General features: G+C 45.6%; 4 protein-coding genes, 1 long non-coding RNA gene and 1 pseudogene across 7 annotated transcripts; 2 read left to right on the top strand and 4 right to left on the bottom strand.

The window, feature by feature from the left end:
• Window positions 1-13,673: 13,673 nt before the first annotated feature.
• On the top strand, window positions 13,674-14,427 carry LOC123163948 (uncharacterized). Its single transcript, XM_044581357.1, has one exon. The coding sequence runs from the start codon at window positions 13,675-13,677 to the stop codon at window positions 14,425-14,427; it is 753 nt and encodes a 250-aa protein (XP_044437292.1). The 5' UTR covers window position 13,674.
• Window positions 14,428-31,498: 17,071 nt separating this feature from the next.
• Window positions 31,499-32,658, bottom strand: LOC123163937 (uncharacterized). Its single transcript, XM_044581346.1, has 2 exons — window positions 31,911-32,658; window positions 31,499-31,800 (listed from the first exon to the last, which is right to left on the bottom strand). Exons 1-2 carry the CDS (start codon window positions 32,520-32,522, stop codon window positions 31,732-31,734), a joined length of 681 nt encoding a protein of 226 aa, XP_044437281.1. The 5' UTR covers window positions 32,523-32,658; the 3' UTR covers window positions 31,499-31,731.
• An 11,143-nt stretch (window positions 32,659-43,801) lies between these two features.
• LOC123180055 (protein transport protein SEC13 homolog B) lies at window positions 43,802-47,685 on the top strand. Of its 3 annotated transcripts, none has more exons than XM_044592014.1 (3): window positions 43,802-44,082; window positions 45,997-46,108; window positions 46,404-47,685. In XM_044592014.1, the coding sequence occupies exon 3, from the start codon at window positions 46,472-46,474 to the stop codon at window positions 47,375-47,377; it is 906 nt and encodes a 301-aa protein (XP_044447949.1). In that variant the 5' UTR covers window positions 43,802-44,082; window positions 45,997-46,108; window positions 46,404-46,471; the 3' UTR covers window positions 47,378-47,685. The 3 variants fall into 3 exon arrangements, with proteins under 3 accessions (XP_044447949.1, XP_044447950.1, XP_044447948.1); XM_044592015.1 differs by having other exon boundaries at window positions 45,978-46,108; XM_044592013.1 differs by lacking the exon at window positions 45,997-46,108 and having other exon boundaries at window positions 43,803-44,082.
• A 371-nt stretch (window positions 47,686-48,056) lies between these two features.
• On the bottom strand, window positions 48,057-49,386 carry LOC123163930 (uncharacterized). The gene is made up of 3 exons (XR_006482101.1): window positions 49,337-49,386; window positions 49,174-49,235; window positions 48,057-48,811 (listed from the first exon to the last, which is right to left on the bottom strand). It is a non-coding gene; the product is annotated as an uncharacterized lncRNA (long non-coding RNA).
• A 794-nt stretch (window positions 49,387-50,180) lies between these two features.
• On the bottom strand, window positions 50,181-51,261 carry LOC123157291 (uncharacterized). The gene is made up of 2 exons (XM_044575551.1): window positions 50,851-51,261; window positions 50,181-50,564 (listed from the first exon to the last, which is right to left on the bottom strand). Exons 1-2 carry the CDS (start codon window positions 51,259-51,261, stop codon window positions 50,181-50,183), a joined length of 795 nt encoding a protein of 264 aa, XP_044431486.1.
• Window positions 51,262-69,892: 18,631 nt separating this feature from the next.
• Window positions 69,893-71,849, bottom strand: part of LOC123163924 (laccase-25-like) — a 6,246-nt pseudogene continuing 4,289 nt past the window's right edge.

Genomic DNA, 71,849 nt, shown 5'->3' with positions numbered 1-71,849 from the left:
TTAAGGAATGTAGTTTCGACATCCATTTGCCAGATTTCATAAAATGTGGCAATTTGCTAAAATGATTCGGACAGACTTAAGCATCGCTACGAGTGAGAAAATCTCATCGTAGTCAACACCTTGAACTTTGTCAAAAACCTTTTTTCGACAAGTCTAGCTTTGTAGATAGTAACACTACTATCAGCGCCCGTCTTCCTCTTGAAGATCCATTTATTTTCTATGGCTTGCCGATCACCGGGCAAGTCAACCAAAGTCCACACTTTGTTCTCATACATGGATCCCATCTCAGATTTCATGGCCTCAAGCCATTTTGCAGAATCTGGGCTCACCATCGCTTCCTCATAGTTCGTAGGTTCGTCATGGTCAAGTAACATGACCTCCAGAACTGGATTACCGTACCACTCTGGTGCGGATTTCATTCTGGTTGACCTACGAGGTTCGGTAGTAACTTGATCTGAAGTTACATGATCATCATCATTAGCTTCCTCACTAATTGGTGTAGGAGTCACAGGAACAGATTTCTGTGATGAACTACTTTCCAATAAGGGAGCAGGTACAGTTACCTCATCAAGTTCTACTTTCCTCCCACTCACTTCTTTCGAGAGAAACTCCTTCTCTAGAAAGGATCCATTCTTAGCAACGAATGTCTTGCCTTCGGATCTGTGATAGAAGGTGTACCCAACAGTCTCCTTTGGGTATCCTATGAAGACATATTTCTCTGATTTGGGTTTGAGCTTATCAGGATGAAACTTTTTCATATAAGCATCACAACCCCAAACTTTAAGAAACGACAACTTTGGTTTCTTGCCAAACCATAGTTCATATTGTGTCGTCTCAACGGACTTAGACGGTGCCATTTTTAACGTGGATGCAGATGTCTTTAATGCATAACCCCAAAACGATAGTGGTAAATCGGTAAGAGACATCATAGATTGCACCATATCTAATAAAGTACGGTTACGATGTTCGGACACACCATTACACTATGGTGTTCCAGGTGGCGTGAGCAGTGAAACTATTTCACATTGTTTTAACTGAAGACCAAACTCGTAACTCAAATACTCTTCTCCACGATCAGATCGTAGAAACTTTATTTTCTTGTTACGATGATTTTCCACTTCACTCTGAAATTATATGAACTTTTCAAATGTTTTAGACTTCTGTTTCATTAAGTAGATATACCCATATCTGCTCAAATCATCTGTGAAGGTTAGAAAATAATGATACCTGCTACGAGCCTCAATATTCATTGGACCACATACATCAGTATGTATAATTTCCAACAAATCTGTTGCTTGCTCCATTGTTCCGGAGAACGGCGTTTTAGTCATCTTGCCCAAGAGGCATGGTTCTCAAGCATCAAGTGATTCATAATCTAGTGATTCCAAAATCCCATCAGCATGGAGTTTCTTCATGCGCTTTACACCAATATGATCTAAACGGTAGTGCCACAAATAAGTTGCACTATCATTATTAACTTTGCATCTTTTGGCTTCAATATTATGAATATGTGTATCACTACGATCGAGATCCAACAAACCATTTTCATTGGGTGTATGACCATAGAAGGTTTTATTCATGTAAATAGAACAACAATTATTCTCTAACTTAAATGAATAACCGTATTGCAATAAACATGATCAAATCATATTCATGCTCAACGCAAACACCAAATAACACTTATTTAGGTTCAACACTAATCCCAAAAGTGTAGGGAGCGTGCGATGATGATCATATCAATCTTGGAACCACTTCCAACACACATCGTCACTTCACCCTTAACTAGTCTCTGTTCATTCTGCAACTCCTATTTCGAGTTACTACTCTTAGTAACTGAACCAGTATCAAATACCGAGGGGTTTCTACGAACACTTGTAAAATACACATCAATAATCTGTATATCAAATATACCTTTGTTCACTTTGCCATCCTTCTTATCCGCCAAATACTTGGGGTAGTTCCGCTTCCAGTGACCAGTCCCTTTGCAGTAGAAGCACTTAGTCTTAGGCTTTGGACCAGACTTGGGCGTCTTCACTTGAGCAGCAACTTGCTTGTCGTTCTTCTTGAAGTTCCCCTTCTTCCCTTTGCCGTTTTCTTGAAACTAGTGGTCTCGTCAACCATCAACACTTGATGTTTTTCTTGATTTCTACCTTCGTCGATTTCAGCATCACGAGAGCTTGGGAATTGTTTCCGTTATCCCTTGCATATTATAGTTCATCACGAAGTTCTACTAACTTGGTGATGGTGACTAGAGAATTCTGCCAATCACTATCTTATCTGGAAGATTAACTCCCACTTGATTCAAGCGATTGTAGTACCCAGACAATCTGAGCACATGCTCACTGCTTGAGCTATTCTCCTCCATCTTTTAGCTATAGAATTTGTTGGAGACTTCATATCTCTTAACTCGGGTATTTGCTTGAAATATTAACTTCAACTCCTAGAACATCTCATATGGTCCATGACATTTAAAACGTCTTTGAAGTCCCGATTCTAAGCCGTTAAGCATGGTGCACTAAACTATCAAGTAGTCATCATATTGAGCTAGCCAAACGTTCATAATGTCTGCATCTGCTCCTGCAATAGGTCTGTCACCTAGCGGTGCATCAAGGACATAATTCTTCTGTGAAGCAATGAGGATAATCCTCAGATCACGGATCCAATCCGCATCATTGCTACTAACATCTTTCAACATAATTTTTCTCTAGGAACATATCAAAATAAACATAGGGAAGCAACAACGCGAGCTATTGATCTACAACATAATTTGCAAAATACTATCAGGACTAAGTTCATGATAAATTTAAGTTCAATTAATCATATTACTTAAGAACTCCCACTTAGATAGACATCTCTCTAATCCTCTAAATGATCACGTGATCCATATCAACTAAACCATGTCCGATCATCACGTGAGATGGAGTAGTTTCAACGGTGAACATCACTATGTTGATCATATCTACTATATGATTCACGCTCGACCTTTCAGTCTCCGTGTTCCGAGGCCATATCTGTTATATGCTAGGCTCGTCAAGCTTAACCTGAGTATTCCACGTGTGCAACTGTTTTGCACCCATTGTATTTGAACGTAGAGCCTATCACATCCGATCATCACGTGGTGTCTCAGCACGAAGAACTTTCGCAACGGTGCATACTCAGGGAGAACACTTATACTTTGATAATTTAGTGAGGGATCATCTTATAATGCTACCGTCAATCAAAGCAAGATAAGATGCATAAAAGATAAACATCACATGCAATCAATATAAGTGATATGATATGGCCATCATCATCTTGTGCTTGTGATCTCCATCTCCGAAGCACCATCATGATCACCATCGTCACGGGCGCGACACCTTGATCTCCATCGTAGCATCGTTGTCGTCTTGCCAATCTTATGCTTCTATGACTATCGCTACCGCTTAGTGATAAAGTAAAGCATTACAGGGCGATTTCATTGCATACAATAAAGCGACAACCATATGGCTCCTGCCAGTTGCCGATAACTCGGTTACAAAACATGATCATCTCATACAATAAAATTTAGCATCATGTCTTGACCATATCACATCACAACATGCCCTGCAAAAACAAGTTAGACGTCCTCTACTTTATTCTTGCAAGTTTTACGTGGCTGCTACGGGCTTAGCAAGAACCGTTCTTACCTACGCATCAAAATCACAACGATAGTTTGTCAAGTTGGTGTTGTTTTAACCTTCGCAAGGACCGGGCGTAGCCACACTCGGTTCAAGTAAAGTTGGAGAAACTGACACCCGCCAGCCACCTGTGTGCAAAGCACGTCGGTAGAACCAGTCTCGCGTAAGCGTACGCGTAATGTCGGTCCAGGCCGCTTCATCCAACAATACCGCCGAACCAAAGTATGACATGCTGGTAAGCAGTATGACTTATATCGCCCACAACTCACTTGTGTTCTACTCGTGCATATAACATCAACACATAAAACCTGGCTCGGATGCCACTGTTGGGGAACGTAGTAATTTCAAAAAGTTTCCTACGCACACGCAAGATCATGGTGATGCATAGCAACGAGAGGGGAGAGTGTTGTCCACGTACCCTCGTAGACCGAAAGCGGAAGCGTTAGCACAACGCGGTTGATGTAGTCGTACGTCTTCACGATCTGACCGATCAAGTACCTAACGCACGGCACCTCCGAGTTCAGCACACGTTCAGCCCGATGACGTCCCTCGAACTCCGATTCAGCCGAGTGTTGAGGGAGAGTTTCGTCAGCACGACGGCGTGGTGATGATGATGATGTTCTACCGACGCAGGGCTTCGCCCAAGCACCGCTACAGTATTATCGAGGTGGACTATGGTGGAGGGGGGCACCGCACACGGCTAAAAGATCAAGCGATCAATTGTTGTGTCCTTGTGGTGCCCCCCTGCCCCCGTATATAAAGGAGCAAAGGGGGGAGGTGCGGCCGGCCAGGGAGGAGGCGCACCAGGAGGAGTCCTACTCCCACCGAGAGTAGGACTCCCTCCCTTCCTTGTTGGAATAGGAGAAGGGGGAAAGAGGTGGAGGACAGGAAGGAAAGGGGGGCGCCGCCCCCCTCTCCTTGTCCTATTCGGACTAAGGGGGAGGGGCGTGCGGCCCTTGCCCTGGCCGCCTCTCCTCATCTCCACTAAGGCCCACTATGGCCCATTAACCCCCGTGGGGTTCCGGTACTCCGGTAAAATCCCGATTTCACCCGGAACACTTCCGATATCCAAATATAGGCTTCCAATATATCAATCTTCATGTCTCGACCATTTCGAGACTCCTCGTCATGACCGTGATCACATCCGGGACTCCTAACAATCTTCGGTACATCAAAACATATAAACTCATAATATAACTGTCATCGAAACGTTAAGCGTGCGGACCCTACGGGTTCAAGAACTATGTAGACATGACCGAGACATGTCTCCAGTCAATAACCAATAGCGGAACCTAGATGCTCATATTGGCTCCCACATATTCTACGAAGATATTTATCGGTCAGACCGCATAACAACATACGTTGTTCCCTTTGTCATCGGTATGTTACTTGCCCGAGATTCGATCGTTGGTATCTCAATACCTAGTTCAATCTCGTTACCGGCAAGTCTCTTTACTTGTTCCGTAATACATCATCCCGCAACTAACTCATTAGTTGCAATGCTTGCAAGGCTTAAGTGATGTGCATTACCGAGTGGGCCCAGAGATACCTCTCCGACAATCGGAGTGACAAATCCTAATCTCGAAATACGCCAACCCAACAAGTACCTTCGGAGACACCTGTAGAGCACCTTTATAATCACCCAGTTATGTTGTGACGTTTGGTAGCACACAAAGTGTTCCTCTGGTAAACGGGAGTTGCATAATCTCATAGTCATATGAACATGTATAAGTCATGAAGAAAGCAATAGCAACATACTAAACGATCGAGTGCTAAGCTAACGGAATGGGTCAAGTCAATCACATCATTCTCCTAATGATGTGATCCCGTTACTCAAATAACAACTCTTCGTCCATGGTTAGGAAACTTAACCATCTTTGATTAACGAGCTAGTCAAGTAGAGGCATACTAGTGACACTCTGTTTGTCTATGTATTCACACATGTATCATGTTTCCGGTTAATACAATTCTAGCATGAATAGTAAACATTTATCATGATATAAGGAAATAAATAATAACTTTATTATTTCCTCTAGGGCATATTTCCGTCAATAACGGTGTACTCGTACTGGCCATAACGAGTGACAAAAGCCGTCTTAGGAATGTCCCCGTTTCTAATCTTGATTTGGTGGTAGCCTAACCTCAAATCCATCTTGGAAAAGACTGAGAATCCAGCAAGCTGATCATACAGATCGTTGATCCTGGGGAGCGGATATTTGTTCTTTATCGTGACCAAATTAACAGGACGATAATCTACAACCATCCGATCCGTACCATCCTTCTTCTTGATGAAGAGGACGGGACAAGCCCAGGGAGAAGAACTAGGACGGATGAAACCCTTTTGCAAGGACTCATCAAGTTGTTTCTTAAGCTCAGCTAGCTCTAAGGGTGCCATCTTGTAAGGTCTCCTAGAAATTGGGGCGGTTCCTGGGATAAGATCTATGACAAACTCTACATCTCTGTCAGGTGGAACACCTGGCAGTTCTTCTGGAAAGACATCCAGAAAGTCACGGACTACCGGGATATCCTCAAGGTCTGGAAGAGGGCTGGCATTAAGAGAATAGAGCTGACGCTTTGCAACTCTAGTGGAGACAGTGACTATCTTGCCAGATGGGTGTGTAAGTTGAACAGACCTGGTGTAACAATCAATCTTGGCAAGGAATACAAGTCTGTCAACAAGGATTTCATTGCCATGGCTTACACTAGAAGTTTGCCATTTGGATCCAGGAGTTTGAATGACTAGTGGAGAGGGCATATCACAAAATGATATGTTGTGCAAGCTGGCATAGCTTTCAGAAATGAAGGAGTGAGATGCTCCGGTAACGAAATGAACCGATGATGGATGACAGTTGACAAGGAGTGTACCAAGAACGACATCCGGATCATCATGAGCGTCTTTAGCTGAGACGTGATGCACACGTCCACGTTCAGTGGGAGCTGACTTGACATTGATCATCTTGTGTGATGCCTTACCACGGCCAACAGACTTCTCGGGCTGGGGTGGAGCATAACTGTCCTGAGAGCAGTCGTGCATAGTGTCCTGGCTCTCCGCATGTGAAGCAAGTCCCTGAAGTTGGACGTGGACCCGCATTGACAAGCGGTCTACCAATAGGCCTGGGTGGAGCATACTGCTGAACTGGGTGAGGTGCCACATAAGATGGCCTCGGTGAATATCCGGGTGGAAGAGCGGAGTTCGGAACCCAAATCTGGCGCTTCTGAGAACTAGAACCGGAGGAAGAACCCAAATCACGGGTGTGCTTACGAGACTGCTCATAAGTAAGCTGAGCTGTCTCTGCATTAATAGCCTTGTTCACAAGAGCCTGGAATGTATCACAATGGTGCAAGTGAAGATCACGATGCAACTTGGGATTGAGACCCTTCCGAAACCTAGCCTGCTTCTTGGCGTTAGTGGACACCTCCTCTGTAGCATAGCGGGCGAGGTTCTCAAACTCTCTATTGTAAGCATCAACAGCCATCTTACCCTGGGTGAAACTACAGAATTCTTCTCTCTTGCGGTCAATGAGAGCCTGAGGAATGTGATGCTCACGAAAAGCCTCAGTGAAATCTCTCCAAGTAGGTATCTGGCCAACTAGAAGCATAGCCTCATAGTTCTGCCACCAAAGACTAGCAGGACCTTCCAGGTGATATGCAGCATAAGTGACCTTGTCACCTTCAGCTACGTTCGCAGAACGCAGCTTATGAGTGATACTACGGAGCCAGTCATCTGCATCGAGTGGCTCTATGGAATGATGGAAGGTGGGTGGGTTCGGACCAATGAAGTCGGGGATGGAAACCAACTCATTACGCTGATGGGCGGTGTTCTGCTCAATCCATGCTAACAAGTGGTTAGACTCTCGCTTGTTCCTCTCCATCTCTAACATGAACTCTACCAACGAAGACTGGTCGGGAGGATCCTCATCCCTACCATCTCCGTGGTTCAGGCTACGAGCAACAGAACTTCGGTTAACTGACGACATCCTGAGAAATGAAACCAAGGACGGAGTCAGCATCAAGTATAGGATGGAGAATGTAGCACAAGGGAATTAGTATCTCTCGAACTCCTAGGACAATTTTGGCGGCATAACGGCAGTAAAATGCTCAAAATGAGACATCCTGCAAACAATGGGGTAGTACCATACTCAACATCATCACTCAAGGCTCTGTGATAGTACTAAACAGACTACACCGGAAGTACTCGAAAACTGGGATATGACTCTGATCAACCAATCCTATGAGACTACGGAGTAGTAACACGTGATCCTGATAGACGAAAGAGAAAGCCTAGTTCCATAACCCCGTAGGAAAGATAGGATGACTCAGATCAGAAGGGCATGAGGTATAAGGAGTAAAAAGAGCCTTACGTCCCCTTCCACAATCAATTCCCTTACATAACTAAAGATTTTCTAGACTCAACTTCGACCAGTTTGGCTTGGTAATCCTACAGGCACTCAGGCTCTGATACCAAAGCTGTCGGGACCCCGGTCCTAAGTCACACCGATCTAGCATGTAACACATCATATCACTTTGCGGCCTCACACATGGTATTCCCACGGGTGCCACCTTACCTGGCCCGGGACCATTTGCGCCTTTTGGCTCACGTATATTATAGTGTCGCTAGCATCCATATGACAAAAAACCCGGGCCGACATGACTAATCGTAAACCCAAAGTGGCACTAACTTACAGGGACAGGCATACATGACCCAGCAACGAACGTGTCGGTCATCAGCGAATGAATCCGGGCTGTAGCAGCTGGGCTAACAGGACTCCGGAGAATCCGGGTATTAGCAGGCTAACAGGACTCCGGTAGACACCGCGTGACATTTCCCCGAAGGGACAGACACAGGAACAAAGAAGGACACATGCCGGTCAGCCTAAGTGTTCCGGAGCAGTAGCAACTAGGCTAACAGGACTCCGGGAATCCGGGCTGTAGCAGACTACCATGGCTCAGTGGAAGCACTAGGAGACATTCCCCGGTAAGAGAGGCTACCAAGGAAAAACAACTAGGTTGTCGGATCCCACACATAGCAATACACATTACACGTACGCATAACACGCAAGTATGTGCTATACAACATGGCATCAAAACATAACTCGACAACTCAAATAGATAAAGGCCCAGAAGAGCCACATAGCAGTTAATACAAACAGGGGTCTCATGACCCATCATTCAGAGCATACAAGCAATGGAAGCATTACATGTCTGAGTACAGACAACTACAAAAGAAAAAGGCTGAGAAGCCTGACTATCTACAAGACCCTCCCAAGGGTACAAGATCGTAGTTGAGGTAACAAGCTAGACGACGAAGTCCATGCAAAACTACTACTGAGACAGAAGTCTCATCTGCAAAAACATGAATTAAGCAACGTGAGTACAAAGGTACTCAGCAAGACATACTTCAGATCCAATCATACATGCATTAGTATCAAGAAGGCAATGTGGGGTTCAGTTGCAGCAAGCCAGCTTTGACTCAGTGGCTAACCTATTCTACGACTACGAGTAACTTCTTTGAGGTAAGAAAGCGCACACGAGTCCACTAATCACCATCTAAATACACCACTATGGATTCATTCCCGTCTCCCTACGAGAAGGCCATCCATAGCACTCACACTTGTCTTGAGCATTTTAGAGTATCCACTTCAAGTTGTCTATGTACCACGTAAGCATCCAAGAAGTCCATAACCGCGGACCCGGCTATTCGAATAGATCATGTTAACCCTGCAGGGGTGTACTTCTTCACACACGCTCTCGCCACTTACCGCCATGTACACGTCATGTACCTCGGCAACCTTCAAGCGGAAGCCTGGCGAGGGTGTCGGCCACGACCTGACTAACCACGCAAGACTCTAGTCCAGGTTTATCGTCTATTCGGGTTCCATCCGCAAGGAGATCCGGCCGGGGTTTCGCTCACGGCCCCAAACAATGTGAGAAGGGTTCCCAAGCCCACCATCCGGGTGCCACTTGGTACACCGTGCCACTTGTGCCTAGTCTGTCCCAAGCCCACCCTGCCGGGTGCCACTTGGTAGAAAAATAACACTACCTACAAACACCAGAAACTAGTTGCGACTCCTAGACAGAGATCAAGTTGGTTAGTAAGTCGAGAGAGCTTGGAGCGCCCAGAGCCCAATGTGTGGTAGTAGCTAGTCATTGGACAACTTACACAGAACTCAGTTCTTAAGGACGGTCCCAATGAGACAACCCACCATGTACTCCTACATGGCCTCTCACCGCTACCTTTACCAAATCGTGTTCACACGCTTAACTCTCAGCATCAGAACATGGCATAACACTCCAATTCATTCCCAATGAATCAGACCTGACACAACTCTAAGCAAGAGCAGGCATGGCATGGTAGGAACACAACATGGCTCAATCAACTCCTACACATGCTAGTGGGTTTCAACTATTTACTGTGGCAATGACAGGTCATGCAGAGGAATGGGTTCAACTACCGCAGCATAAAGTAGCAGTTGAATCGTTGTTGTCCTAATGCAATAAAAGAGAGCAGGAGCGAGAGAGTGGGATTGTATCGAAATGAACAAGGGGGTTTTGCTTGCCTGGTAGATCAACAGGGGGGCACTGCTCCACAGACAGGTACTATAGAGCACTCTCCGGAGCAGGACCTATCGAGAAGGAACGGTGTCGACAATCAATACACAATCATATGCAACAATATGATGCATGAACATGGCATGTAGATGTGATGTTGTTTGAGCTAATGCAGCTAGCATTCATTTGCATGGAGTCCATTTGAACCAAAGATTCAAATGCAACTCCAAAATAAGCCTTTATAAATGCCATTCATGTGTTTTCACCTATACAGCAGGTATAAGTTGGTTTTTCATGCATGAAACTGGTACAGATGCATAGACTGATTTTTTGATAATTTTTCATATATAAATTATTTCAATCTGAGCTACGGTTGAATTTCTATGAATTTTTGAAGTTTATATCATTTTCTGGAATTTCCTGATTCATTTTAATACCAGAAAATGAATAACTATGTCAGCATGATAGTGGCATGACGTCAGCGAGTCAAACGTGGCTGACCAGGACAAACCTGACGTGTGGGGTCCACACGTCAGTGTCATAGTTAATTAACAGAGTTAATTAATCCTAAGTCCAAACCTAACTAAAAATTAGTCAGGGCGGGCCCCACCTATCATTGACCCACACGGGTCAAATCTGGGTCAACAGGGGGTCAAACCCGGTCAACTCACCGGCATTTAGCCGCCGGCGAGGCCGAACGCGGCGGAGGGGCACGGAATCACCCTCCGGCGACCATTTAGGCGGCGGAGACCACGGACGAGGAGCTGGACCTCGTCCGCGTCGTTTGGAGCAAGCGGGAGGCTGCGGGGGTGCCGGATCTCACGGCGGCGGCCGGAGCACGGCCAAGTGCGGGTGAGGTGCTGCGGTGCACGGGGAAGCAAGAAGAGAGGCTCTACGGCCTCCTGGCGTCACCAGGAACACGGTGATGCATGTGGTTGCGGGCTGAAGTGGCTTGAGCGACGGCGGCGACATGGACGGCGGCGAGAAGCTACGGCCGTGGTGGGGATCGGGGCTACGACGCGAGAATGGCGAAACGGAGAGAGGGGAACGGAGCAGAAGCTCACAGCGATCTCGATTGCGTCGTCAGCGAGCTCGGGGACGCACTGGAGGCGGCGGGGCAGCGAAGACGATCTCCGGTGGCCGGAGATGAAGACGACGGCGACGGCGGCTCTCCAGGGCTTCCCGCATCGCGTGGCTCGACGGAGACGTGGCGGAGCTTCTCGGCACGAGGAGAGGGCGAGGGGGAGGCGGTAGCTACGGCAACGGTGAGCGGCGGCGACGGCAGCGCTCGGGCGGGTCGAGAGAGAGGGATCCAGGGGAGGAGGGAGAACGAGAGAGAGTGAGAGAGGTGCATGGCGGCGCGTGGCGGCGCGCGGGGCATCCAGTCGACTAGGGGGAGGACAGGCAAGCAGGTGGCGTGGCGGCACGGCTGTGCGCGTGCGCCGACCACACTCCTGGCCGACTAGGGCCAGGAGGACGACGGCGCTGGTGGGCTGGTCCAGCTGGGCCGCACAGCTCTGGGCCAGCTGAGGCGCCAGATGGGCTGCAGGTAAGCGCCAGGTAAGTTTTTCCATTTTTGTTTCTTTTCTATTTTTCTGACATTTGTTCTGATTTAGTAAAATACTAAATCATTTATATACTTCTCTCAATTTTTGTAGGAACTATTTGGATTGCTCCAAAACTCCTCACCAATTAACAGAATTTCTGGACATATATTATATATATAACAAATATATATCCAAAGCAAATAATTACTAGATTAATACAAATGGCCAAAAATAAATATTTATGAGCTCCTAAAAATATTGGTTTGAATTTTACCTCTGACCAATATTTTCAGAGAGAGACATGAACATTTTCTTGGACCTTTTTGGAGCAATTTTTATCTGGGTCATTTCCAGAAATGATTTCTGAGGGTTTCACAAATCCCCATTTCAAATTTAAATGAAATTTAAACATGATGCACACATGACTAGCTAGTCTAGGTCATACCAGAACTAGGGATGTGATATGATAACTCATTTGAGGAAAACCTTTGTAGAAGGAGGAAACTCACATGTGAGTTTAGAGAACGATAAATATGTCTTGAGTACTTCCTTGAGTACTCATGGCCGCCGGTGATCACCACGCTCTGATGCCAATTGTTGGCGCAAAACCCTAAAACCTAGCTCGCTGGAGTCCTCTCTCTCTCTCTGGCTCGAACCGAGGAGGGAGAAGAAGGGGGGAGGAAGGACACACAGTGGATACAGAGAGCTTTTCCGGCGATCGGACACCTGCCGCACGAATGGCCAATATTTTCTCTCGAGCACGAACTCGACGCCACAGCCATTACAACGATCACCGCACTGGTCTTATACCCAGAGCCAGCGCCAGGGCATGCACCCCCGCCCTCTCGACCTCATGCGCACGATCCGCCCGCTCCGCTCATGCCCACGACGTGCTCCGACGCGCGCGGTCCACGGCGGGCCTCCAACAGATCGCCCAAGAGCACACTGCACGGCTCGCCAACGGCCTGGCCCTACACCTACACACTGGGTCCACGCACACACGCGCACCCCCGTGCTCCACACGCATGCTCAAACGCAACCCCACCACGCACCCGACGCGCCCCAGCTCGCACCCAACGCGTCCGACACAACCAGCGCACGCCCACATGTGCGCCCAACGCGTCCTGCCGCGGCTTATTGGCCAACATCTTCACAAGTTTACACGACTTGTGAGTACTTTTTCTTTGGTTACCGCAGATTCATTTATCAACACGATGGGATCCAGGTGAATAAGATTGTGAGACTACCCATAGTGGGAGTAATATAGGTAGTAACATCACACATATCTAGGTTAAATAGATGGTGTAGTATGCAATAAATGAAGAAAGAAATCAAAGTGGTAACATAGGGGGTGTTTGGTTCAGGGATTTTTTAGTCCAAGAGACTAGAAAAAGTCCCTAAAAAGTCCCTAGGAATCAAACGGGAGGGACTTTTTCTATAGGGACTAGAAAAAGACTCTACTAGAGAGTCTTTTTTGATTAGTCCCTGGGACTAGAAAAAGTCCTAGGACTTCTGAACCAAACACCCCCATAGCTAGTTACCACTAGTATGAGTAACATCACACATATCAAGGCAAGATGTGTCTATAGCCTAATAAATGAAGTGCTGCATTTTACCACACATATGTTACTCCCCACTATAAAGGTAGTAACATAGTATTACTTGTCTATACTACTACCCATTGTGGCTAGTCTGAAGGAAAATTGGATTCGCTTCCGTGTGTTTACAGTTCCCAAACAACTCCTTCATTACTCGTCGAGAACCCAAAGGGACAACCGCAAACGCTTCTCCTCAGTTGATTACTGCTCCAGCAACCAAATCTCTTCGCCTCCCTTCTTAATCTCGAGGCCCTCCTATATAAATCCCTCCACCATACCATCCTCTCTATTGATCATCTCCGGGACGGCCGGGAACCATCAGCCATGTCTTCCACCAACAAGATCTCGCTGAAGCTGCTTGTGGACACCAAGTCCAAGAAGGTGCTGTTCGCGGAGGCCGGCAAGAAGTTCGTCGACTTCGTCTTCAGCCTGCTCACGCTCCCCGTCGGCGCCGTCGCCAAGCTCATCTCCGCCGGCGCCATGCACGGCAGCATCGGCCGGCTGTACCAGAGCGTGGACGACATCGGCGGCTGCTACCTGCTCCCCGGCAAGGACAAGGCCGACCTGCTCCAGCCCAAGGTGCTGCACCCGGACACCCGCGAGCTGCTGCTGCTGCAGGGCGGCGTCCGCGCTGGTAAGGGCCAGGATGAGGACGCCGCGTCGTCGCCGCTGGCGAGGTTCAAGATCTACACCTGCGCCGGCTACTGCGCCACGGCCACCATGGAGGCCAAGGCTGCGTGCCCGCAGTGCAAGCAGGCGATGGCCACCGAGGTGACGTTCGTGCTGCCATCCGCCGCGCCCAAGGCCGCGTCGTCGTCGTCTGGCGGCGCCGGCGGAGACGAGGGTGGCGGGTACGTGAAGGGGCTCGTGACGTACATGGTGACGGACGGGCTGGAGGTGACCCCCATGTCCGCCATCTCCAGCATCACCCTCATCAACAAGTTCAGCGTCAACAAGGACGTGGAGCTCGCCGAGAAGTTCGTCAGCGTCGGCATGGACGAGGGGCTCGGCCTCCTCAAGGCGGCGCTGCGCTCCGACACCGTGCTCTCCGACGTCTTCCTCGCCAAGAAGAAGTGAAGTGATCGATCGATGCACGTACCGTACGTGCCTCTTCTGAGGGAATAATAATCATAAACTGAACTATTGTTTGGTCTGCCAGCATGGTGTCTCCAAGTTAGTCGGTCCTGGTCTAAGCTTGCTTGTGTCTCCAATCTAATTGATCCGTTCATTTCCATCCGAGTCAGAGTATTTTTTTTTTCTTAAGCTACCGATTTACTGCCTTATCGAAATATCGAATACGGTGCAAGCTATTGCATCAGTGGAAAAGAATCCGGGACGAGTCGACGTTGTGACGGAAACATCAACCTTTCCACAGTCCAACGGAGGAACACACTAGCTAATGCTATTTTGTTCTTGCGTACAAGAGTTTTGTGCACATATATATAATATATATAATGATATAATAAAATGTACATACGGCGTGTACAACCTAACTCAAGAATATGCAAGTCGGTAATTTCCTTTACATTTCGTTCAGTTGCATTTTTAACTCCCTATTGTTTACATAGATACAATTGCAGGAGTCATATGTTGCATCTTCCTACTGCTCCTGCTCCTTACTAGTGGCACAAGCAGGCAACCCGATCAAGGTTCTGGCAAAAGCAGTCTATTTGTGTGTCTTTGTCGTCCATATTGCCGAAGAGCGATGCTATCTTCCTGGTGCCACCACCAGCATGTTTTGTTAGTTTAGTTATCTCACCTCCAATCTAATCAGTAGTGGTCTCTCTGTATCTCAGTCAAATTTTCACAAACATTCAACCAAAGTGGAGATCAATATATCCACTCGCATAGTTTGTTATTATGAGTTGCAGCAGAGCTCGATTTAACAAGGTGTGGAAAAAATCTATGAATTTTGCTGGTCCCATTGAAGTTTAATTTATTTGTCTTTCCTAAAGTGTCGATTGGCTATAAATTTTTGTTTGATTCATCATAAAATAGAGACCAAAATAAATCTCTATAGGTTGTCGTTGTCGGTGGAGTGATTGTCGTGAACCACTTATAGCGGTAGCCTAAAAATATCATCTGTGACCACCAATGAGGCCAAGAGAATATGGTTATATAAGTATTTTATTTTCTCAAAACTCACAAGCTAGATTTATTAGCTTCATCTGGCTTATGTCTGTGCTTGCTTGCAATAATACTTTTTGAAGCAATGTTGAGGAGTTGACCTATTTTTAAAAATTAACCTCATTTGCTTGCTGTGTCTGCAATTCTACACTATTTGTTGGACGGAAACTCTACTTCTTCAACTTGCAAAACTAAATCACCACAGCAACATCTGCCTTTGACAAATATTCATCAAATCAAATCATCTTTCGTATTTGTGTGTATCAGAACAAACGTTAAATTCTATTTGGTTGTATGACTAATTTTCAAAATACTAATTGCAAATCCTCTATCCTATTTAGCATGTACTTAATCGCATGCCAATTTCTTGCAAACAACCAAAAAGGAATCAGTGGCCCATTATTAAAAAACTAAACAACCATTCAATTGTTGTTGAGACCAAGCCATTTAGCATTTAGAAGCCTACTATATGTCCCGTAGCAATGCGCGTGATATTCATCTAGTTTGTTTAACATATGATGACAAATGATTGGCTCGATAATAACCTTTTCCCGCTACGGCCAGCAAGAAATTAAACATGTGCATGGATGGAGCCCATCCACCGGCACTAGTAGAAAAATGCCATATGTACCGGTTCATAAGGCCCATCTGTCCCAGTTGGGGAACCGGGACTAAAGGGTCGTTACTAATGCCCTAGGCCTTTAGTCCCGGTTCTTATACCAACCGGGACAGATGGGCCTCCACGTGGCCGCTCCGGCGAGCCCAGGCAGGAGGGCCTTTGGTCCCGGTTGGTAGCACCAACCAGGACCAATAAGCTTCCATGCGTCAGCATTTCAGGGGCTGGTTTTTTTTTGAAAGGAGGTGGTTTAGGGGTTTTGGGGGTTAATTTAGGTTGTTATATAGGTAGCTAATAGAGAGATGTGTCCTCTCTTATCTCCGTGCTACTGCTATGCCTTCACTTCAATCCATGACTTAGATTGAAGTGAGGCAACATGTGGTGCATGTCGAAAGTAATACTAATCCTAACTTGATCAAGTTTGGATTGTACAACTTTCGACATGCACCACATGCATGTTGCCTTCACTTCAATCCAATCCATGTTCATTTCACCCACAGATATATAATAACTCTTCATACTCGCATCATGCATCATCATAATAACAAGTCCTACTAATCATCATCATACAACTTCTACTCATTATTAATAACAAGTCATACGATCATCATCCTGATAGTCATCGAACCAACCCTACTTAATTGTTCTTAGCACATGATCATCAGTATTATGCATGACCTAAATACCCTATTTAAGGTAAAATAGCATAAAACAATATAGAACCTGACTCTCCATTATGGAGAATGGAGATCATCCTGTCTCCAATTCTTGCGCGGCGCTTCCTTTTGCTTCCAAGAACCTCCTTACGACTGTCCATACATTTTTTCCATTCTCTGATTAGCATGTCTCCACTTCTTTTAGAAATCCGGTATGGACAGTTGAGATTCGTAGGATGACCTGGATATATGTTCAAAACACGAAGGCTGCCATTCTGATACATCAAATGAGGCACACAATCCTCTGGGATTCTCTGTTGAAAAACATAGTAATAACTTCATAGTTAGCAATGATGTACTAGTTTTAGAAGTATGCAAAAGATGCACGGATGTCGTAATAGTAAAAAATCTTACCAGGGTATCTCCATGGTAGTTACCGTAGTTCAACACGTGCACTAGTGGCACGCATTGATCATAATGTTGAGGAGTTTGATTGTAGATATTGTAATTCTCAAGATCAGTAGAAAATCCGATCAGATGATTTTTCTCCTGATAAGTTAACTCGGAGCCATCGGTGTAGTTGGTTTTGTCTACCATGTTCTGCACATTGTTTGAACAATCAAAATAAGTTGTCAATGGAAATAAGCTGTCAACTATTTTGAAATAAACAATATAAATTAGTTAATAATTAACTATGTTTGAGAAACTCACATAGCGGTAGAACTGGAGGCGTATCAACAAGGACCCAAATGTCCATATTGTCTTGGTCGATGTCAGGATCACCAAGATCCATGGTGACAAGCATACCCTCATCAAAACCATACATCTTGCAAAATGCTTCCCAATTTTTGCAACCAAAATGGGTTACGCTCTCAGCATTATACAGATTTACTTCAAAATCCACATCATGATGGGTCCTTAGGTGAATTTTCTTCGTTTCAAAATTTTCATGGTCTTCAAAATCCATCCTCTCCAAGACATAGCGTCTTGCATGGCATGGGATAAGCTATACTCGAATTGTAAAAGATGAAAATTACACATTGAAATAGTTGAAGTCATGCTTAATTACGAAAAAAACACTTGTCGCCGTTGCGTACCGTTTCAACATCGAAGGTCTCCTCGAGCTTAATGCTGAAGCGCCGATCATCGTCCAGGTGAGGCCTGTCGCACAAACCTCGATCGTCGTGGCACCAGGCGCACTCCCCCGGGAGACTTTCGTCGTCCGATAACGACATTTCCTACGTTCATAATTCAAAGATTAAACTTGTACAATTAAATATATGTACTACAAAAACTAAATTAGATCATTATTATTCATCACGGGTTGACTATCGGTTTGTCGAGTCTTTTCTTGAAAACTCTCAGCTCACGTGGTGTATACATTCGACCGTTGGTGATGGTCGCTCCTCCATTTGTCCCCGAGTGCATTACACCAAAATGTCTAGCACACGGGAACGAAGGAGAATCGACCCCCACGACAACAGTCGGGATTCTTCGTCCTCTCATATATATATGGTGGAACTCTCCCTCACTGATTCCTCTCTGACATTTGTGACCGTCGGTGATGGTAGCTCCTCCTTTCGTTCCCGAGTGCATTACACCAAATTGTCTAGCACACGGGAACGAAGGAGAAGCTACCCCACGACAACAGTCGGGATTCTTCGTCCTCTCATATATGGTGGAGACTCGACAGACTTAAAGTCAACCCGAAATATCGTTTAATTATCTTTCTAAAAAAGGATTTGGCTGGTCTCACCTCGAGGTCGGAGGGGGTCGGTGACGGGGACGACGGCGGGGATGATGGAGGGGGCTCCTAGATTTCTGCGACAACAAAAACCCTATAAGCTATCAACTAATCATATGCATACGCCTTGCATAGTGCTCTCCAATTTTAGCATTCAAAGTAGGAGTAGTTCTCCAATTTGAGCATTCAATAAGCAAAACCAAATCGTAAAATAAAGTAGTATTCAAATTAGCATGCATTCAAAGCAAAACTACATCATCTCTTCCATCCGTACATCGTCAAATATTATCACTAATACACCTCGAATACTATCATACATATATATAGCATCGCTAGTACAGCTAGAACCGTAGCACCCGACGGGTATCGGCGCGGACGGTGGACACCCAAAGAGAATGAACCATCACAGGATCATAGCTCCAGTGAGATCCCTGAAGAACCTCCCAGGTATTGTCGAACCTGCCCTCCAACACAACCATGTAGCGACGGACGTGCTCGTCCTCCTCGCTGACACGGTGACGTACCACCTCCGCGGTGTCCGGAAGCCTAGGCACCGTCATTGGCCCACGCGACCGCCACCAAACAAGGATCGGGTCAACGACGGGCTGGCTCCTCACCAACCTACGCCCCTCGGAAGGTAGCAGCTCCCAATACCAGCCCGGCGGAGCCCAGTCCCAGACATGGCCCCTCTGATCAAGCCGGCCTCCTCCGCCGAGTCGACGACGAGGATGCGGGATAGGCATCATTGATGTCGATGCGGGAATAATTGCTTGAACTAAAAAAATAAACTAGTTCTATTAATTTCCTTGCTAAAAATAAACTACTTCTATAGTAAAATAGAGTAGTTTTATTAAATCAACTAGTTCAACTACTAATTAAGCACTTACTATAAATAAAATAAAGTAGTACTTACTGAAATAAACTACTTCTATATATAGTAAAATAGAGTAGTTTTATTAAATCAACTAGTTCAACTACTAAGCACTTACTATAAATAAAATAAAGTAGTACTTACTAAAAATAAACTACTTCTATAGTAAAATAAAGTAGTTTTATTAAATCAACTAGTTCAACTACTAAGCACTTACTATAAATAAAATAAAGTAGTACTTACTAAAAATAAACTTGTTTAACTAGTTCTATTATTTATCGACCCCCCCCCCTCATGTCGAAGTTATCGGGGAGGGGGTATATCGACAACGACATACCCGATAAAAAAAGAGGAAGAAGAAGAAAAAAAGAGAAGAAGAAGAAAAAAAGAGAAGAAGAAGGAATAGAGGAGAAGAAGAAAAAAAAGATTTTTAATCTATTTTTTCTTCTCCTCTATTCCTTCTCCTTCTCCTCTTTTTTTCTTCTTCTTCGTCCTCTTCTTATTTTTCTTCTTCTTCCTTCTTCTTTTCTTCCTCTTTTCTTCTTTCGTTAATTTCCTTCCTCGACGACCCTAACCCTAAACAGTACAACTAACTACAACGACTTCGCTTGCATACATATGAACAAATATGATCGATCATCTATGAACAATATAAAAACATCATATGATATATGAACAAAAAATCACATCTATGAACAAAAAAATCATCTAATCATATATTTTTTACGGCGGCCACGGCGGCGGCGGCGGGGGGCAGGGCAGGGGCGCGGGGGCCGGGGCTCACTGGGGCGGCGTCGGCGACGGCGTCGGGGCAGGGCGGCGCGGACCGGGGCGGTGACGACGCGGGGCGGCGCGGCGACGGCGTCGAGGCAGGGCGGCGCGCGGCGACGGCGTTGGAGCAGGGGCGGCGGCGCGGCGACGGCGTCGAGGCAGGGGCGCGCGCGGCGACGGCGTCGGGGCAGGGGAGCACGCGGCGACAGCGTCGGGGCAGTGGGAAGAAGAACTGAACCGAAAATTTCACAAGTGTGGCTTATATAGACAGACCTTTGGTCCCGGTTCGTGGCAGCAACCGGGACCAAAGCACCCCTTTAGTCCCGGTTGGAGCCACCAACCGGGATCAAAGGTCGCTTTTCAGCAGCCTAAAGGGCGGGAACCAGAGGCCTTTGGTCCCGGTTGGTGGCACAAACCGGGACTAAAGGGTGCGCATTGGTACCGGTTGTTGGCATGAAATGGTACCAATGTACGCCTTTAGTACTGGTTGGTGGCACCAACCGGGACTAAAGGCCTTGTGCTGCCCGCATCGCGGCACGAAAGTTTAGTCCCACCTCTGCTAGCTGAGGGAGCGCGAGAGTGGTTTATAAGCCCCACTCCCCCTGCCCTCTCGAGCTCCTCTCAAATGCAGGCTTTCGGGCCTAAACACACTGTATCTGCCTGTGGGCCTATTGGGCCTTCTACGGGCCTGAATCCTGGCCCATTGGTGGGTTTCTAGTCGTATTCAGGCCGTGGTGGCCCAGTAGGTGGCTTTTTTATTTTTTTTCCAGTTTATTTCTTTTCTTTTTTGCTTTATTTATTTTATTTTGTTTCTACTTACAACAAAATATTTATTTATTTTATTTTATTTTGTTTCTAATTACTTATTTATTTTATTTTATGATAATTCTTTTTGCTATTAAAGTTTCTAAACAAAGTTCTTTATGAAAATTCTTTTTGCTTTTAATGATTTTGAACAGAAAAAACTTTGATAATTTTAGTTGCATCAATTTTATATAATTTTAGTTTCAGTAATACTAGAGGTTGCTTATAATGTTTTGAACAGAAAATATGTTGATAATTTTAGTTATGTTATTAAAGTTTATTTTATTTTGTTTCTACTTGTATATTTTATTAAAGTTTATTTTATTCTATTTCTAATTACTTATTTATTTATTTTATGATATTTTTTATTTTCCATGCATTTACTGATTATTTTCAGCTATAAGACCCTGAAATTGAAAAGCACTACAAATGAACTCTAAAAAGGTTGAAAGTTGGCATGGTATCATCATTTCACCCACATAGCATGTGCAAGAAAGTAGAGAGGGTTACGGCAAAAACTGGATGCACTTCGTGTACAAAACGGACAATCTCTTTCGAAGTATCAGGGTTTCATACGGAAACTCGTCTGTTACAAAGGGATTTCATCTTTTAGAACTTATTTGAACTCCATAGTTTTTCTGTGTTCAAAGTGCACCATTCAAAGCCACATCATCAATTTTCAACCCTTTCTGACTTCATTTGTTATTTTCCATGCATTTACTGATTATTTTGAGCTATAAGACCATGAAATTGAAAAGCACTACAAATGAACTCTGAAAAGGTTGAAAGTTGGCATGGTATCATCATTTCACCCACATAGCATGTGCAAGAAAGTAGAGAGGGTTACGGCAAAAACTGGATGCACTTCGTGTACAAAACGGACAATCTGTTTCGAAGTATCAGGATTTCATACGGAAACTCGTCTGTTACAACAGGCATTTCAAATGAACTACGAAAAGGTTGAAAGTTGGCATGGTATCATCATAATAGTTGTGGAGAGAAAGTCTTCACTTTTTTTCGCTTGTGTGCTTTGCTTATTGCGCCGTAACCATGGATAATCTTCATCGTTTATCAGGATGCTTGGGTCAGCCTTGACTTTGAAGGGAGGAATTTCATGAAACTTTTCATAATCTTCAGACATGTCTGTCTTGCCCTCCACTCCCACAATGTCCCTTTTTCCTGAAAGAACTATGTGGCGCTTTGGCTCATCGTATGATGTATTCGCTTCCTTATCTTTTCTTTTTCTCGGTTTGGTAGACATGTCCTTCACATAGATAACCTGTGCCACATCATTGGCTAGGACGAACGGTTCGTCAGTGTACCCAAGATTGTTCAGATCCACTGTTGTCATTCCGTACTGTGGGTCTACCTGTACCCCGCCTCCTGACAGATTGACCCATTTGCACTTAAACAAAGGGACCTTAAAATCATGTCCGTAGTCAAGTTCCCATATGTCCATTATGTAACCATAATATGTGTCCTTTCCCCTCTCGGTTGCTGCATCAAAGCGGACACCGCTGTTTTGGTTGGTGCTCTTTTGATCTTGGGCGATCGTGTAAAATGTATTCCCATTTATCTCGTATCCTTTGTAAGTCAATACAGTCGAAGATGGTCCCCTGGACAACGAGTACAACTCATCACAAACAGTGGTGTCACCTCTGAGACGTGTTTCCAACCAACTGCTGAAAGTCCTGATGTGTTCACATGTAATCCAGTCGTCACACTGCTCCGGGTGTTTGGAGCGCAGACTGTTCTTGTGTTCATCGACATACGGGGTCACCAAGGTAGAGTTCTGTAGAACTGTGTAGTGTGCTTGAGACCAAGAATGCCCGTCCCTGCATATTATTGAGTCCGCTCCTAGCGTGCCTTTTCCAGTCAGTCTCCCATCATACCGCGATTTAGGGAGACCTATCTTCTTAAGGCCAGGAATGAAGTCAACACAAAACCCAATGACATCCTCTGTTTGATGGCCCATGGAGATGCTTCCTTCTGGCCTAGCACGGTTACGGACATATTTCTTTAGGACTCCCATGAACCTCTCAAAGGGGAACATATTGTGTAGAAATACGGGGCCCAGAATGACAATCTCGTCGACTAGATGAACTAGGACGTGCGTCATGATATTGAAGAAGGATGGTGGGAACACCAGCTCGAAACTGACAAGACATTGCGCCACATCACTCCTTAGCCTTGGTATGATTTCTGGATCGATCACCTTCTGAGAGATTGCATTGAGGAATGCACATAGCTTCACAATGGCTAATCGGACGTTTTCCGGTAGAAGCCCCCTCAATGCAACCGGAAGCAGTTGCGTCATAATCACGTGGCAGTCATGAGACTTTAGGTTCTGGAACTTTTTCTCTGGAATATTTATTATTCCCTTTATATTCGACGAGAAGCCAGTCGGGACCTTCATACTGAGCAGGCATTCAAAAAAGATTTCCTTCTCTTCTTTGGTAAGAGCGTAGCTGGCAGGACCTTCGTACTGCTTTGGAGGCATGCCGTCTTTTTCGTGCAAACGTTGCAGGTCCTCCCGTGCCTCAGGTGTATCTTTTGTCTTCCCATACACGCCCAAGAAGCCTAACAGGTTCACGCAAAGGTTCTTCGTCACGTGCATCACGTCGATTGAAGAGCGTACCTCTAGCTCTTTCCAGTAGGGTAGGTCCCAAAATATAGATTTCTTCTTCCACATGGGTGCGCGTCCCTCAGCGTCATTCGGAACAGCTAGTCCGCCGGGACCCTTTCCAAATATTACGTGTAAATTAGAGACCATAGCAAGTACGTGATCACCGGTACGCATGGCGGGCTTCTTCCGGTGATCTGCCTCGCCTTTGAAATGCTTGCCTTTCTTTCGACATTGATGGTTGGTCGGGAGAAATCGACGATGGCCCAGGTACACATTCTTCCTGCATCTGTCCAGGTATATACTTTCGGTGTCAGCTAAACAGTGCGTGCATGCGTGGTATCCCTTGTTTGTCTGTCCTGAAAGGTTACTGAGAGCGGGCCAATCATTGATGGTCACGAACAGCAACGCCTTTAGGTCAAATTCTTCCCCCATGTGCTCATCCCACGCACGTACACCTGTTCCATTCCACAGCTGTAAGAGTTCTTCAACTAATGGCCTTAGGTACACATCAATGTCGTTGCCGGGTTGCTTAGGGCCTTGGATGAGAATTGGCATCATAATGAACTTCCGCTTCATGCACATCCAAGGAGGAAGGTTATACATACATAGAGTCACGGGCCAGGTGCTGTGATTGCTGCTCTGCTCCCCGAAAGGATTAATGCCATCCGCGCTTAAAGCAAACCATACGTTCCTTGGGTCACTTGCAAACTCAGCCCAGAACTTTCTCTCGATTTTTCTCCACTGCGACCCGTCAGCGGGTGCTCTCAACTTCCCGTCTTTCTTACGGTCCTCACTGTGCCATCGCATCAACTTGGCATGCTCTTTGTTTCTGAACAGTCGTTTCAACCGTGGTATTATAGGAGCATACCACATCACCTTCGCAGGAACCCTCTTCCTGCGGGGCTCGCCCTCAACATCACCAGGGTCATCTCGTCTGATCTTATACCGCAATGCACCGCATACCGGGCATGCGTTCAAATCCTTGTACGCACCGCGGTAGAGGATGCAGTCATTAGGGCATGCATGTATCTTCTCCACCTCCAATCCTAGAGGGCATACGACCTTCTTTGCTGCGTACGTACTGTCGGGCAATTCGTTATCCTTTGGAAGCTTCTTCTTCAATATTTTCAGTAGCTTCTCAAATCCTTTGTCAGGCACAGCATTCTCTGCCTTCCACTGCAGCAATTCCAGTACGGTACCGAGCTTTGTGTTGCCATCTTCGCAATTGGGGTACAACCCTTTTTTGTGATCCTCTAACATGCGATCGAACTTCAGCTTCTCCTTTTCACTTTCGCACTTTTCCCTTGCATCAACAATGACCCGGCGGAGATCATCATCGGGCACATCGTCTGGTTCCTCTGGATCTTCAGCTTCCTCTTGATCTTCAGCTTCCCCCGTTGCAGCATCACCGTATTCAGGGGGCACATAGTTGTCATCGTCCTCTTCTTCTTCGCTGTCTTCCATCATAACCCCTATTTCTCCGTGCTTCGTCCAAACATTATAGTGTGGCATGAAACCCTTATAAAGCAGGTGGGTGTGAAGGATTTTCTTGTCAGAGTAAGACCTCGTATTCCCACAATTAGGGCATGGACAACACATAAAACCATTCTGCTTGTTTGCCTCAGCCACTTCGAGAAAATTATGCACGCCCTTAATGTACTCAGAGGTGTGTCTGTCACCGTACATCCATTGCCGGTTCATCTGCGTGCATTATATATAATTATGTGTGTCAAAAGTAAGAAAATTAGACAAGTATCTATCTAAAGTAAGATTTTTTTCTTTCAGAAAGAAGATAAGAACAAGAGGCTCACCACGGTGGTGCCGGCGACGAGATCGGCGCGGGCGATCGACGGCGGTGAAGACGAGGACGGGGCGTGACGGACCGCTAAACCTAGACAAATCTCGGAAAAAATGGAGCTCGGAGGTCGAGCTTCGAGAGGAGAAAGCTTAACTAGTGTGGCTCGGGCATTTCATCGAACACCTCACATGCATAAGAGGTGAGCTAGAGCACCCAAATGCCCTTCCTCCCCGGCCAGCAAAAAACAGAGCACTGTGGAGTGCTCTGCTCGCCGGCGATGGGGTATATATAGGCAACTCATTTGTCCCGGTTCGTGGCTGGAACCGGGACTAAAGGCCATCCTTCTGTCCCGGTTCCTGCCACGAACCGGGACCAATGGTTGTGGGCCAGGAGCGAGGCCCATTGGTCCCGGTTCGTGCCAAGAGCCGCGACAAATGGGCCCAGACGAACCGGGACCAATGCCCACGAGGCCCCGGCCGGCCCCCTGGGCTCACGAATCGGGACAAATGCCTCCATTGGTCCCGGTTCGTGGCAGAACCGGGACTAATGGGCTGGCCAGGCCCGAACGAAAGCCCCTTTTTCTACTAGTGCGGCCTCACTCGCACCCAGAGAGTGTACAAACCTAGGATGCTCCAGGGTGACGATTCACGATAGAGACCACCTAGCATTTAGATACGTGCATGTCATTCAACTACCTCACCGGGGGACGCCAGCCGCACAAGGAACCAGGAAACAATATAGCGTCCACCGCCAAGGCCGTGCGATGCCAAGGTTTTCGAAACCGTTCGGTCTCGGACCCACTTGCCAGCCAGCTAGAACGCAAAACAGTAGTACAGGCACTTGCCATGGCAGTTAGCTACCAAAAACATCTTCTACAGAAGAAGAGCAAGAAACTATATGCACTAAAGTTGGTACTAGCTAGCATTAAGATTGTGATAGGGGATGGCACGAACATGCTAACTAGAAAATCAAGGGCAATGCAATTACTAAAACACCACATTACTTCCTTCCAATTGCTGATGATACCAAAGTCATGAACCACCATTGCTACTACGGAATAGAATATCACTAACTACAACTCAAAATAAAAAATCACACACTAGTCATCACTTGTTGCTTACAAGTGGTTTGTTGATGGGATTTATACATACCATTTCTGACTCTGTCTGACCAAATAATCGATGGATTATGTAGCTCACAATGGTAGAAATGAATTGAATAATGTGAATTGTGATCGTCGAATTCACTTTGCTTGCTTACTGGTAGGCGATGGCGCTTGTTGAGTTGAGGGGGTCGGTGATCGTCCGGCACCCGGTAGGACTCCGCGTTGATCTCTGATATCCCGCGGTTGGAAGTAGCAGCCAGAGACAAGAACGTTTATGGAATTACAATGGATCCCCCGGGAGGAGCGATAGAATATGGAATGTAAGGGAAGTAAGGGAGGTTGCAGAGGAGGAACGTGAACTCACATCGAGTTGCTTCTACACCGTCGGGGGACGGCGGGGAGGGCAGCTGTGCGGTAGAGCACCAGTGAGGTTGTAGATATCTTCCTCCATCTCCTCCATGGAGAGCGTTGCGGAGAACCGTGGCCTGTCGAGCACATCAGCGCGTACCAAACTCCGATCGTGCTCGGCTGCCTACGACGTCGTGCCTGCAGCTGTCGCGGCCGAGTGGGAAAATACAGTAGGGCGGTAGCAGCGGCGTAGACACGCCTTCATCGGCCGCAGAGAAACAGCCTCGGTGACTTCAGAGGAGTCGTTATCCATAGAGTTGCCAATGCCCGATGTCGCCATCACCTTGCTGAGGCCGAGCTTTAGCCTCTGGCTGACCTCGTCGAGCTGCTGCGAGCAGGATCCTGTAGCCGGGATGATGGCTTCACTGGCGCAGTTGATGGGAGCACACAGCAAGACCCGTTGGCTCCCCCACGCCTTGAGTGTCGATGGAAGCGATGACAGTGTTGCACGACGGGTGCTCAACAACATCGTCACTGCCTCCACGGCAGCGCCCCTTATCTCCCTAACGCCTCCTCCGCGTTGGGATCCGACGAGGGAGCCACGGGAGATAGGTCCGCTGAGTTCACTATGGTCGGCGTTGGCGTCGCACCCTCAACCGCCGCTTTTGTTGTCACCTCGGATCTGGTGGCGGTGACAGCAAGAGGGGTATGGAGTGGATGTGGTGAGGAGAGGAGAAAAAGATAAGACGAGGAGGATTGTTGGCCAATAAGTAACAGGGGCATATGCACATGTGTGAGTTCAGTGTGTGGTACAATGGGGTTTCCACTTCTACTTTATGACTATTTTAGGACTTAATTATAGAACCATCTGCTTTTATTGTTTGATATGTATTGTTGAGTGTGCCATTTCTCTGCGAATATCTCCTCCCATTCCATTGCATGGATCACCATTTCTTAATGTTGTTAAGGTGTTCCCATTAGCTTATTGCAAAACAGCATATAATGCAATGCTCATTTACATGTTTACTTCATGTTGAATGGTCCCTAAAAATCCATAAGAATGCTTATAAATTTCCTTCCACAATGATACTAATGATATAATTCTAATGACGTAGAACACACATTTTGCTAGTCGATTTGACGATCTAAACACCATGCCTGCTATACAAACCTCGATAGAGATAGTACACATTTTCATAAATACCTGTTGTCATAGGCACTAAAGTTTGTGTCACTTTGACTATTGACATTTTTTAATAATTCATATCCTAAGGTAAATAATTATATATTTTTCATGCAAAGAGTTTTTAATATATATTTTTGTCTTTCTTTACGAACTTTTTTGAACTTCTTTTTACAAACGCAGTATTTCCTTCTTTTCTCTATTAGAGGGTGCATAAAAATCACTAGTTTCCAATAAAAATGTGCATTGTTAACTATCATTTACTTAAAATCTATATTTAGAAGGTTTATCAGGATACATTGCTACTCCATTGATTAAACCATCTACCGGCCCTAACCCTCCGCATGTGATCTTCTGTTTGAGGGACGACACATCTCTGCCTTGCTTCTATCTACACAACCATTTCGAGTGCGAAGTTTAGAGCATGAGGGGTGCAATTGGAAGTTAGCAATTGTATCTGAGGCATGCGCCACATTATGTAAGATATATTTATTTAAAATCCATGCCATGTATAGTGGACTGTACCATTTAATAAATGTGCTTACTCCCTTCCTTCCTAAATATAAGTCTTTCTAGAGATTTGAATATGGACTAAGTACGGATGTATATAGACGTGGTTTAGAGTGTAGATTCACTCATTTTCCTCCGTATGTAGTCCATATTGAAGTCTCTAAAAAGACTTATATTTGGGAACGGAGGGAGTAGTAACTTTTCATTAACTCAATACTAGATTTCGGCCTCATTTAGCAAGAAGGTTTTCAGGAACCATGGGCGAGTGGGGATTGGAGAGGATTTGGAGGTCCCCCCCCCCCCCCACCCAGTTCCCTCAATTGCACAACCATCCCCAAACTCGTAACTTACCAAATCCCCTTTCTATGAAAAAAAGTTTGGTAGAAGGTTTTATACAGCCAAACTCATATTCATCTATCGGCGGCTAACAAAAATCCATTTTTGCCCAAAGATTGTGCAAATAACAGTGCTAAACTTCAATATCCAATTTTTACATCAAAGATGTTGCGAATATCAAGACAATAATTGTAGAAATGTAAGTTGTTGCAATGAAAGTATACAAGATTATGCAAAATGACAAATTAAAATAACATCATATAGTTAATTACAAGTACCATAATTCAGAAAATGTTACTGTATAAGCACGGACACATGCCACGGTCTAGATAAATCTACAAGACGTCGATTAACGTATGGGTTGTGGTTCATCACAAGCAAAAATACATCATGCTAAGAAAGGGTGTTGTTTCCCTTTTTTACTCCTCCGAGTCGAGAGCGAGCATGTAGACCACGTAGATGATGTCCATATGTAGCTGAGGATGGTGAGAAGCAAGGTAATATTCACTACTACAACGCCAAATAGAACTGTCAAGCCAAATTGTATCATCACTGACGCATTAGCGGCCCATCAATGATGATTTCATCGTCACTGACGGGCTAGCTGGCCTGTCTGTGATGAGATTCATGACCGACGAGCCGTCCGGTTAGTGCTAAGCACAATCTTGTCACTGACCGGCCCTATCGAAGTGGCTGATCTGTGATGTCATTTCTGGCTAGTAGCTTTGGGTTGCACATGAATACAAATCACACCATCACGTAGTTATATTTTCAACATTCCATTTCATATGCACATACACAAAATCTTTTACATTGTCACCACTTACAGCCATGGAGAACAAATGGTTAGTGATAATTTAGCACTGTAACACTGGTCGGCTATCATACATGACCGACAAGTCTTAAAGATCAATGTATTAGGGTGGTTTCAATTCTATGGTGATTAATAATTGAACTGTGGATGGTGGACTCTTGTACAAATTTGGGATGTCTAAACATGCCTTTGATTTGATCTCCCAAATTAGCAGGATATCACATCAACAACTCCCACCACCCCTCAATGTTTGGCACACAAATTTTTGCCAAGATCACAGACTCTCGCACAAGTTTGTTCTGTCTAAGTAGGCCTTAGATTTAATCTCCCAAATGAGGAGGATATCACATCAAAAACTTATATTCCCACCAACCATCAACATTTGGCGCATTTTTTTATGAAGATCACGGGCAGCAGAAAGAGCAATTTTGGACCAAGATGTCCCTGCTAGGTATTAATTGGAGTTGTGAAATCTTGCCAAATTTGAGGGAAAGCAGGTCGTAGATGGCCGAGAGAGGGAACACTATGAGATATGAGGAGCGAGAACACATTAGATGTAATGGTTGTATATACCATTAACCTCTTCTTCCCATAGATTGATAAATAGCCTAGAATTTACTCTCTACCCCAATTTTCAGGGGCAAGATCAGAAGTTGGATTCCTTTGTGAGCCTTGGGCTACCTAACTCGGGACTAAATTATTTGAAATTTATGCCGCCTATTTTAGGTTCGAAATGTGCTATGAATCTTTTGGGTCGAGTTCCATAGAAATTTCTTTTGAAATACATCATTTTGAATGGACAATAAATGAATTGAGATTAATCATATGTATTAGGAATGCGAATAACAAATAAATCTGACAAGTTTGGGAGTGCAAAATATAGTATTGCCACAAAAGACATGAAAACTATAGGAATAGTCGCTCGGATAGAACAAAGAATGACCGTCTTGATCCCACATGGATGGTTGTTAAAAAGAGGTTGGAGCCAATATTCAAATTCACATGGAATTGAGATATAGGAGGCTAATCCAAATGAATTTTGCCAGTACCATTCCCTTTATCCGAATGGCGTTCATAGGAATGGAAACCATAGGGTTTAGAATCATAGAAAGAACCTCCAAACGATATAAAGAGTAGTCTAAGCTTATTTCAGCTTCATATGCATGCATGTCAATGTTGCGTCCCACAACTAAGGTATATTGTTTTATGATTGATATGAACCAAATATTAACATCTGCTAATAAATAAGCAGCTCAGAGGTAACCTTTTTGGGCCTACTGCCAGCAAGAAACTAAATATGTGCATGGACGGAGCCTATCCACGGGCCACACACCTAGAAAGCGTATGAACCGTGTTGCATCACCAAATCATGGGACGCTCCACGAGGACGACGATAAGGACCACCCAGATTTTAGAGATGTGCATGTCATTCAATTACCTTATTTGGACCTTCTTGACACGTCAGCCCCACAAAGAACAGACGACGAACTGTGCAGCGCCCACTGCCAAGGCCACGCAGTGCCAGGGTTTTCGAGACCATTTGGTCCCCACGCCCATGTGTCGGCTAGCTAGAACACAACCCAGTAGTACTGTCACTCGCGACCACAGTTAGCTACCAAAAACATCTTCCAGAGAAAGAAGAGCAAGAAACTGTATGCAGTACTGGCATTAAGATTGCAATAGGGGGTGGACGTTAACGAACGTACTAACTCGACCAACGATGGCAATGCAATTACTAGTACACCACATTGCGTCCTTCCAATCGTTGATGATACCAAAGTTACGAACGACCACTGGTGCTACTATGGAACAGAGTATCACTTACTATTACTACGGAACAGAATATCACTTACTACAACTCGAAATAAAAAAGAACACTGACAAGTCATCACTCGTTGCTTACAACTAGTCTGCTGATGGGATTCATACATACCAACTCTTACTCTATGTGATCAATTAATCGGTGGATTATGTAACTCACAATGGCAGCAATGAACTGAATGTGAATTGTAATCGCCAAATTCACTTTGCTTGCCTACTGTTGGGCGACGACGCTTGTTGAGTTGAGAGGGTCAGCGATCCTCTGGCACCCGGTAGGACTCCGCGTTGATCTCCGATAAGCGTGAACCGGGAAGTAGCAGCTGGGGATGAGAACATTTATAGAATTACAAATGGGTCCCTGGTGAGGAGCGACGGGAGCTCAAATTACAAGGGGAGTGAGGGAGGGAGCAGAGGAGGAACGGGATCTCACATTGATCTGATTCTGCACCGCGGGTGGGCAGTGGCGAGGGCGGCTGCGCGGCAACGCGCCGGTGAGGGCATATATGTCTTCCTCAATCTCTTCCGTGGAGAGCGTCGCGGAGAACCGTGGCCTGTCGAGCGCATCGGCGCGGACCAACCGTCGCTTGCGCTCGGGCGCCTGTGGTGGCACACTCACGGCTGCCGCGTCCGTGTGGGATGACATAGCAGGGCGGCGGCGGCGGGGGTGCGCCTTCAATGGCTGCCGAGAAACCGCCTCAGTGACCACGGGGGACTCGTTGTCCCTGGGGTTGCCGACACCCGGTGCCACGATCACTTCACCGAGCCCGAGTTGTAGCCTCTGGCTGACCTTGTTGAGATCTTGTGAGGAGGAGCCCATGGCCGGGGCGATGGCTTCACCAGCACAGTTGACGGGAGCATATCGCAGCACCCGATGGCTCCCCGGCATCTTGAGTGTCGACGAGAGCGACGACATCGCCTCGCGGTGGGCACTCAGTGACGTTGTCATAGCCTCCGCGGCAGTGCCCCCCGCCTCCCCGACGCTGCTTTCGATCGCGCGATTTGAGGAGGGGGGCTCGGTCGGCGGCTCGGTCGAATTCACCATGGCCGTGAGCGAAGTCGCACCCTCAAACGGCGCTTCTGTGGCCACTCCAGATCTGGAAGCGGCGTCGGCAAAAGGGGTATGGCGTGGATGTGGTGAGAAGGAGTGAAGAGTGAGATACAACGGGAGGAGGGTGGGTTTGTCTGCAACGATGGAACTGTGGGCGAAAGGGGAAATAGGTGAATGCATCGCTGGTGAATAAGTAACGGGGCCGCATGAGCATGCGTGAATTCAGCGGGGTGGTACAATGGGGTTTTCACTTCTGCTTTACGTCTTCTTTGGGATTTTTTTTATTGAACAGTGTTTGGACTGTTGTCTGCGCCCACTCCATTTCTCCACGAATTTCTCCTTTCATTCCACTGTATGGATCACCAGTTTTAAAAGTAATATTTAGATGTACCTATCTACCTAGGGGAAAAGTGCATATAATGCAATGCTCATCTACGCATTTACTTTCATGTTGAGTGGTCCCGTAAAAACCCACAAAAATGCTTAAAAGCTTCCTTTGACAATTAATCTAAGGATATATTTCAGTGATGTATAACACGAGTTTTCAGTCGAATTGACGATCTAAAAACCATGCCTGTCACACAAACCTGGAAAGAGGTATTACCCAAGTTCATAGGCACTAAAATTTCTGTGGATTTGGATATTGAAAGATTTTAAGTAATTCATATCCTAAGGTAAACTAGAAGAACGCTCGTGCGTTGCAACGGGGCCACATTAACTTTAAGAGTTCAATATTAATATTCTCATACATATCAAGTGACATTGGCGACCTTTTTTACCATCAAATCCTAACACACACTCTCTCTCCCTCCCTCTTCCTCACTCTCTCTCCCCCTCTCCCTCTCTCTCTCTAACACACACACACACACATATCCATCTTATTGGGTACGGGACCATAATCCATCTATTTCACACACACAAGTGCATAACAATATGGATTATGTGTATTATATTTGCCACCACAACTGAGGAAATTAATTTCATGTAAATCGGCCAGCCACAGCTCCAAGAATACGCAGAGGAGGTGGCCAGGGTCGGCGTCGGCGCCGTCCGGCGCGGGCCACGGGTCCGCTTCCAAGTAGGTCTGCGCGCCGGCCACCCACGCCAGGTCCTTCAAGTGCCGCTTCCACCGCACCAACTCCCAGGGCCACGGCCAGGGAAGCCGCCCTTCTTCGCCCCCTTCACCGGCCGCGGCCAACACGGTGCCGCGGCAGCCAGCCTCGCTGTCCTCGTCCACCGGCACCGTCGCGACCCAGTGACGTAGCCCAAGCATCGGCCTCGAGAATCAAGAACGCTCGACAACGGAGAGGGAAGGGAAGATCATATACATGTCATAAGAAAGGGAGTTTATTTACTGCTCCCTCGATGTATTGTTTCCTTTGTTTGGAGATTGATTACCATCCTTGAGTTAAGGTAAGGTTAATGTGATTAAGTGATTTTTCTGAAAATCAATTATTTGTTTTCTAATTAATGTGATTGAGTGATTTAAGGTAAGGTTAATTAATTTAGACTTGATTTTTAGATATTGTTCGTGATTGATTCTACATTACTAAATAACTTGCGCCAGTATGAAAAGTTCTGATCTGTTCAGATTTCTTTCGTTGTGTGAGAGGGTGACGCGAAAATAAACCGATGAAGTGGGGGGAGGGGACGAAAAAAATCTACGAAAAAAACCAGCGAAGGTGGGAGGAGGTACCAAAAAACATGGGAGGTGGGACAAAAAAAACCCTGGAAGTGAGACTACCAACTGCTTCATTAGGAATAGAGATAGTTATAAATGTTTCAGGCAAGTGAGTTTTTTATATATATTTTTGTGTTTCTTTACTAACTTTTTGGAACTTATTTTTACAAACATACCATTTCCATCTTTTATCCGTTAGAGGGTGCATAATAATCACTAGTTTCCAATAAAAATATGCATGGTTAACTATCATTAACCGACAGTCAAAGTTTTCTAGGATGCATTACTACTATCGCTCATTAGACCATCCACGCACAACCAGGACCATTGAGGGGTCTATGTGAGCTGAGGGCCCGCAAAATGCAGGGGGGCCCAGTTTGGGCCGAATTTATTTAGTGGCCCAATGTGAACAGCAATACTGTATAGCATAGTAATTGGGTAATCGGGGATTTGCAACGATCAAGCTCCATGGAGCTTGTTTTAAAAAAATCAAAACATTTAGAATTTTTAAAAAATGTCAATTTTTTCTACATATACATATGTATATTCTTCAAGTTTGTATAAAATTTTATCAACTTTTGCATGCTACACAAAAGACACAAATATCTTACCCAAACACAACAAAGAAAAACCTATTTTAATCTGTGTATTGGTCTTTTTGTGTAGATCACATATGAATATGTATGTTCATGAAATTTTATACATGTATACTACAACTATGTCTACATGTATACTTTTTTCAGCAAAAAATTAGGTACAGAAAAGTATTTTCTCTGCAAACGAATAAAGGGCTCTATGGAGCCCGGCCTTTGCTTGCACTTTTCGAGTAATTGGGTTATTTCTCTCACGTTCCTCAGAAAAAAGTAATTGGGGCCTTATTGGTGGCCTGGTCGTTGGGGCCGGTCATCCGGTCGCTGCTAAGTGCCGCAACTATTTGTCACTTTAAGCGTGGCGAGAGGGGAACTCTCGCTGAAGTTTTTCCTCCACATGCGTCATATTGGGCCGGCCCACTGGCGCGCGCATACAGATTCAAAATATAGGAGAGTAAATGGGAGAACCAGGGTTCGATCCTTGGTCTCAAGGAAAAAGTGCATATAATGCAATGCTTATCTACACATTTACTTTCATGTTGAATGGTCCCGTAAAAAATCGCAAAAATGCTTAAAAGCTTCCTTTGATAATTAACATAAGGATATATTTTTAGTGATGTATAACACGAGTTTTGAGTCGAATTGATGATCTAAAAACCATGCGTTTCATACAAACCTGGAAAGAGATATTACCCAAGTTCATAGGCCCTAAAATTTGTGTCGATTTGGCCAATGAAAGATTTTAAATAATTCATATCCTAAGGTAAATAGTTATAAATGCTACATGCAAATGAGTTTTTCATATATATTTTTGTGTTTCTTTACTAACTTTCTGGAACTTATTTTCACAAACATACTATTTCCTTCTTTTATCCGTTAGAGGGTGCATAAGAGTCACTAGTTTCCAATAAAAATGTGCATGGTTAACTATCATTAACTGACAATCAGAGTTTTTTAGGATGCATTACTACTACCGCTGATTAGACCATCTACGGAGGGCCATTGAGGGGCCTGTGTGAGCTGAGGCCCCCCAAAATGCAGGGCCCCCAGTTTGGGCAGAATTTCTTTAGAGCCCGATGTGAACAGCAGTGTGCACATAGTAATTGGGTACTGGGGGATTTGCAACGACCAAGCTCTATCCTCAAAAAAAAGCTCCATGGAGCTCGTTTAAAAAAAATCAAAACATATTTAGAAGTTTTTAAAAATGTAAATTTTTTCTGCAGATACGTATGTATATTCCTCAAGTTTGTATAAAATTTCATCAACTAATTTGATTATTTGCATGCTACACAAAAAAAGACAAATATCTGACCCAAATACAACAAAGAAAGAACCTATTTTAATCTATGTGTTTGTCTTTTTGTGTAGATCGCATATGAATATGTATGTTCATGAAATTTTATACATGTATACTACAACTATATTTCTACATGTATACTTTTTTTCAGAAAAAATTTAGGTATAGAAAAGTATTTTCTCTGCAAAAGAAAATAAAGGCCTCTATGGAGCCCGGCCTTTGCTTGCACTTTTCGAGTAACTGGGGACTTATTTCCCTCATGTCTCTAAAAAAAATAGTCTGGTCGTTGGGGCTGGTCATCCGGTCGCTACTAAGCGCGGCAACTATTCGTCGCTTTATGCGAGGCGAGAGGGGAACTCTCGCTGAAGTCTTACCTCCACATCAGTCGTATTGGGCCAGCCCACTGGCGCGCGTTCGATCTTCGTCTCCGGGCTGCGATCCGGTGCTGCTAGCCACTCGGACTAGGATTCCTCTTGTGTTTAGTTGTAGGGCGCGTCCTACTTGATGCTATTCCATCCATTTTTTTTCTGTTTTGTTTTGTTTCTTTTATTTTTTTCTCTATTTTTTTATTCTTTCTTGCATTTTGTTTCTTGTTTTTTCTTGCATTTTGTTTCTTCTCTATTTTTTGTTTGGTTTTGTTTTTTCGCCATTTTGTTTTCTTTTGGTTTTTTCTTATGCTTGTTTTCGTTTCCACTCTACATTTTTGTATATGTAAAAACTATTTTTTTTATAAGTGATCAACAGTTTTTGTATACACATTCAACATTGTCCGAAAGCTTAGTCAACATTTTAATACTTATCAACATTTTTTAAATACTTGTTCAACATTTTTTACATACTCGTTAAACATTTTTAATATGTACTCAACATTTTTTCAAGTAGTTTTCCAACTTTTTTAATACTTAATCAAAAATTTCAAATACTTGTTCAAAAATTTGTGTAGATGTGCATCAGTTTATCGATTATTATTTTCATATTTTCTCTGAATACAAATTGTTTGGGTAGGCAAGTTTATCTAGTCGCTTAATCTGCCATGCGTCCAAAATTTCAAAGAGCTCGTTTGAAATTAAAGTTTGACCTTTTTACTTATTATTTTGATAACCTACATATGATTCACGGAGTTCGAATGTATTTGTATTACTTTATTTTTGGTTCATAAGTCATAGAGAATCATATATGAAACTATATATGTTTGGACTTATATAATGAAGCGGGGGTATGGTTCGGTTTTGTTATAAGCAAATGTTCAAATTTTATGGCCCCATTGTGCATTTTGCACCGGGGCCCCGAATTCCTGGAGACAGCCCTGCATCTACAGAGCCCTTACCATCTGCACGTCATCTTCTTTTTGAGCGACACCGTGCCTCTGCCTCGCTTCTATTTGCACAACCGTTTTGAGTTCTAGGTTTAGAGCAATGAGGGCTACAATGGAAAGTTGGAAATTGTATGTGAGGCATGTGCCACATTATATAAGATAGTACTGATTTAAAGTTCATGCCATGTATAGGGGAGAGTGCAAGTTAATAAATGTGCTTAGTTACTTCTCATTAACTCAATACCAGATTTCGACCTCATTTAGCAATATGGTTTTTCAGAACCATGGGCGAGTGGGGATTGGAGGAGATTTGGTGTCCCCTTCCTCCACCCAATTTCCTCAGTTGTACGAGCATCCCTAAACCCATCACATCCCAAATCCCCTTTCTACCAAAAAAAATTGTTTGGTAAACAAGGTTTGTTGCAAGGTAAAACTCACATTCGTCTATAATCGGATAATAAAAATCCTTTTTTTGCACGAAGATTGTGCAAATAACAGTGCTACACTTCAAAATCCATTTTTTACATCAAAGATGTTGCAAATATCAAGGCAATAATTGTTGCAGTGTAATCAGTTGCAACAAAAGTACGACAACATTATGCAGAATAAAATATAAAAACCACATCATATAGTTAGCTACAAGTATCATGGTTCAGAAAATGAAGAAATTTGTTATTGTATAAACACGGTCCCATGCCACAGTCTAGATGAAACTACATGATGTCGACTAGCCAATGGGTTGTGGTTCATCACAAAGAAAAATTACAACAGGCTAAGGAAGGGGGTTGTTTTCCCGTGATACTCCCCTTAGCCGAGAGCGAGCACGCAGATGATGTCTGAGATGTAACTGGGATGGTGAGAAGCAAGGAAATGTAATATTCACCACTACAACGTAAAGACAAATTGACCGGTCAAAACTCGCGTCAGCGGTCCGTAAGTGATGACTTCATTATCACAGATGGGCCAGTTAGCTTGTCTGTGATGAGATTTATCACTGAAGAGTCGGCCGGTCAGTGCTAAGCAAAGTCTTATCACTGACCAGTCCTGTAGAAGTGGTTGGCTTGTGATGTTAAATTCTGACTGCTAGCTTTGGGCTGCACATCAATACAAATCACAAACATCACAGTGATATACTTTCAATATTCCATTCATATGCACATGTACAAAATAATTTTACGCTACATTTCATGGCATATACATATATTGCATTGAGTAGCCTCATATACAAAAAACTACATATCATGATCATAAACAAATTACTGTTGGACAATTGATAGAAAAGCAGCATTCATAACTATGATCATTCATGGCATAATCTTGTATAGGGAGTACGTCCGTGATAAGTAGGTCGTTATCCAACTGCTTCTACTACTATTGTTCCACCCCAAAACCGCTATTCGGCATGCGTCTCAAGGTATTAAGTTTATAAAAATAGAGCAACACAATAAGTAAGATGACATAATATAGACAGAAAGAAATCTAATAATAAGATTAAACCCCATCGTTTTATTCTTAGTAGAAACTTAGCAGAAACAATACAAATACGTGTCTTGTCCCCGTTCTATCACTGGGATACAAAACACTGTAATATTGAACCTACTACTATGCACCACTCCCTGTGAAGAATTACCCATCTAGCTATCTTGGCCGGAGAAGACAAATAATTCGGAAAGCATACATAGTTACTCAATTACACAAAAAAGAAAGTTCAAAATTTTAAAAATATTCAATGAACAAATTCATCAGATCCCAACAAACACACCATAAGAATTACATCCGGTTGATCTCGGAGGAGAACATGGTATCGAAGATCCAAGAGAGATAGAGAAAAGCCAGCTAGCTACTACTATGGACCCGTATGTCCCAAAGAAACTACTCACACATCATCATGGAGGAAGCAAGGTTGATGAAGAGGCCTCCTCCAATGGCTTCCCCCTCCGGTAGAATTCCAGAATAGGCTTCCAGATGGGATCGCTTTGAAACAGAGGCTTGCGACGGTGACGATAATATTATGTAAGGAACGATAGAGGCTTTCGATATTGAACTATTTATAGGGATTTATGGCGGTAGAATTAGGTCAAAACTCTGCATGTGGGCCCCACAAGACCATGTGGTGCGGCCACTGCCCTTGTGGCTAGCTGGTGGCTCCTTTTGACTCTTCACAAAGCTTCCATTGTTCCTTCTAGTCCATAAAAGATCGTCAAAAATTGGCATCGTGTTTGGATCTTCCTAGGTATCGATTTTCCGTGAAACCAAAAACAAGCAAAAATAGGAGCCGACACTAGTCACTTAATTAATAGGTTAGTCCAGAAAAATAATATAAAATGGTATAAAATGATAATAAAAGCGTATATAAATGATAATATAGCAGCATGAAAGAGTAAAAAGTTATAAATACGTTTGAGACGTATCACCTTCCTGGTGAGTGGTGTCGATGTGCTCAGGGAAGACTTATGCTCATTTCTAGGAACAAGCAAGCCCCTTTAGTTTAGTGCTTCATTTAGCTTTGCTTTGTCCCTGTTTTTTGTTCCGTGTTTGCATGAGTGAGCCTCTGTTGTATAGTTGATATCCCCTGCAGGATTGGTGTTGGTGTGTGTTTGTATGGTTCCTATGTATTAGTTGTTGCTTTATTCATAAAGCAGAGCAAAAGACTTTTTTGGCGAGGATGCTTCAGCCTCCGCGCAAGGCGTGCGCGTGGTGGACTATGGTTGCTGCCATCAACAGGGCGAGGCGGCACAGGGAAGCCATGGTATTATCATGACGCCTCGATTACCGCGCATGACGCATGATTATGTGTTGATGACGTGCTTTTTGGTAATCGATCCAAGAGGAAGAGGAAAAGGAAGAGGGGCCATGGCAGCTAGCAGTATCCGTCCGGCCACATGGAGATCTATCTCTGGACTGGAGTGAGGTGCGACGATGGGTGCGGTTGCTAAGCCAAGCGGTTCTTTTCTGCTCACCTATTTAAAGGTGCACAGTGGGAGCGAGGCAGTTTATCATGTCTGCATTGCTTCTCCTTTCTCCTATCTCCTGCGATCTTGCAACGGCCTTGAGCGAGCGATTCACCTGATTCGTTTTTCGTAGCATATGTTGCATCATGATTTTAGGAAAAAGAAAATTTAATCGATTTTCGAAGAAAAAACAATACTCTGGAAAAACAATTTCCGAAGCACCAATTCCTTGTGCAATATGCTGGAAAATATTTTTTTCACAAAAAATACATATACACTAGCCAAGAGCCCGAGATAGTCAGGGTGAGCCCGTGTGAGTTCGGGGAGGTGCCACTGCACCCTGCCATGAGACGGAAGCAAACCGACTATAGCCTATCTTGGGCCATAGAACAACGGCCCACCTCCCGCAGACGGTCTCCTCTCAGCCTTCCTGAATTCAGATCGTTCGGAGGTTTGTCTTAAAAAAAAGATCATTCGGAGGTACGACACGCAGATGGACACGTTAATTCTAGATACGAACGAAACTTAATAGCTCACATCCGGGGATAACAGCGTCATTCCAACCCCAAATCGCTGAGAGCTCCCTATTTCCTGGGAGCTTAGTATCTCTAGTGATATAGAACATGGACATCTACATGCGTAATTGTGTTTTTATATTTTTCTAAACACAATACACACGCAAATGCTCATACATACACACATACATTAATTCATATTAACGCACGCGCGCATCCCATCCCTATGAGCAACTAAGAGGCTCAACAAGCACACGAAATCACTGAGATACCTCTATGGTCGATGGGAACGTGTGTTCTCACTGAACAAACATCGTCAAAAGCCCGTCTGCTCTCAGTAAACAAACATTGTCAAAAGGCTAAAATAAATCCAAAAATATGTGTCAAGTCTAAACTTATGAACCTGGTGGTATAGCTGGCCAAACGGGCCGGGCCAATCAGGCCGGCCCACGAGAACGCCGGCACGGCCCGCCATGGGCCAGACACGGCACAGGCTAAACGGGCCGTGCCCGGCACGCGGCACACCTTGGGCCGTGCCTGGTCACGTGGGCCGGCACGGCACGGTCTGTTTATTATTTTTATTTTTTTCAGAATCTTCTGGTGGGCAACATCATTACTTTCTCGAGAGCACATGCTATTTCGGGACCCATTTTTTTTTAGGCTATCGGGACCCATTTTGTTGGGAGCTCCTGTTCTACGCTCGTGAGCGTCAAAACGAGCTGGTTTCACTTAAGGTCACGTGGGCCGGCACGGCACGGTCCGTTTATTATTTTTAATTTTTTTCAGAATCTTCTGGTGGGCAACATCATTACTTTCTCGAGAGCACATGCTATTTCGGGACCCTTTCTTTTTTTTTTGAGGCTATCGGGACCCATTTTGTTGGGAGCTCCTGTTCTACGCTCGTGAGCGTCAAAACGAGCTGGTTTCACTTAAGGTAGCGCGCAAATGGGCCAGCCCAGTTCGCAGGCGCCGAGCAAATCGCAAAAAGAAAAAGGAATCGGCTGGGAGTCGAACGCCCAACGTAGCGATGCGTACAAGCAGTGCTAGCCAGCTAAGCTATGGACTGAGTATGGCTGATATATGGCACAACTTGGTCTACAATATAAAAGCGGCAGGTCCGAGTATTTTCAACTTTTTCAACATTTCTTGGACACAAATTTGAAGATTTTCTAATATTCATTTTTCTTCAATACGGTGAACAAAAGGGAATACCGAAGTATTTTGGAAACGTGAACAAAATTTGAAAACAGGAACAATAATCTAAAATTGTGAACAAATTTCGAAAATCTGAACAATTTTTTTAACTTTGAACAATTTTTAAAAAATACTTTAAAATATTAATTGAACATTTTCTTAGTATACCATGAACATTATTCAAATACACACTGAACATTTTTTTAAATACGATGAACATTTTTCCAAATGCACTTGAACAAAGTTTTCTATACACGATGAACATTATTTATACAGGAGTGAACATTTTTTAAATGTACGGTGAACATTTTTCTTCAATACGGCGAACAAAAGTTAATTCCGAACTTTTTTGGAAACGTGAGCAAAATTTGAAAACAGGAACAATAATCGAAAAACTTGAACAAAATTTGGAATTTCAAGCATTTTTCTGAATTTTTTTTGGAAATATTGAATTTACAAAAAAACAGAAAAAAGGAAAACAGTAGAAAAAGAAAAGAAAAGGAAGAAATAAGAAGGAAGAAAAAGAAAAAGGAAAATGAAAAACAAAAATAATGAAGAAAACCGGAAAACCCTGTAAGAAAAAACAAAACAGGGAAAAACCGGTATAGGGAACCTTCTAGAAAGTTCCCAAAACCGGTTCCTTGCTGCTAGTGGGCCGGCCCGTGTCGGTCGCTCGCTTCGCTTTGCTTCAGCGAAGCTGTGCCGATTTAACGCTAACGGGCGTTATATAGGATCCACCCATTTTGTTCATTTGTTCTTGAGAGAAAACCTAAGAGCAGGTCTAGTAGAGCCCTTAAACGTTCAAATAAATAAAAGTAACTTTTTTTACGGGTTGAAACGAAAAAACGGCAAATAATAGAACCCCTAAACCCCTAAACCCTTAATTTTTTTTACGGATTGGATCTGGGGTTGCCCTCCCAATCTGTAAAATTGAGGATTGGAGAGGGAAACCCACCTCCAACCCGCACTCCACCGGTCGTTGCGCGGGAGGGAAATTTCCCCTCGCGCGCTCCCTCCCGTCGGACGCTTCGTTGATCCCGTCGCCCCCGCGGCGAGCCATGGAGGCGCCGCCGGACTCCTCCGTCGCCCCGGCCACCCCGCCCGCGTCCTCCCTCCCTCCGCCCGTCGCCCCGCCCCCGACCTCGGCCTCGGCGACGCCTGCGCAAGGCCGACTTGGAGGAGAGGATGATCAAGGTCAAAGAAGCAAAGGCATGGAAAGAACTCATGGTGGAAGAGAAGGAGCACATGATGATGTCCAAGAAGGACATGGATGAAAACCAATTGATGTGGTGAAAGGAGTACAAGCAGGACATCATGGAGAGGAAGAGGATATTCCGTGATGCGTCCTCTACTCTTCGAGGTGACACTCCGATGAGTGGTGGTGGCGATGGCGGTGTGAAGGACTCCACCACCAGCGACAATGGAGGTGCTTGATGGACGTGGAAGTGGTCTAAGAGATGGCGCCAGGTGCAACTTTTTGGTGATGGTGCCGATGAGAGGGGGAAGATGATAATTGTGTGATGTAAACTATTAAACTATGCATCAATGATCTTCATTTCTATGTTTGTTTGAAGGTTGATTGCATTTTCTAGTGAAAATTATGATATGTCAAATGACAGTTTTAAGGGGTGGGGTTGGGACAAAGACTATTCTCAACCCTTAAAACTAAAACCAGATTTAAAGAAATGGCCAATTCTCAACCCTTAAAATTAAAACCAGATTTAAAGATTTGAGGGCTCTACTAGACATGATCTAAACCAGATCCAGATGCGGGTCTGACACCGGACCCCCTCCCACGTCGAGCACGCGCTTCCCCCCGCCGTCGATTCTCTGCGGCCGCCGAGCAAGCCCCTCCCCGACTCCTCGCCGTCGGCCTCCCAGCTCGCGCCTCCCGCTCCTGACCCGTTCGCGCCTCCCCGACCCCTGCCGCCGACCTCCGCCGGCTGCGGCTGACGCCGTCGACAACTCCTCCCCAACTCTGCAGCCTTCAGCCTCCCGCAAGAAGATCGAGGTAACTGCATGGTCTTTTTTCCGAGAGATCTTTGTGAGGCCTTTTGTTTGAATTGTCACCGGGGTAGAGATTCCCCACCTTTTTTTTCAAAAAAGACCAAGACGAATGAGCTAGGCAGTGGTGTGATCCTGAAGATCTTGTGAGGCCTTTTTCACTCCATGGTCGATGCAGTTAACAGACCGGTTGAGTCCCCCGGAGAAATTAAGAAGTTCGCAGTAGCAACACTACAGTATTAGTTATCTGTTCTTGCTCCGACAAAAGTTACAGGGAAGGAATGAACTACTACTATGTTCCCAAATATAAGACGTTTTGGCAGTTTAATCCTAGAGAATGCATTTGGAGCTTTAATCCAAATGTGGAGCTTAAAAGCTGCTTGCCTGATCCATCTAGACAATAACCTGCAATTGAGGACCCCTGAGGGTGTAGTAATTTGCAGGTTAGTGAGAGGTGTTACACCAGAGGTCCCCAAGTGCCACTTTGTTTCAGCCTTTCAGGTGTGGACATGCATCAGTTTGTTATGGCTCAATCTTGCAATTTTCTGCACCAAAAGGCCGCTGTTAATTCTGAGAGTATTATGGATCGTGGATACGTTGATTTAACAGTAATAGGAGAGGGTTCTGTGCCTGGGATAAGAAAACATTTCAGATTTACTTTAGACTTTAACATGTCCTTTCTTCTATTCTGCGAATCGGGTTTGGTCATGCTTCAGTTATAATATGTGTTTCAGACTTTTAGTTTATGTATGGACAATAGCTCATGTGTATGCTGGATTGCTGGTTGTTCATGTCCTTGATGCTTGTTTTATTTAATGTTCTTTTGGTATTATGTATGAACTGTTTAATCTTTGCTAGCTATTAGGGCCTTGTTGAATAGTTCACATATGCTTGCTGTCCACATATATACTTGCTGTAAATGTACATATACGGAGCAAGATAATAAGACTCAACCAAAAGAGAAATAGTCATCCTAGAGAATGCATATCCAGTAGCTTTACATGGATCAGGCAAGCAGCTTTTAAGCTCCAAAGGCATTCTCTAGGATGACTATTTTTAAGTTCATAAGTACTCACTAAAGTTTGAAAATATGAAGTCATGTTGCTGCCATAACATAATCATCAAGCCTCAAGACAGCAGCTACATGTTGGAAAATTAATTTATTTGCTTGTTTGGACCAACAAAAACCTAGTCAGTAAATGGGCCTACACACTATATGACATTATTAATGCTGTGAGGGTGCATTTTGGGTTGATTGGCACCATTTGCATGTAAGTTTGTCTGGTTCAACTGATTATGCTTCTTTGAATTTTCAACTCGAGCCGTCTTATTTTTGGTGTGTTTGCTGGAGCATTATCTATTTTAGCCTATTGTGGTATCTTTAAATTTTACTAAAGATCAGTTGTTTGACGGTTGCAAATGTTATATTTATACTTAATACACCATTTGAATGCATCTCCAAATAGTGCATGATACTTTCTAAGAAGTTGTGATGTTGATGATACTGTCCTCTGAATTCTTAATTACTGTGAAGTGTCGATTTCTGTGAAGCAAAAGATGTTGTAGTTCTCGTGACATGGCCTTATTGCTGTCTTGTCCTTCATTATAAGATGTTCAAAGTGAACAATATTTAGTTCTATTATTGTCAACTAGCTAGACACTGTTTTGTTGCCAATCACAATTTCCCTGGGCATGTGATTAAATAAAACCATCTCATGTCATGCCATGCATTATACTATGGGAGAAGAGAAACAAGTTAATCACTTGAAAGACATTTTTATCTTCTGGGGATGTCTAAGTTTCTTCCTTGAATTTCCCAGTAGTATCTTTGTATATTGTTGCTAGAATTCCTTGTTTATTAGGCTAATTTTGTCACAGGATTTCTAAATATTAGTCAGACAGGTTTATACTTTTTTTCCAGAAAATGCAGAAGATTTGCGTTTCATTGCATTGAAAAGGAAGGGGTTTTCAGTTACATCATCCTAGGAGGCAATCATACAGTATGAGGGTGTTGCAGTTAGTGTACATCCCAGGTTTATACTTGCGATCACCATAATTATAACAAGCAGTCAGATTTCATTTTGTTATTTTACAGAAAAAAAAAGTATTGACATGCTGGTAGCAAGGCAGTGTATGTATCTTGTGTACCAAAATTGTTATGAATTATAATTGTAATATCATAATTTTTATAACTTTTAACTGTAACAACTCAGCTCCTTATGTTGTGAAATGCAACTGTGTTACCTGTATCAGTGAATTGTATACTGCATTTTTTTCTTTATTCTTTAACTCGATGTCCTCTAAATGTTAGTTTTCTATTACTGGCAGATAGGAGCCTGAGGTGGTCAGGACAGAACAGTTGGTTACTACTTTAAAGCTGACACATACTTGGAACAATGCCGCCTCATAAGATAGAGACTGGCCACCAAGATGTGGTGCATGACATCGCAATGGATTACTACGGGAAGCGTATTGCCACTGCCTCCTCTGATAACACAATCAAGATCATTGGCGTAAGTGGCACCTCGCACCAGCAACTTGCTACTTTGAGCGGACACGAGCAAATCGCATGGGCTCATCCCAAGTATGGTTCCATGCTTGCATCCTGCAGCTATGATGGTCGGGTCATCATATGGAAAGAAGGGAGTAAGCCCGATGAGTGGGCACAGGCACACACTTTCAATGAGCACAAGTCTTCTGTCAATTCCATTGCTTGGGCGCCTCACGAGCTCGGCCTCTGCTTGGCTTGCGGTTCGTCTGATGGGAACATTTCCGTGTTCATGGCTCGTTCTGATGGAGGGTGGGAGACGACGCGCATCGATCAGGCACATCCAGTGGGCGTCACCTCTGTTTCCTGGGCCCCATCAATGGCGCCGGGCGCTCTAATCAGTCCAGGGCCTTCTGGGCAGTTCGAGTACGTCCAGAAACTTGCTTCTGGTGGCTGCGACAACACGGTCAAGGTGTGGAAGCTCACCAACGGGAGTTGGAGGATGGACTGCTTTCCTGCCCTTCAGATGCACAGGGACTGGGTGAGGGACGTCGCCTGGGCGCCGAACCTAGGCCTCCCTAAGTCCACGATCGCCAGCGCCTCTCAGGATGGAACCGTCGTCATCTGGACCGCGCCAAAAGAAGGCGAGCAGTGGGAAGGCAGGGTCCTGAATGATTTCAGAACCCCTGTTTGGAGGCTGTCGTGGTCGCTGACGGGCAACATCTTGGCGGTCTCCGATGGCAACAACAATGTGACCCTCTGGAAAGAAGCCGTCGACGGCGAATGGCAGCAAGTGACTACCGTCGAGCCATAGATGTTCCGCGTTCCGCCTCTAGTTGCGTTAGCAATTATCATCATGACCAATGTAGTTTCGCCATCTTGTTATTTCAGTGGATTTGATTATCATAATAACGCATCCGGTGCTGCGAGTTACTCCCTCCGTTCCAAAATAAAGTTAGTACAAAGTTGGGTCATCTATTTTGGAACGGAGGGAGTATGTGATAGAATTGTGTTTGTCACCACCTTTGTTGAAGCAGGCGATATTTTCAGTACCAACAGTACAAGCATCCTCGAGGGTTTTGTGGTCTATAATCTATCAAGAGGTCGTTTGTTGCAACGGAAGTTTCTTTGTTTTCTTCCTGGGAGGTCATGCTGCTGTTGCATGTTCGTTTGAAAATAAACAAAAACAAATCCAATTTCCTGTGAATAAGCATATATTCATGAGCAGCTGCTGAACATCAGCGGAATTGCGGAACACGTGAGATATCATTCAGGGTGTCCATGGCTGTGGCGTGCAGCCGAGCCAGCAAATTTAGTTTAACTGAACCCAATTGACTCCGAACTTCTGTCGGAGTCTGCGCCCAATCGACCCACAGTTGTCCACAACTCGGCAGCCAATCCGCCAGACAAGAACAGGCAACAAAACACCGCCCCGAACTGACGGCGAGCACATGAGACCATCGGCTCAACACCGCCTGAACTATACTCTTGAATTGAAACAACCAGAGAAAGTCATTCTGTTGGAGTATACAATTAAGGTTCTCATTGTTACGGTACGGGCGCTAACAGGAATTCACGATTGCCAACCGGGATTAAGAGGAACAATGCTCGAGAAAAGAATTAGCGAATACGGGATATACTCCGCAGTGGCATTACACACAGCATACGCATATAAGTATGTCTGTTATTTAGGTAGTTGCCTTGCATAACATGAGCATGCTCAGAAACTTGAACAAGCCTTGCTTTTCTATACTACTCCTCATGCCTTCTTCAACACTTTGAGCAGCATCGATGCCGCTGTACCAAACAGATTTCTGGGCTGAGAATTAACTCCTGTACCAATCACCATCCTGGGCTGATAACTAACCGCTGTACTAAACAGCCTTCTGGATTGCCTTCTGTGTCGCCTCATGTATTTGGGTATATCATCGACCGGTATTGTAGTAAACAGCTCACCGGGCTTGCTACTATATACTACCATGGGAACTCGACCCATCGAGCCGGGAGCTGCAGCAGCAGAACCATCCTGCTGGGCGGTTGCCTTCTTCGAAGCTGTCTCGCCATCCAGGCGTTCAACTGGTTTCTTCCAAGCCATCTTCAGATCCAAGCATTCAGAAGGACGTGCCCATTTGTGGGGGATGATCTTGACTTTGGACCGAGCAGATAACACCGATCTCCACCATGGGAAGAAGCTTCTCCTGGCGAGTTTGTGCTCCCATCGTCTCGGTTTTCTCTTCCTCCTTGCAGCCTGGCTCTTGAGCGTCAATAAAGATCTAAATGTTAGAAACCTCAAAACATCACATGTTTCAGTGAAGCCTACCGGCAAGCGGCAACACTGCCTTGAGATATTAGATGATTTTTTTCCAAAGGGCATTGAGATATTAAACTGGCTGCTTTGTTTCACAAATCCAATTGTATCTTAGCATTAAGTAAATTTCCTGGGTTACCACAAATATGATGAACTATACAGAATTTGATCACGGCTTGGATATCTATTGAGCGTCAGATCAATTCAGCTTGAATAATGCGTACAAATTTACAAGTTATATATATATCTGGTCATCAAAATCAAACAATAAATCTTTGGCCATGATATTTTGATATCTTTACCTTGTTCACTACTGTGCGTAGATAATCCATTTCTAGAGCTTCCCTGTCTGCGACACTTTCCCCTGATTTCCATCATAAAATAATTAGGGTTTTCCAACTAATTTTGAGATAAATAATTCAAATCAATACACACCACGAAAAAATAAACAAGACAGACACGTACCAGGTTTTCTAGGTATTTCCTCACTTGACAACACATCATGATAGGGGCAGCTTCAAGAACAAGTAGGAGAACACAGATCACACAAATTATGCATATGTATGTAAATTCTGGAATTGCAAAACCATAATCGTTGAAGAATGGAATCGACGCGTAAAAAGCATACAGGTTTCTGATGTCTACACACTCTGGAGCAGGAGAAAAACCATGATCCTTGAGAATCGATGAAACACGTTCAAGGACCTCCAAACAGGGCACCTGCATGAAATGGGGTGCCTGCATTACAATTTTGACTTGTGAGAGATGAGCTATGCCATAAGCACCATCACATAATCAAAGATGACTCAGGGATGACAGAGAGAATTATTTACATTGGAAACACGAAAGTAAGACATCACAAATTGGAAAGGCAAAATGAATAGTTTCAATGGTAAATAACATTGTAATATGAATGTATTTGATTACATAAATACATGTTCAGAAGCACAAATTCTGCCTTAACTATATTTGTTTTAGTTTTCTGAATTTGCCTCGATTGTTTAGTTTAGATTTCCCAAAGGTGAAATGTAGTTTTCATGTTATCTAACTGAACACAAAAACCTCGACAGGTTCCAAATGGTGAGTGTCATTGCTTATCCAAAATTTGTGTAAACTGAACTAAACTTCAGAAACATCAAGTTCCAGAAACTTACATGTTCTAGATAGAGTACAAATTTTGCTATTTATCTCAATAATTGACAGTATTTTTAGCATTTCCTATTCTATATATATCAGGATAATGCAGGAATTACCAAGAAGCTATGCAAATTTTAGTAAAGCGAAGAAAATAGAGGCATTGTAACTGCAATTACCAACACTGTGATACCTCTAGATGGTTTCGAATGTATGATTCAAGACCTTCACCAGCTTTGGAAATTACATGAACAAGCATCATTGCTGTATGATGAAGCTTTATTTTCGTCTCCAATTCCTCCTTTTCCATTAGGTTTTGGCCCTTTTCAGACTGTAATTTGATACTGTTGTTTATAATACATTCGTAGATAACCTGAAACCCATCTGCCTTACTATTTCCAATTTTCTTACAGGAAGTTCCCACACGGATCTGCTCTTGGGCTGCCAGTAGCAAAATGGCTGTCTCGGCAAGCTTTCCATCTTTTATGTAATTCCAAAGCTCATCAAGTAGATTATCTGTGTGTTTTGCGATCAGCCTAGTGGAATCCAAAAAGATTTTCTACAAAAACCACCAGCATAGACAAAAACTGAGTGCTTTTAGAATTTATAGGCAAGGTGCCAGTTCTGATTAACTTAAAATTGTGTTCTCACTTCCAACCAAAAGAGAAACACATTTTCAAATTTGTTTGCAGCCACTTGAAATTCTTTTCTAGCTGGGAACAATTCTGACTTTGACAATGGACGTAAAGAAAGTAAGGTCCTCAAGTTTGAGGTATATGCCAACTTCTTTTAACCATGTTGCAGAACTGGAGAATTAGTAATTTGATTTATGGGTGGATACAAACCATTTCAGGTAGGCACAAAAGATGGATGAGCTTGAAGATAAAGTGGGCATCTGCCTCACTGTAATCCCGATGCTCGTGGTTAGGAAATAGACTGTCTTCTAGATACTTGTGCATGCACGTGTTCTCGACTGCAACATGGAGTGGGAGAAGGCCCTCGATGACCTCAGCACCAGCTGTGCGTAGATTGGCGGACGCGCCATGGCGGATGAGCAACTGAATCATGTCAACAGAAAAAAATTCAGCAGCTCGGTGGAGGGGATAGTATCCATACTGGTTCATGCAGTTGGGACCGGCCCGGCACCCATCAAGCTCAGGTGCCTGACCCTCCAAGGCAGCTTTGACACATTTTACCGCATTTTGTGCAATCATATGGTTCAAAGCCTCTGGGGTGATGATCGAACCCCATTGCATGCCCGCCCCATTTCCCCGGATAAAGCGGAGAAAGCGCCGGACGCTATCCTTATCCAGGATGGGTGCCAAATGGTGCACTCTATCATGGAAGACATGATTCACCTCCTAAATTGACCCATTCAGAATCAAAAGAGGTGAAAGGAAATCAGTAATTCGATTAGCAAAGCAAAAAGAAATAAGCAATGCACTATAGGACAATAAAACAAAAATGTTGCATAAGTAGCACACACACAAAATACTGCAGGAAAAATATAAAATATAAATAACCAAATGATTTTTCTCAAATGCAGAGAACCTTAGGGATGCGGTCCGGGAAGATTATACTGGATGCTCTGATGGCACCAATTGCAGCTTCTTTCTCACGTGACCATTGCAAACGGAGGGAGGGGAGGGGGCGTCAAGAGCTATACTAGGGAAAGCAAACATGATAAGATAGAAATGCCATAAAGTTCAAAAAAGAATGTTGGTTAGTTACTGCACCTTAGCTACTAAACGGATAGAGTCACTTAAGCTAAGTCCAACAGCAGGAGGGCATGGAGGATACGGAGGATTCCATGGATCGTATTCATCCGTCCTTGATCCATCAGTACTGGTAGTATCTTCATGATAGGTGGTTTTGATTGCCTCCTCTTTGTCCATTTTATCCATTTCTGCCGAACTAGCCTGGAATTCCAGTCCCACTGTTTGTTTGATTCAAACAAGTTTAACCTGGAATTGCATCCCAAATCAGTTTCACACCTTGCTTGATTCAACATTTTTAAGAGATGGTGGAGCAATACGAAGTTGGGAAGCTGGAATTTTCAAAGAAACCTCCAAACTTCAAGTAAATGTCAAATGTGGCAATCTCACCAGTTAGGTTAAAAAAACATATTTCATGAAAACGACTTACAAGTATTACAATATGAAAGTGCTGTATTATTTATATTGTGCACAATTTTACAGCAAGGCCATTGCAAACTTCATTCATAGCTGCTTCGACTCTGCAATGGCTTTGTTCCTACAAACTAATGCCACTGCCAGTTGATTCAATTGATGAGAAATATGTCCAGAAGTTTGACATTATAAGCATCATTCAAGCACTGATGTTGAAGACAATGATGACATACCGCAGCATCATATTTCTAATCAAAATCAACACTTGTCCTGCAAATTAAATAAAAAGCTCCTTCCCTCCGTATATAACATGAAGATACCACATAAGTCAGGCACATGCCAACAACAACAACAACAACAACAACAAAGCCTTTAGTCCCAAACAAGTTGGGGTAGGCTAGAGGTGAAACTCATAAGATCTCACAAGTCAGGCACATGCCAAGTAAACTAAATGTAAGCAGTCCGTAGCAGTAGTTCTGATACATGAATTGGTTAAAGCATACATGCTTAGCAGCCGTGCAAGTTGAATAATCAATATTCAGGCCTCATATTTGCACAGGAAGAAGTGTGAAGCTTAAATAAAGCTATTATTATTTCCAATGGACACGAATTCTTGGTAATATCAGTTAGGAACTACTCCCTCCGTCCAATATAAGACTTTTTTGACACTAAAAAATGTCTTATATTATGGGACGGAGGGAGTAGTACTATATGTATCTCCATTCAAGCACCATCAAAGACAATGAGCTTGTGAGAAAACCCTTAAGCTAGGGTTCCAGCAGCAATAATCCAAAAAAAAAACACCAACAGTTGAAATTCGGAATAGCATACTAAAGTGCGCTTGGCAAGAGAAGAAACCCTTATTAAGGATTTGCTTTTTCAACGATGGATGATCAGACGGCAATTCTCCAATTTGAGGAAGCGAAGAAGATACGAGGCATGAGGTCCAACCGTGGTTTACAAGAGCCGAAGATCGATGTGACCACCACCGTGGGCTGCAGGTCAGATCTGTACGCAACGACTCAGGAGCTGCGGCAAAAGGTACGTACAGATCGCAGAAATTCTGAAGGTCAATGGCCAAAGCTTGAGGGCGGGGTGGAGGCGGCAGGGACGCGACCAGGAAGAACCGGCGATGGCGGCGACACGAGCGAGAACAGGGCCATCGAGGGGCGTGTGCACACGGCCATCGAGGGGCACAAACACTGGGCCTAATTCTCAGGGTATATTGTTATCTGGGTCCTATGGGCCTACTTCTCAGGATATGCCGCTCGCTGCGTCCAACGGAGGAGGATCGATGGAAGCAACTAGTTAACGAGGGCTTCTTAGGGAGCCTCGCAACTATCAGCGCCACTAGGCGCGCTTTCGTCCATTCCCCATGTGTCGCGCTCTGGATGCTCCCTCCAGATTTTGTTTATTTTTTATTTTTCCGCACGTGTTTTCGGCTTTTTAAACGGTTTTTTCCTGGTTTTTTTGACGTTTTGGTTTTTCCCCGGTCTTCCTTAGCGTTTCGACCCAAAAAGTTTTTTTTTCCAAAAATTTCTTTTCGCGAAAAAATGCGTTTATTTTTTTTCTTTCGTGAAAAGTCACTTTTTTTTTTCGCGAGAGGCACGGTTGTGCTTTAGCGAGAGTCACGGCCGTGCCTTTCGGAAACGAAAGAAAAACGCGTTTTCTGTTTTTTTTCGCGAGAGTCACGGTTTTACTTCCGCGAGAGGCACGGTTGTGCTTTCGTGAGAGTCACGGCCGTGCCTCACGGAAAAGGAAAAACAAAACGCGTTTTCTGTTTTTTTTCTTTCGCGAGAGTCACGGTTTTGCTTCCGCGCGAGGCACGGTTGTGCTTTTGCAAGAGTCACGGCCGTTCCTCTCGGAAAGGGAAAAAATACGCGTTTTCTGTTTTTTTTTCTTTCGCGAGAGTCACGGTTTTGCTTTTGTCAGAGGCACGGTTGTGCTTTCGCGAGAGTGCGTGCCTCTTTCGGAAAGGAAAAAAATGCGTTTTCTGTTTTTTTTCTTTCCACGAGAGTCACGGTTTTGCTTCCACGAGAGGCACGGTTGTGATTTCGCGAGAGGCACGGGCGTGCCTCTTTCGAAAAGGGAAAAAACCGTGCTCCCGGTTTGGTTTTTTCGTCCGGTTTTTTCGTGAAAAAAAGTTCGTCAAAACCTATCAACATGGGATCTAGTTTTGAAGATCTCGACGCGAGGAATCCAATGATGAAAACGGTTTGAGATTTGGATGCACGGTTTAAGAGATAAAACGTTTTGAATAAACGAATCTACGAAAAAAGGGAAAACTCCCAGGTTGCCACTTGTCGTGACCTGGGAAGATGAAGTGTTCTTTGCACGAGTACTCCTTAATTAGTGATTTCGAGGATCGAGGGATCGATCCCGCGCGCGCCAGCAACAGGATGCATAGGAGCGACTTTTTTTTTGAAATAAAGACACCCAAAGGGCATCTTAAATCTGATTATCATCGAGGAAAACAAAGGCCGGTACAATGGATAGACAACTAATAAAAAATAAAATTACAATAAAAAGCATACTAGTCTTCTTCTTCCTCTGATTGTACGCTGTCCGTCGGTGATTGAAAATTGCACTGAACCAACAACAAAGAAAAGCAACACCTGCAAATGCCCTCGCCATACAGGCTTTGAAGACTGCAATAGCCACTCGCCCCTTGAGACAAGATCTAAAAGTCGTTGAAGCAGCATCGGTTGGAGCATCACCCCAAGCAGAACAAGCTTGCAATCCACCACCACCAGATCAGAGGGTTGGAGAAACCGGGTTAAGCCACAGAACAACACAGAAGAAGATGTCATGGTCGCCACACCAAACGCCAGCCAAAAGTACTCCTTGAAAGATACACAAACTGCGAAGATCTGAAGGGAACCAACCGATCTGGGGACACAAACTCTCACAGGCCCTTCGCCGGCGCCGGATCAGACGTCGTCGAGGTAGGGAGAGACCGGAGAGACTTTATTCCAACACGTCATCGTCGCCACCACCTCGTCGATGCCGTCGGAGAAACAAAAACCTAAGAAAAATAAAACAAGACGGACGGGTCCCCACTCCTCTTGCCGCCGACAAGGCCTCTGGATGGGAAAGAGGAGGAGGGGCGACTTGACTGGCTTGCCCACCAGTTACTAAAAAAACATGACTCACCTGCCCACCAGCCGCTGTAGCAAGTTGCGTTCTTTGAATTATTTGACAATTTTATGAAAATTATGGCCATTTTTTATAAATAAAAAAATTGAAATTTCAAACAGCTTTTGGAAACATGAGAAAATTGTGAAATTCTCAATATTTTTTGAAAAGCACGAACAAATTTTGAAAACATGAGCCTTTTTAATTCCAAACAGTTTTTGAAATTTTAAAAACAGATTTTGAACGGTTCTAGAAAAAAAGTGAACAATTCATTAATGTTCTCCTATCCTCCAAAACAGTTTGATCGGTGGCTCAATCAAGATGGTGTTGACCTACATGCCTTCTTCCTTCGGTTGTGGCATCTGCAATTCCACGATAGAGCCAAGAGGCCCTAAGTATAGTGTTTTATTTGAAGATGATGACTCTGAGTGCTGCCCTTCTCGTTTTTTATGTTGTCTTAGCCTGTGCGCATGTGTGCATGCGTGTGTATGTGTGTGTACACGTGCGCGCCCTCCTCCTTGGACCTTGTTGTTTTGTCATTGTATTGATCTTTTTTATTCATATCAATTTGATGCTTTAGGAAAGTGTCATTTAAAAAAATCACCAAGGATAATAGACAAACACGCACCACGATCATATTACCACTACTAGGAAAATGCCTACTAATGGTGCACCTAATTTGGCCATTAATGGCGCATTAGTGGTGCGCCATTAGTGCCACGCCATTAGTATATTTTACTAATGGCGCATCACTGGTGCGCCATTAGTATCTGGTATACTAATGGCGCACCCCAGATGCGCCATTAGTATATATACAACAGTGCGCCATTAGTATGCCTCCCAGGGGGCCATCTATACCCAGGTGCTTTGGCATACTAATGGCGCACAACAACAGGATGCGCCATTAGTAACTTCGGCATACTAATGGCGCACTGTTTAGTGATGCGCCATTAGTATCCTTTGGCATACTAATGGCGCACTATGATGTGATGCGCCATTAGTATGAATATTAGGTTTTTTTTATTTTTTTATTTTCTGTTTTTTGCATAGGTTACAAAATGTATAATTGGACAAAATATAGACAGCACACATCAACAACAGATTCATCGAATACAATAAAAGATTAGTCTCTGAATACAATTCATCATTTTAGTCTTTGAATACAATTCATCATATTAGTCTCCGAATTGAAAAGACCGAACAAAGATAGAACATTATATTACAAGTCTCGAGACCGCGAGTTTGTCTTCACATTACAAGTCGATATCGATCATCTAAACTACCATCACATAGAAGAGAGCTGCGGTCATCACGATGAGCATCATCACGATGAAACTCGTCTTCATCCGGTTCCTCCAACGCTCCCTCCCCTCTCCCGCTAGATAGCGGGCGTATCTACATTCGGCCTCGGCCCTAGTGGCGTACCCTTTGTAACTGTTACCGCTGAATCGGTGAAACTGTCTCCGACACTCCTCCCAGTCGTCGTAGACTCCGGGAACCTTACCCTTGTACACGACATACCACGGCATCGCTATGAAGTAGCCAAACGAAACGTTAGTACCAATTCACAGACAATACATAAGCAATATATAAGTATGCAACAGAACGATCGGAAGAGAAAAGCAAGACATTAATAGCATCGATTACATCTAAGTTGAACGACTCTCGAAACCAAAGAGACATACTACAAGTTCATTAAAGTTTAATTACAACATGAGCCAATCGATGTTTCAGAACTAGACACAGCATCACTGCTTTCGACTCGACTCAAGGGACCGAAGCGTGGATGAAGCCGCCGTCTATCGTGGGAGTCATGAAACAACGGGCGTTGTCAGCCTGCATTTGTAGGATTGTGTCGATGTCACTGTTGGACGGTTGATTTCTGAGGTAGAACTGCCCCGAGGTACGAAGGACATCTTGATGGATGATTTCCGCAAACTCCGACTGGATGCGAAAGAATTCTTGTCTGATGTCCGCGTCCTGGATTGCCGACACGCTCGCGGCCCAATCTTTGAGTCTACTCGGTAGCAGAAGTTGATGATGGTCCCGTACGATCGCCCGCATGTGATGGATGGCGTAGTAGGCACCCTTCTGACCGCCAGGCGGCTGCTTGACGCAGCAGAACGTCGTATTGTGGGAGAACACGTGCTTGCCGTACTTACGAATAGGCCTGGTGAAGGTGCCTCCAGATTTGACGTAGCCGGGGAGAACATCATCAAGAACCTTCTTGACATTTGTGTAGTCTACGTTCGACTGACGGTCCGGGTCGAAATACGTGGCCATGGAATATTTGGGGCTTAGGAGGATGAGCGTGCAATGTGTGTCACTGCAGAAAACACGGAATGTTAAAAGAAAAACGATCGAAATCTAAGAATTCATATGTTACGGGGCGGTTGAGGGGAGGACTTACTCGGGAAAGTAAGGCACGAGGAAGTTATCCTTATCTTGGTTTGCCAGAATGACGCCTTCGAGGTAAGAACTCGCGACTTGCCGGTCCCCAGCGCTGCCCAAGATCTTGGCACGCATGTAGAAGGGGTCGACTATCACGATGTCCGGGGTCTTGTCGCGAATGATCCGCATCTCCATACTCAGCGAAATAGCCGAACGAAGGTGTAGTGCAGCGGATGAAGGTTCAACATAGCGTGGATGTCATCAAACCGCAGGATGATCGTACCCCCGATGGAGTTATCCACAAAGCCCTTGCCCTCTGGCACCTTGGCCGCGAAAACCGGGTATGCCACATCCTTCTCTCCGAGACGCCGCTTCTCCAAAGAAAGAACACTGTCATGCAGACTCCGCATAGCACCGGTTGCAGCATCGAGCATATTTCTCGGTAGCATCGGCCTACCCGCCACATGCACCCTCCTCGAGATATCCTCAGTTGAAGGTGGCCCGTCCTGAGCACGGATCATACTCGGTGCCGGCTGGCCCGCACCCTTGTTAGTCTTTCTTTTGCGTGCCTTCTTCTTCTCCTGTAATGGGACCGAGTTCTGCTCACAGACCGCCTTCTTGAGTGTGTTGGGGCTGATCATATTTCGCACCTCGCCTATCTGAGGCTCGGTGAAGTCGGCAGCTAGAGGCGTCTCCTGAGAGCTGAACTGCAGACGACGCCTGTTGCAACTTGGCTTCTCCGCGGGTACCAGCTAGATCGCGCACGTCTTTTGTTGGGTTGGGTTCTTGAGAAGGAGGCCCCATGAAGTCGCCACCGTACCCATGATCGGCAAAGTACTGATCGACGTTGGCTAATGTATCGTCGTCGTCGCCGTTCTGATCCTGTGCCATATGCATGTTTGGATCCAGTGGCATAGGGATGTCCGGCACCGTTGCGGCGGTCTTGCCATGGGGCCGACTTGGCGCCGGCACGACTGGCGGTGTTGTCTTTGGGGTGGTGTCCCCCGCCCCCAAACGAATCTGGCTCTTCGGCCAAAGTAGGGGCCAGCTCAGGCACGCGCTGAGGGTCATCACGTCATCATCGTCGGCCCCGATGGGTCGAATCGGAGGCAACAACTCGTCGCAACCTGGCAGCACCCGAACCAGTTGAACCCTAAACAAGTTGGGTGGCATCTGGGTACCGTGGAACAAGGGGTTGCCCAGTTGAACGATTTTGCCCTTGGCGACATCGACCAACTCGTTGTTCACGAAGTGCAGGAGAGTGCACGGAACGTCGGCGGCGCCCTGCGAAAACATGTAGGGCGTTAGGGATGCCCAGTCAAAGGCAAGGAGATGAAGTCCTCGGCCGAGAGAGGCTTAATTAGTTACCGTGATGATGGCGTCGAGCTCGGCTAATGTCGAGGCACCGCCAACGGCGGGCGTGCAGTTGACGGAGGGGCCGCTTGCTGCAGAGGTGCCGGCCGGCGTACACCCGGGTGCATTAAGCTCCCGTGCCGGCGTCGGAGACACCAATGCCGCCTCCGCCGGAGACACCAATGGGCCCGCCATCGTGTTCTGCGAGTTGCTGGCCGTGAAGCTAGGAATCGGGGGCGGCCCCTGTTGGCCGCCCGCAATCCACGCACTAATCCCCTGGATCAAGGTAGGCACAATGGCGGTGATCGTCACTCTGAGTTGTTGTTGCACTTGCTCTTGGACAATCTCCGGAATCCGCGCCACCTGTGCCTTGAGTTCTTGAACCTCGCGCGCCTGGCTTTCCGAGCTGGTCTTTTTCTCCTTTCGCCCACCAGTGTTATAGTATGACGACCATTTTGTCGACAAGCCTTTGCCGGCCACACGACCAGCTGACGTCAGCTTACTGAGCTTATCCTTGTTCTTCATTACATTCAACGCCCTATTTAGAGTGGTGTCCCAAGGGTTGCTCTTAGTCGACCCCGTGCTACTGCTTTCAGTCGCCTGCGGAAGGAATGTGAACCATTTAGAAATTTGGCTTCATTAATTAGAATGCAACCATATGGAGCTAATTACGGGGGGGGGGTGTATTCCTTACCAGAACAAGCTCAAGCGCCCTGGTCTTCGGATCCGTGGTAAGCTCATTTGTTTTCGGGTCCTTCTTGTACCGGGCCCTGACAAAGTTCCTGGTCTGCTTGTCATCGTATTTATCGAAGAGGGGCGGTAGGCCTTGCTCGGCACGGTCCGCCTCCTCCTTGTCCCATATAGGCTCCGCCACTCTGTAACCGCCGGGACCGAGTGTGTGTTCCCCTAAGTTCAGCTCCCGCATTTCTTTCCCCCACTTACTTGATTCGGAGTTTGCGGTGCTCGAGCAATTGATCTTGAAGTCGTTGTAGTCATCTTCGGTGATCGAAGGATTTTTCTCCTTGATCTTCTCATAACTCTCACCTTTCTCGATCATTCTCTTCACATTGCTTTTCCAAGTAGACAGGGCCTTGCTCATCTTCGTGAGGGCAGCATTGTTCACTTTATTCCCTTTGAGGCTTGTGTTTTCAAATTCAGCGGGGAACTTGTATCGTTCGTGCAGCTTCGCGAAGAGGAGGTTGCGCAAATTCCCTCGGTCAGGATGCCTCAGGTTCTCGGTGTTGATCGAGACGGTGCTCCGGAGAATGCACCCGAGCTGAAGCGAGTACCCCTTGACTATTCGTTCGGGCGCCGTTGGATTCCCGTCGGAGTCCACTTCAGTAACTTCCTCCTTGAGGGTGCGGAGCACGGTCGGGCGCCGGTCCTTCCGTTGCCTCTTCGGTTGGCTGCCATCTGTGCGTGCGCCGCCATCATCAGTGGTGGCATCCTCGGCGGCACCATCAGTGGTGGCATCAGTGGGGTCATCCTCGGCGGTACCATCAGTGGTCTCAGGATCGGTGGGGAAGGCGGCGTCCTCATACAAGTGAGGTTGTTCCTCCATCTCCTGGGACAGCTTCCAGAAGCCTTGACGCCCGAACCCCCGGCCTCATCGTTGTTGGCCATGTTTCTCTCTAAATAGGAACAAAGTTTGGTCAAAAAGTTGGTTATTGTCAAGGAACAAGATCATGGTCTCATCATTTAGGGTTTGTCGACACCGAGGCATCCTAAAAGCTAAGCTTTTATCATTGAGGGTTTTTCGACGCCGAGGCACCCTAAAAGCCTAAGCTTTCATCATTTCGGTTTTTATCGACACCGAGGCACCCTAAAAGCCATGCATTAGTCACAAGTACGCCGGGGCACTTGATCCTACTTAATTAACTACTAAGATACCCCGGCCCATGCATTAGTCACAAGTACCCCATATGTCCTATTTTTAGCAAAGTCATGCTAAAATTCACGGAAAATTTCAGCATGACCTTTGCTGAAAATAGGACATATGGAGTACCCGAATTTGCCGGAACGGAAGTTAATCGGCATTCCGGCAAACTCAAGGGCCTCTCGGGTGGACAAGGCAAAAAAGGCCTCCATCACAACATGGAAAATACATTGGCATGTGAAGAGGTGAAACAATATATGCATCTCCAAGCAGTATCATTCAACATTTTGGACAAAACACTACAAGCAACATGAGACACTGAAAACAATTGCTACCAATGAATCTACACTTCTATAGAAAATAAATCAGAAACTTAGTCTGTCATCATTAGGCAGCCACCATTAGTTATTCCGTTATGTTAAAGCAGAAATAGAAAAATAGACTGAAAACACTCAAATCAGAAACAAATCCAACTGTACAGGCCAATGCATATAGGAAAAGTGAGGGGTTGAACTTCATTTTTTTTTCAGGTTTTCTTGGGTGTATGTGGTCTGCAGATCATATGATCCATTTGACTTATTATACTAACACTAGCATTTGACATATCTAATCCCGACTAACTGAGCTATGATTCACTTTTGTTATTGTGTTGTTCATGCAAAGACAGGCCGGGTGCGGCATTGTCGTGATTTGGTTTATGCCTCAATCAAACAATCAAGAGCAAAAGTTTACCTAAATACTAAACCGAAGACTCAAAAAACATGGTGCCATGGTCGATGCGGTTTATGCAATGCCCAATCAAATAATCAAGAGCAAATGTGTCCACAGCCACTGGACACGCAAAATAAACAACAAGAGTGGCGCGCTTGAGTTGGGATCGAAGGAATAGCATACGAAAAGGATCTGCACTGAAATGAGAACAAGAGTGGCGCACTTGACTGAAGAGAAACCCAACAATGTTTAGCTTTTGCACAGTTGAATGAATTGGATCACCCGCCACATGCAGATCAATACAAATTCAGAACAGGGCAAAGCGGAAAGACAGGCTGTGTGCGGAGACTATCTATTTAGTCGCAATTCAGGAAGGACTAAATTGAAGATTCCAAAAAAACATGGTAGCATGATCGATACAGTAGATGCATTGCCTGATCAAAACAACCAAGAACAAATGCGGCGTGCTTGTAAGGGGATCACAGCAATAGCATCCGAAACAGCTCACCCGCTAAACCGAGAATTGGGCGCACTGCCGTCGGTTCAGCAAGAGGGAAATGATTTGACCTGAAACACGGGCATAAACTGGACTGGTGATTAACAAATCCCCTTCCCGTGGACACAGCTGAACAGCTACTGGACATGCAAAATCAAGAAGAAATGTGGCGTGTTCGAGTGGGGATCACAGCAGTAGTACACGACACGGGTTTCCACTGAACTGATAATAGGGCGCGCTGCCAATTTTGGCGAGGTGGGGATCAGCTTAACCTAAATTGCATGTGTACGGACGGAGTGGGTTAACGTTAAACGTATGCCGCGGGCACGAGCACCGGGGCGGGTGGCGGGGTACCTGGAGGAAGGCGGGGAGGAGCGCGAACTTGTCGACGGGGCTGGCCACGGGCGCGGCCAGCGGCCAGCGGGGAGGAGACGAGGAGAGCGGCGCCGAGGAGACGAGGACGACGGGGCGGCGGGGCGGCGGCGTCGGGAGAGGAGAGGGCGGCGTCAGGGCGTCGGGGTGGAGATGAGGACGACGGGGCGGCGTCGAGGCGGCGGGGCAGCGGCGTCGGGAGAGGAGAGGGGAAGGGGATCGAGGGCGAGGGCGAGGGAGAGAGAGGGGATAGGTTTGGGCCGGGGATAGGAGAGGGGAAGGGGATCGAGGGCGAGGGCACAATACTAATGGCGCACCACCCCTCGGTGCGCCATAAGTACATCCATACTAATGGCGCACCTCACCCTGGTGCGCCATTAGTATTTTTTTTGATTTCTGCTCGAGCCAACAGGTTATCTTCCACCTGACCTGATCCACACCAAGTTCCCTCTACTAGCTCGACTGGTCAGCAGCCAGTTCTCACACCAGGAGGTCTTGGGTTCGATTCCAAGGCTCCACAATTTTTTTATGCTTTCAAAATGCTGTTTGATATTTATTTGTGTTTAAATATGTTCAAACTTGTTTAAATCATAACAGTAATATTTTTTTATAAGACAGTAATAATTTTTAAAAAAATATCATCAAACAGTAATGCCGGTGGAGCGGGGAGGGTGCGCGGGGTGCGGGGGGCCGGTGGACCGGGGGGTGCTCGGTCAGTATGAATTTGTCATCTAAAATTCTTGGCAGCTACCCTTCATGATTTTCCTCTTTAACATTCATATATATATATACATATTCATAACCAGTTTCAGTCAGTGTCTTGCACAAAGTCATGATTATTTTTACCGGGAAAATGCATCCTATTACCGGGTGTAGCTACACCCATTTTCAGTCAGTGTCTTGCACAAAGTCATGATTATTTTTCTTCATGCAGTAAACGCCTAGACCACATAAAGTGGTCAGATGTTAGGGGAAGCATCAAAATTCAATATAACTAGTTCTGGACATGGACAAGGGCTTCATTTGATCTTTTGTTGCTCTGAAGCCATATTTTCCCTGTGTGTCTCTTTGTGCAGGTACTTGAAAAAAAATACACAACTTGATGATGTGCTCAATTTTGACTTAAGTAGAATAAAAGAGCTTGCTAACATATATAAGAGTGCAAAGAAGATTGGTTGTATTTTTTCACTATAGTAGCTACTACAGATTTTTATGATGGTTCATTTTCACCAATATCTAGCTGCACTTCAACAGTAGACTATGTGATAATTTGTAAGAGTTTACAGCAACTAGGCAACAGACGGTTCCAAAAAAAGTGCACTACAGGGTTACTGAAACAAATTTATGCTGCATTATGGAAGTAATCTGTGTGGGGAGCAATTGCAGGCGCGTTTGGATAAGGCATGATGCATCCAATTGACTGCCAGAATACAAAGCTTGCCGGAGGGGGAGGTGGGGGCAGTACCTGAGGAGGCGGAGGAGGCCGGAGGGGGAGGGAGAGGTGGGGGCAGTACCTGAGGAGGCGGAGGAGGCCGGAGGGGACAAGGAGGAGGTCGGAGCGGCGCGGCGGTGGCGCGGACGAGGAGGAGGGCGAGGACGAGGACGACGGGGCGGCGGCGTCGGGAGAGGAGAGGGGAAGGGGATCGAGGGCGACGTCGAGGGGCGAGGAGGAGGTCGGGGCAGCGGCGTCGGGGCGTCGGGGCGGAGACGAGGACGACGGGGCGGCGTCGAGGCGGCAGGGCAGCGGCGTCGGGAGAGGAGAGGGGAAGGGGATCGAGGGCAAGGGCGAGGGAGAGAGAGGGGATAGGTTTGGGCCGGGGATAGGTTTGGGCGAGGGCACAATACTAATGGCGCACCACCCCTCGGTGCGCCATAAGTACATCCATATTAATGGCGCACCTCACCCTGGTGCGCCATTAGTATTTTTTTATTTCTGCTCGAGCCAACAGGTTATCTTCCACCTGACCTGATCCACACCAAGTTCCATCTACTAGCTCGACTGGTCAGCAGCCAGTTCTCACACCAGGAGGTCCTGGGTTTGATTCCCAGGCTCCACAATTTTTTTATGCATTTAAAATGCTGTTTGATATTTATTTGTGTTTAAATATGTTCAAACTTGTTTAAATCATAACAGTAATATTTTTTATAAGACAGTAATAATTTTTTTAAAAATATCATCAAACAGTAATGTCGGTGGAGCGGGGGAGGGTGCGCGGGGTGTGGGGGGCCGGTGGACCGGGGGGTGCTCGGCGGCGAGGGGGACCGGATCTGGCGAGGTGGGATAGCGATCGAGATGGAGGGGGATCGAGATCGAGTGTCCATGAAATTTAAAAATATTCATGATAGTTCAAAAAGTGCCCATGAAATACAATCGAGAAATGAAGGCTACGATTTTTTTATAAGACAGTAATAATTTTTTTTAAAATATCATCAAACAGTAATGCCGGTGGAGCGGGGGAGGGTGCGCGGGGTGCGGGGGGCCGGTGGACCGGGGGGTGCTCGGCGGCGAGGGGGACCGGATCTGGCGAGGTGGGATAGCGATCGAGATGGAGGGGGATCGAGATCGAGTGTCCATGAAATTTAAAAATATTCATGATAGTTCAAAAAGTGCCCATGAAATACAATCGAGAAATGAAGGCTACGATTTAAATACAATCGATCTTAGCTAGCTATCTGTTCACAATCTTCTTGCCCTTCTTTTTCGCAAATGGAGTTCTTCTGTGGAATGGACGTCCTTTAGGTAGGGTGGTCCTGCTTCTTCTTGTGGTGTATGCTGCTACTTCATCATCGTCGTCATGTTCGATTCTCGGGTCGCCATACTTGTCGAAGTCTTGCTCATTGGCTACTCCATCCATTCCGATGATCTTCCTTTTGCCTCTCCTCACGACAACACGACTGGGCTTTGACGGGTCGGTAATGAAGAAGCATTGGTCCACTTGGGAAGCCAGTACCCATGGCTCATTTTTCGCGGTGACGTTTGCGCCTGCGGTCTTGGATTTGGCTTCGGGTATAACCATGGTGGTGAAATACCGGTATTCTTTTAGGACGCTCTTGGCCCATCTGACACGGAACATCGGGACCTTCTCTCCAGCGTAGCTCAGCTCCCAGATCTCCTCGATCCTTCCGTAGTATCTGTCCTTGTCGTTACCGGTGTAGGATTCCATCGTTACCCCGGAGTTCTGATAACCATCGCTCTTCATGTCCTTGGCCTCGGTGTAGAATGTGTAGCCGTTGATATCGTACGCCTCATAGGTCATCAGGTTGTGCTCGGCGCCCTGTGACAAGGCGAATATGAGTTGTTCTTCCGCGGAAGAATCCTCATGTAAAGGATACGACAGAAGCTTCTGCTTGAACCAACGCGTGAAACATGAGTTGTGCTCTTTGAGTATATCTCCGTCCGTCCTCTGTTGGCCTCGGTCATTGTACGTCTTCTTAATAAAGGTTTTGTGCTCTACCACCCAAGGATCGACCACGTCTATGTGTTGTAGCGCGACTAGGTTTGCTCTTTCAAAGTCGGCGAGTCGACCCTCGAAGTCGACATGCATTTCGCGGCGACCCTCACGGTGACCCCATCCAGCGAGCCTGCCGAGGTGCCTGTTGACAGGCAGACCAACGGGGTTCCCGATGCCTAGATAATTCGTGCAGTAGGAGATGCACTCTTCGGTCAGAAAGCCCCTGGCTATGCTTCCCTCTGGACGTGACATGTTGCGAACGTATCCTTTGATGACACCATTCATCCTTTTGAACGGCATCATGCTGTGCAGGAACGTCGGCCCGAGTTGGATGATATCGTCCATGATATGGACCAGCAGATGCACCATAACGTCGAAGAATGCGGGCGGGAAGTACATCTCAAGCTCGCATAGTATCACCACGATCTCTTCCTATAGCCTTCTGAGTTGCCTCACGCCAACAGACTTTCGAGAGATGACGTCGAAAAAGTTGCATAGGCCAAATAGCGTTTCACAGACGTGCGCGTCCATGATCCCACGGATTGCAACTGGAAGTATCTGCGTCATCAGCACGTGACAGTCGTGAGACTTCATCCCGCTGAACTTCAGCTTCGCTAGGTCTAGGTATCTGCTTATCTTCCCCGCGTAACCGTAAGGAAGTTTTACTCCTACGAGGCAGGTGAAAAACTGCTCGATCTCCTCCTGACTTAGAGTGAAGCACGCGGGAGGGTAGTCATTTCCGGTCTTCTTGGCCTTTTTGCCTTTGCGATGACTTTCCGTGTCCTGCTTCGCCTCATCATCATCATCATCATCATCATCATCATCATCATCATCATCATCATCATCATCATCATATATAGCGTGAAGCTCCTGCCTGATGCCCATTGATTTCAAGTCTGCCCTTGCTTTCGGCCCATCTTTGGTCCTCTCTGGCATGTTGAGCAGGGTACCAAGCAGACTCTCACACACGTTCTTCGTGATATGCATGACATCAAGGCTGTGAGGCACACGGTGGATCTTCCAGTACGGCAAGTCCCAGAAAACAGACCTTGTTTTCCATACCTTCAGCAGCGGCTCTGGCGCCTTTCGCTTCTTTCCCGGATCTGGCGCCTTTTGCTTCTTTCCCGGCAGTGGGCAGTCTTTCCAATTTTTCAACAGCTCGTCTATTTCCTCGCCGCTCCTCGTACGCGGGCGTCCTCGGGGTTCGGTTTCACCATCGAATAGATCCTTGCATTTTCTCCACGGGTCATCGTCGCGAAGCCACCTTCGATGTCCCATGAACACGGTTTTCGAAGACCCGGGATCTCTATCTAGCTGGCGATACATTGTGTCATCCATGCACCTGACGCATCCAGAAAATCCGTGGACCACCTGCCCCGCGACATATCCGTAACCGAGATAGTCGTGCACCGTCGTGAGCAGCGCGGCTCTCATAGGGAAATATTCTTTCTCTGCGGCGTCCCACATATTGGCTGGCGTTTTCCACAGCGTGTCAAGCTCCTCTTTCAGCAGCCCCAGATACAGATTGATGTCGTTCCCTGGTTGTTTCGGTCCTTCAATTAGCATACTCATGTGAATGTACTTCCTCTTCATGCACAACCAGGGGGAAGGTTGTACATCCACACAAACACAGGCCAGGTGCTATGTGTGCTTCTCTGGCTGCCAAACGGATTGACTCCATCGGTGCTCGCGCCCAGCACGATGTTCCTTGGATCGTTCCCAAATTCTAGGTCTTCGAAGTTCAACGCTTGCCACTGGCTCGCATCCTTAGGGTGACTCAGCATCTTGTCTTTTTTATCTATCTCCGGATCATTTGCGTCATCTTCTCGCTTCTTCTCCTCCCTATCCGCGTGCCAACGCAGGAGCTTTGCTACCTTAGGGTCCGCGAAATACCGCTGCAGACGAGGAGTGATCGGAAAGTACCACACCACTTTTCGAGGAGCTTTCTTCCTCTTCTTGTATCGAGTGACGCCGCACACCGGACATATGGTAGACTCCGCGTGCTCGTCCCGATAAATGATGCAATTGTTCATGCACACATGGTATTTCACGTGCGGTAAATCCAGAGGACACACGATTTTCTTCGCCTCCTCCAAACTGGTCGGGCACTTGTTCCCCTTGGGAAGACGTTCGTGCCAGAATGACATGTTCTCGTCGAAGCATGCGTCGGTCATTTTGTGTTTTACCTTCATTTCCAGAGCCATGAGCGTTACTTTCAGGCGGGTATCCTCGGGCCTGCATCCTTCATACAATGGAGTAACCGCGTCTAACTCAAGTTGATCCATCTTGGCTTTCTCTCGGGCGGCAGCTCTTGCGTTATCCGTCTGCTTGAGAAGCAGCTCTTGAATATGAGGGTCCTGCACCCAGCCCATCGATGGTCCAGCGTCGTCTGCTCCGCCGGCATCATCATCTTCATGATCATGCCCGTCGTCTGCTCCGGCATCTTCCTCATCATCATGTCCTGCATCTTCTACATGATGACTGTGTACAGCATCACCGTCGTGATCATCTCCTGGGGATTCTTCGTCTTCTCGCCCGCCCGAGCCGCGGTGGTTGTCTTGCTGCCCTTCCTCATTTCTTGCCCGGCCCCCATGGACGACTTCGTAGTCATCTTCATCACCTTGCCACCGATAGCCATCCATGAAACCACGCAAGAGCAGGTGGTCCCGCACCTGCCCGGATTCCGGGTCCGCAATAAGGCTCTTCAGCTTGCATCTTCGACACGGACATCTTATCTCCGTCTCGTTCTTTTGAAGCATCTCGGCCTTCGCGGACCTCAAAAACCTATTCACGATGCCTTCGGTCATCATGCGGACCATGGTCGCCTGCGGGGTAGAGCAAAACGATATTTTAGAACCAAGAAAAAATTGGCATGACTTTCCCTAAAAATAGGACCAAAAAGAATGCTTAATGCCAAAATTCTCGCCGAAACGGAAATGAATCAACATTCCGGCAAATATTGGCAACTATCGCATTTCAAATACCGGTACACCTCCAAACACAAACACATATGCAACACCACAAACATATGCAACACCACGAACATACATAGATCTAGCTAGGCCATAAAAAATGCATGTGCACATTGTTGTAGGGAGAACAACATAAATATAGCTTCCCCCCTTACTTACCTATCAAAACAAGGTAATTTAACCACTTAAATTGAATGAATCTATGGTGGAAATGAGGTGAAAAAGAGGAGGCACCCGAGACAAGGAGGAGGTGGAGAGAACGAAGTGGGGAGAAAGTGAGTGTGGGTAGGAGAGGCTGTCCAAAATATCTTGTTGCTGCCCACTTACTAATGGCGCACCAACTCTAAATGCGCCATTAGTAATCCAGGATACTAATGGCGCACCTTCTGGTGGTGCGCCATTAGTAGTTTTGCAAAAAAAAACATACTAATGGCGCACTGTTCCACAGTGCGCCATTACTAGTTTAAACTAGTAATGGCGCACGGTGGAAAAGTGCACCATTAGTAGTTTTGCAAAAAAGGGAATAAAAATATAATAGAAAAAACAACATTAGTGGCGCACTTTCTGGCAGGTGCGCCATTACTAGTTACAACTAGTAATGGCGCACTGTGTCTGGATGCGCCATTAGTATGTTTGGACAGGCGCACTAATTAAATTTTTTTTTTTGATACTAATGGCGCACCTAATGGCGCACCACCTTCTGATAAGCCATTAGAGTTGAAACTACTAATGGCGCACCCGACTACTAATGCCGCACCCTGGGCCAGGTGCGCCATTAGTAGTTTCAACTCTAATGGCGTATCAGAAGGTGGTGCGCTATTAATGTCAATCCATCTATAGCCCTTTTTCTAGTAGCGTACAACCGAACTTGCAAACACTAACAAGTAATGCACAACTATTAAATACCAACCAATCATATGGTAGCCTCTTCAGTTTTTATTGTCGACATGTCATTTATTTATTTACAAACTAAAATAATTGACCCTAGCTAGGTTATCGATCAACATTGCGGCAGGTCTTTAGGTGGCGGCGGCAGAGAAGTATCCGGTGTGGGGCCATCCTGAACCTCAAACACCATTCCCAACCCGAGATCAAGATGAGCCTCAAAGTGACAGTGCATGTACCACATCCCTGCATTTAACAAACACGCACATTTAGTTAGCATATGCTCAAGCTCAAATCTTCTTAGCAAGCTAATAACATCACATCATGATTCTAACTTCTAAGGGAATGAACTCCATCCGTCTCAAAATAAGTGTCGCCGATTTAGTATAATTTTGTATTAAAGTTGTACTAAATTAGCGATACTTATTTTGCGACGGAGGGAGTATATAGTAGGAGTATATTTAATATGCATGATGTGTACCTGGATTGTCGGCGATGAAGCGGATGACGGCCCAGCCACCGGCGGGGACGAGGACGGTGTTGCGCTCTTGGGGGTTGACGAGGTTGAATTGCGGCGCCGTGGTTGTCTGGTTGTAGTTCCCAAAGCCCTGTGCTAGGACGAAGAAGTTGAAGCCGTGGAGGTGCATGGGGTGGCTCTCCTTGGCGATGAGTCGCGTGTTCTGGAGCACCATCTCCACCGTCTCGTTGTAGCGGAGCGTCCGCACCTTGGTCGACTTGGTCGTGTACTGCATCGTGGCGTTGTTGCTAGCGTCGGCCGTGTAGTCGAAGACGACCGGCGGCTGGTCGGGGAAGTCACGGGTGTACACGCCGGCCGTCGCGTTGCTGTAGTGGGCCTCGAGCATGGAGGTGCTCCTCGGCGGCACGAAGGACTCGTTGTTCATGCTCGACGCGAACATGGTGCGGCTCCGGTTGCACAGCGTCTGCTCCGGCTGGCAGTCGGCGACGCCCATCCCAACGGTGACGAACATGCGGGTGTCCACCGCGAGTGGCACGGTCGGCTTGCCGGGGAGCACCAGCGCCGTGAGGTTGGAGAGGAACCCATGTGCGGTCTGCGGTGTCCGTGTCGTTGAACTGCGGCAACTGTGGCAGCGCAGGCGGCAATGTCGTGTTCGGTCCGCCGGCGTACTCTAGCACCGCCGTCGCGTTGGTCTTGCTGAACGGCGGCCCCGACGGTATCCCACTATCGTAGGGGGACGCTGCCATGTAGTAGCGGCCGACGGCGGCGTCCGCGACCATGAGCGCGTCAACGGTCTGCCCGGGCCCGACCACCACGACGTCAGTCTTGTACGGCGTGGTGTAGCACGCGTCCGCCGCCACCACGGTGAAGCTGTGGTTCGCCACTTTGAAGAAGAGAGGCGTGTTGAGCGCAGCGTTGATGATTCGGAGCAGGTACGTCTCGTTCTTCCGGATAGGCTCACACAGATTGCGCATGCTGTTGTGCAGCCTACTTAAACTGCTTTCATGCCTTATAGGAATATCCTTGAAGGGGTTGTGGTCCTTCATGAAACGCTCCATGAGATTCACACGAAAAAACTTGATGGAGTTATTTTCAAGGTGAATTTTGAGAAGGCGTACGATAAAGTCAAGTGGCCATTCCTTCAACAGGCCTTACGCATGAAGGGTTTCGATGAAGCTTGGCGACGCCAGGTAGCATCTTTCACGCAAAAAGGGAGTGTTGGAATTAAAGTGAATGACGATATGGGTCATTATTTCCAGACACACAAGGGCCTGAGACAAGGTGATCCCATGTCCCCTATCTTGTTCAACATTGTCGTTGATATGTTGGCGATCCTGATAGGGAGGGCAAAGGAGGCCGGTCAGGTGGGTGGCTTGGTGCCTCATCTAGTTGATGGTGGTGTGTCTATCCTGCAGTACGCTGATGATACAATCATCTTCATGGAGCACGACGTGGCTAACGCGAGAAATATAAAGCTGGTGTTATGCTTATTTGAACAATTGTCTGGATTGAAGATTAATTTTCATAAAAGCGAGTTGTTCTGCTTTGGTAGAGCCAATGACGAACAAGAGGCTTATAGGCATTTGTTTGGATG

This window comes from Triticum aestivum, chromosome 1D, assembly GCF_018294505.1.
Source record: "Triticum aestivum cultivar Chinese Spring chromosome 1D, IWGSC CS RefSeq v2.1, whole genome shotgun sequence".
Taxonomy (NCBI): domain Eukaryota; kingdom Viridiplantae; phylum Streptophyta; class Magnoliopsida; order Poales; family Poaceae; genus Triticum; species Triticum aestivum.
Note: the sequence above shows the minus strand (reverse complement) of the source record. Positions and strands in the feature narration are given on the sequence as shown.

Bases quoted from the DNA above. Each gene is read 5' to 3' on its own strand.
- LOC123163948 (XM_044581357.1), top strand. From the start codon at position 13,675: ATGTCTTCCACCAACAAGATCTCGCTGAAGCTGCTTGTGGACACCAAG.
- LOC123163937 (XM_044581346.1), bottom strand. From the start codon at position 32,522: ATGGTGAATTCGACCGAGCCGCCGACCGAGCCCCCCTCCTCAAATCGC. The intron at 31,801-31,910 runs GTGAGATCCCGT...TCTCATCCCCAG, and splicing joins CGGTGCAGAATCAGATCAAT to CTGCTACTTCCCGGTTCACG.
- LOC123180055 (XM_044592014.1), top strand. From the start codon at position 46,472: ATGCCGCCTCATAAGATAGAGACTGGCCACCAAGATGTGGTGCATGAC.
- LOC123157291 (XM_044575551.1), bottom strand. From the start codon at position 51,261: ATGCAATGGGGTTCGATCATCACCCCAGAGGCTTTGAACCATATGATT. The intron at 50,565-50,850 runs GTTTGTATCCAC...TGGTTTTTGTAG, and splicing joins TTTTGTGCCTACCTGAAATG to AAAATCTTTTTGGATTCCAC.